Source organism: Pipistrellus hanaki (assembly GCF_964339955.1).
Source record: "Pipistrellus hanaki genome assembly, chromosome: 1".
NCBI lineage: Eukaryota > Metazoa > Chordata > Mammalia > Chiroptera > Vespertilionidae > Pipistrellus > Pipistrellus hanaki.
The window spans coordinates 52,826,125-52,898,213 of NC_140503.1; the positions used below are offsets into that span (position 1 = coordinate 52,826,125).

The 72,089-nt window shown below is 45.4% G+C and overlaps 1 protein-coding gene across 1 annotated transcript; it reads left to right on the forward strand.

Annotated features, from left to right (window-relative positions):
- Positions 1-2,145: 2,145 nt before the first annotated feature.
- On the forward strand, positions 2,146-41,606 carry ONECUT1 (one cut homeobox 1). The gene is made up of 2 exons (XM_084894352.1): positions 2,146-3,684; positions 38,353-41,606. Exons 1-2 carry the CDS (start codon positions 2,571-2,573, stop codon positions 38,640-38,642), a joined length of 1,404 nt encoding a protein of 467 aa, XP_084750478.1. The 5' UTR covers positions 2,146-2,570; the 3' UTR covers positions 38,643-41,606.
- The last annotated feature ends 30,483 nt before the right edge of the window (positions 41,607-72,089 follow it).

Genomic DNA, 72,089 nt, shown 5'->3' on the forward strand with positions numbered 1-72,089 from the left:
GGGGACAATAGTTTACTAGTAGCTCAAAAGCTGCCTGCTACGTTAACCCATTGTCTGCTCTCATATGAGATCCACACACTCTCAGCTATGACAAAAAAAGAACAGAAGCAATAAGGAAACAAGAATGCAGCTTCCCACTAACATATTGTGAGCCACTAGGCAGAAAATATACTTCATGCTTGTTTCTCTGAATAGATAAATCTGGATAAAAGTTTCAATAGAGTAGTTTTGTTTTCTGGGTTCCTTTATGTCAATGTATTTCACCCAAAGGTTTTTTTCTCTCTGGGACCTTAAATTTTTAAACGTTCACTGTGCAAGTAGATGCTAAATCCATTGAAGCAGATTCCCATTTCCAGGGCCTCCACAGGCATTGTTTGGACAAGATAGGAGTGTCTCTGGTGATCAAATGAGCCAGGTTAACCAATTTCAGGTCAGGGCCATTTTCAAGGAAGTCAGGTTGACTGACTGTACCCACCAGTCTTGAGTACCTGGATCATGATGTCCTGGTGGTGGCAGGAACCTAGGCAAACAGATGGGCTTGCCCATGCCGTAGCTGGTGGGAAGTTCCCCCAAAGGTGGTCCTCCCCAAGCTTTTGAATAGGGGAACCAGTCACCTCTGCTACTTCCATCCCAGCCCTGGTGTCTCCTGGGTCTGGGAGCATTATCAGTGGAAACACCACTGGTGGGCTCTGACCGGGCATCCCAGTAAAGAGAAGTACAATCTGAGTTTGAACTGGGGCAGGCCACACACACTTGATTCCATATCCGGGCCCAGATACCCAGGCTTTGAGAGGCAGGCCCCCATTGTGACCACCTCTCGCCCCGGGCTGAGGCTTGGCACTGACCCGGTCGTAACTGCCAAGAGCCTGACAATGGGCACATCTGTCCTTTCTCCGAGGGATGAAAGCACCTAAGCGGACACGGCCTGCCTTTTGTTACAGATTTTTTCCCCTTTCCTTTGTAAATGAAAGAAAGCCACGGCATGTGGCGGCCGGGTGTACATCCCACACTGGGGGCCTCCCCACGCGTCCCCGCCAGGCTCAAGGCCCAAGTTCGTTTCCAGATTGGAGTGTGATTGTGAGGAGTCGACAATTACGCCCCGAAGCTGAATTGATTTTCAAATCTGGAGGCTTCTCACGCGGATGGACAGGAAGAGGGCATCCCTACGGGCCAAGCAGAGACAGGAGCGCCGGGTCCACCCTGCGGGGGATCAGTCCTTCCTGCAAGCAGTGGCTCCGAGGTGCCTTAGCAGGAGGGCCAAGAAGAAGTCACAGGAACGGCCCACCAGCACCCAGAAGTTAGCATGGGAACCCAGCAGGACACTCCCCGCCCCAACACACACACACACACACACACACACACACACACACACACACACAAACACACACACACACACACTCGTGTCCTCGGAAGCAGACGCGCCCGACTTAATTGTCCGCTGAGCCAGAGAAGGAGCCAGCCGGCGGGAGACAGCCAGGTATGGCCCAGGCTGGGACTCTGGGCACCGTGCGCTCCTCTCCCACATGGTGGAAGAGGAGAGAGGGGTGGGCAGAGGATTATCCAGGAGGTCCGAGATCTCTGGGTCAACAGCCACAGAGCTAACCCAGGCCTCTGTGTTCCCTGCGGATGGGGCAAACGTGGAGTCCCAGAAGTCCTCCGAAAATGCAACTTTAGTGGGCCAGGTGGAAGGAGCGGTGACAGCCCCCGCATCCAGGGCAAACTGCGCCGGGAGGCAGCAGCTGGAGAGAGAGCTCTGCCCACGGCTCTTCGGCGCAACACCCGGCAGGAAAGCCCCGCGAGTGCAGCCGGGGAGCGGGGAGGAGAGCCCACCCGAGCCTGGGAGCCGAGAGGGACGCGGGTCTCCTCCCAGGGCTGTGGCGGCGGCCCAGGTCGCCCTGAATGCTGGGCCTTCCCACGTGCGCGCCGCCAACCCGGCCACCCGGCGCCACGGAGGAGGCGCGGGACCCCCGCCCGCATTTGTAAGGGGACGTCACGGGCCGCGCGCGCGGGGTCCGAGGGGGCGGGGCCGGGCCGCGCCTGCGCGCTGCGCCCGGCGGGCGGGAGGGCGGGCCGCGGCGGTGGCGGCGGCGGCGGCGGCGGCGGCACCGCGGCCACAGAGTCTGCACCAGTGACCCAGCCATGGCTCGAGCTGGCCAGCGGCGCGGGCAGGCGGCGGCCGCGGAAGGCGCGCGGCCTGCGTCAGGGGAGCCGGGGAGCTCACGATTCTAAGCGAGAGGGCCGAGAGGGGGCCAGGGGGCGAGGGGGCTGGGGGCCACAGCGCTCACCCAACGGCGAAGATCCTTTTTGAAAATTAATATTAAAAAAGAGAGAGAGAGGAAGCGAACGCAGAGGAAAAAGGCGGGGGCAAGAGGGAAGGCGATACACACAGAGAGGCAGACAGAGCCCCGCAGCGAGAGGAAAAGGAAGGAAGGAAGCCAGGAAGGCAGCAGTGGCCGGCAGGCAGGCAGCCGATGTGAAAACCGGACTCCGCGCGCCCGCCGCCGCCGCCGCCGCCGCTGTCCGGCCTCATCGATGTTGTGTCCGCCGCCCGCCCGCTCGCCCGGATCACGATGAACGCGCAGCTGACCATGGAGGCGATCGGCGAGCTGCACGGGGTGAGCCATGAGCCGGTGCCCGCCCCTGCCGACCTGCTGGGCGGCAGCCCCCACGCGCGCAGCTCCGTGGCGCACCGCGGCGGCCACCTGCCCCCCGCGCACCCGCGCTCCATAGGCATGGCATCCCTGCTGGACGGCGGCGGCGGCGGCGGCGGCGACTACCACCACCACCACCGCGCGCCCGAGCACAGCCTGGCCGGCCCCCTGCACCCCACCATGACCATGGCCTGCGAGACCCCCCCAGGTATGAGCATGCCCACCACCTACACCACCCTCACCCCGCTGCAGCCGCTGCCGCCCATCTCCACCGTGTCGGACAAGTTCCCCCACCATCACCACCACCACCACCACCATCACCACCACCACCCGCACCACCACCAGCGCCTGGCGGGCAACGTGAGCGGCAGCTTCACGCTCATGCGGGACGAGCGCGGGCTGGCCTCCATGAATAACCTCTACACCCCCTACCACAAGGACGTGGCCGGCATGGGCCAGAGCCTCTCGCCCCTCTCCAGCTCCGGCCTGGGCAGCATCCACAACTCCCAGCAAGGGCTCCCCCACTACGCTCACCCCGGCGCCGCCATGCCCGCCGACAAGATGCTCACCCCCAACGGCTTCGAAGCCCACCACCCGGCCATGCTGGGCCGCCACGGGGAGCAGCACCTCACGCCCACCTCGGCCGGCATGGTCCCCATCAACGGCCTCCCACCGCACCACCCGCACGCCCACCTCAACGCCCAGGGCCACGGGCAGCTCCTGGGCACGGCTCGGGAGCCCAACCCCTCGGTGACCGGGGCGCAGGTCAGCAGTGGAAGTAACTCGGGACAAATGGAAGAGATCAATACCAAAGAGGTGGCCCAGCGCATCACCACCGAGCTCAAGCGCTACAGCATCCCGCAGGCCATCTTCGCGCAGAGGGTGCTCTGCCGCTCCCAGGGGACCCTCTCGGACCTGCTGCGCAACCCCAAACCGTGGAGCAAACTCAAGTCGGGCCGGGAGACGTTCCGGAGGATGTGGAAGTGGCTGCAGGAGCCGGAGTTCCAACGCATGTCCGCGCTCCGCTTAGCAGGTGAGCGAGCGCCGGCCAAGGAGTGGGGCGAGCGGGGATAGAAGGAACGGAGGCGCCTAGAAACCCAAGGAGGGTGGGAAGAAGAGAGGACTGGGCCTCTTCACCCCTCCTCCTTGCCCCCCCCCCAGGTGGGGTCCTGGGGCCTGGAAGAGCCAGTGCGGGGGGGGGGGGCGCTCCAGGCAGCAGACCTCCTCCCCCAGGACTTGGTGCGTTGGGCTGTAGAAGGCTCTGAGAGCTGACTTCGGGGCGCATCTGTGCTGGGGAGACAGCGCGGGAAACCCGCACTGCCTGAGGCGGAGAAAAAAAAACCCACACCTGGGGAGACCCCGTCTGTGCGTGGCTTCTCGGTCGGACACTGGGGCTGATCTGAACTCGATGCGGTAACGGGAACCCCCCTTCCCGCACTAACTCCGTTGGGGCGGGAGGGGCCCGCAAGCAGAGTTAGGGCAGAAGGTTCCAAAGCCGGGAGCCGGCGGGTGCGTGGCGGGGAGTCTGGGTTCGCGCGCGCTTGCAGGGGGCTGTGGAGGGAAGAGCGGGACCGACGGCGCGGGGGTCCTGGTCCGCCCAGAGACCGCTTCGCCTAGGACTCCTCGTTTTCATTTTATTCCTTTGCATGATTTTTTTTTTCCGGCTAAATCCCAATGCAGGGAAGGGTGGGGGTGTGGGAATGGCCCCCAGTCTGCGAGCCAAGGTCTCCCGGACCCGAGACCCCGAAGCGTTTGGGAGGTGAGCCGGAAGGTCTCGGCGGCGCTGCACAGACCCGGTGCCGCGCTCCCCGCGCCTCCTTCGGCCGAGGTGAGGACGGGGCTGGATGGCGCCGAGGATTTGGTGCGGCTTCTGCAACCTCCGAGGGCGGAGGACGCGAGGGGAAGCAGAGCCAGGGCTAGCCTCGGGCGGACTCGGTTTGATGAGACCCGGGCTGAGCTGAGTGACTCCTGGGTTCATCCCCCCACCCCCAACCCCAACCCCCCAATTTTAGCCCCGGCGGGCGCCACGGCCCGAGTCCCGGCGAAGAGAAAGGTAAAAGCCGATATGCGGGTTTGTTAATTAACTGATCGTTCTCCATTAATTCGTCCCTGGAGAACGGGAGACAGTCAATCCGCTCAAAGCCGAGGGCACGGAGCAGTTTCACGGACTAAAATCAAAGCCGGAGGCCGGGGCCCCCTCCCCCACCGCGCGCGGGCCAATGAGGAGCCGGAGGGAGGCAGGTGCCGGCGAGCCCCGAGCCCGCGACTCCGGCGGCCGGCGGCCCGGAGCCACCTGCGGGGCCGGGCGCTCCGGCCTCCCCTCCCGAGAGACCCGCCGCTCCTTCGCTCCCAGCAAAGACCCCACGCGGGGAAGGCAGGCGCAGGGAGACGGGAAGGAAGGGGCTGAGTGGCTGCCCTCTAGGCTCCCGCGATTCCCCTCGCCAGCCTCGCGAGCTGCTGCCGCCGCATCGCCCTCTCCCGCCCTCCACCACCCCCGCGGGCCGGCTGAGGGCCGGGAGCCGCTGGAGTCCCAGGGAGGGCGGGGAAACGGCTGCCCCTCTCCCGGCCCGCTCCACCCATGCGGGCGCCTGAGGTCCTCAGAGCCCGTTCACACGCCCGCGCCAGACTCCAGCCGGGCTCCGAGACCTTTCCCCGGGCAGTACCCGCACCGGTCGGCGGAGGTGGGGGTGGAGGGCTGGTGGGAAAGGAGGGGTGCCCCCAGGGAGCCCGCCCGCCACCCGGTGTAGGCGCTTGCTCCGGGACTTCCTTGACCCTTCCTCCCTCGTTGCCTCCTGTTGCCGCCTGGAAGGACAGGCTCTCTCAGGTTCTGTTCAGAGACGATCGCCCCTCCCCCCGCCCACCGCCCCCAGCCCTGGACACCCGGTCTTGGGCCCTGCCCTGCGTGAGCGCCCTCTGATCTCCATGCCTGAGCGCCCCGGTGCTGTTTAGGGGAGGCCCGAATACTGCGACCCGAACAGGGGAGGCGCGGGCAGCGTGCTGGCTGAGGCTCGTGGAACAGAGGAGGCTATCGAGTGGGCCCCTGCCGGTACCAGCAGCCTGTGCCCTGTCATCTCCGCCCCAGGCACGTAGTCTTTTTTGGGGGGGAGGGGGAGGCGGTTTGAGGATTCTGGTAGGACACACGTTTGAACCCCTAATCCCAAACGGACTAGGCATCCTAAGACCCGCATGGAACGTTGACCCTTTCATTTCCCTTTCTTTAGCTTAAAGGGGTGAGGATGGCTGGGACAAGGGCTGGTGCGGAGGGAACCGGGAGCAATACCATTTTGCTGCAAAAGCCACGATCTACTTTTAAATCACCGGAGAACTACGAGGCGTTCTGTTAGCGTTGTTTCCGACTGGGCTTTGCATGAGACTCAAAACGGGTTTCCAGGCTTGTTGGCTGCGGCTGTGCAACCTTGCTGCCTCCTCCCCACCACCACTCCCCGGGCTCCCAGAAGCTCCTGGCGGCTGTGCTTACTGTTGAACTCAAAGACCTGTCAGCCTAGTTCCTACCCCACGCCAGGCCGGGGCACACCGCAGCGGTCATCAGTTCCAGAGGTGGCAGGAGAGTGGTTTCTCTATGCCCCTCCCTGTGCCCTAGGCTCGGTGCAAGTTGGTGAGAGTCAAGCCCTCTCCACACGTGGCAACGTGTTTGGGGAGGTGCCTTCTCCTTAGGAAATTACATCTGCTGGTGGAAGACGGGAGGGAGACAGGAGGAAATTCTCACCAAATTAACTACCTTTTAAAAATCAATATATGTTCCCTCAATGCAATACTTGCTGCTGCCCCCATTCAAGTGCAGCGCAACCAGATTCGCACCGCTCCTCCCTCGTCCCAGGTGGGGGTGGGAGGTCTTGGCTGCGTGGGTGGGTGGGTGGGTGGGCGTCCCGCCTCTGACGTGGGCGCCTATTAAGATGTGAGGAGATTAGTTTCCAATTAAAGATTCCAGAAGGCGTCCACCACGCTAGGGGAGCCGCCAGCCCAGGAAGAGGCTGCAGAGCACACCCGCCAGCTGGCGCAGCACCCGGGACTGGGAGGCGAGGCCCGAAGGCACGGGATTCGGGCAGGGGTGTGTGCTGGGCCCCTCGGACCCTTTGGTACCTGGAGGCAAGGAAACCTCCAAATGCCACGGAGCCGGCTGGATCGCCTGGAACCCGGACTGCGCCCCCTTCCTATCCAGAATTTGTTCCAGAGTGACTTAGAAAAGGGCCTGGGGGTAAGGGGTGGATGGGGGGGGGGGGGGGGCTGTCAGGCCAGGAGGTGGCCATGAGAAAGTCTGGCCCGGGTCAACCTGGACTGTGTTTGCCGTAAGTGGCCTTGCGGCCTGGTTGATTGATAACAGGCCCCTGCGCAAGTCCATTTGCTTTTTGTTAATATTTATCCCGGTGGGTGACATTTCAACTGTCCTCATGCTTCCTGGGGCCACGGGAGCCCAGCAGGAGTGCGGTGCTGGCTCTGGGAACCCCACTTCCCCGTCCTCAAAGACTCGGGCCAGAGCCAGGAGAAAAGCCGGGACTGGGTGTGGGGAGTGCCTGGGTCGTAGTGTGGGAAGAGAAGGCACCAAGTGCATTGGTTCCCTCCAGCCCCAGGTCTCCGGGGCACAGTGCAGCTGCTCCCAGCAAGCCGCCACTCAAACAAAGGGCTGGGAGGTGGCTGGGCTGGATCCCGTGAGGAGTGCCTATTCTGAAGGCCTGGGAGGGCCTCCTCCCTGAGTGGCTGGGGACCGGGCCAGTAGTCAGACAGGGATTACCCCCACCCCACCCTTAGGCCTAACGGTGGCCGGAGACCCCACACATACCAGCACAGCAGGAAACCAAAAGGCCTCACTCTTGGGGAGAGTTAGCAGAAGGTTCTAAATCTAAGTGAGCCTTTCTTGCAGCCCATGTCTGAATCCTGGAGGATATGAGACAAGAGTTTCCTCTTACTGTCCCCACCAGGGAGCACAAACATCCCGGTGAGGAGAGAAAGGAGCGCATGTGGTGTGACTGGGGGGGGGGGGGGGGGCTGCTTTGGGGGCTTGAGGAGGCCTGACAGTTATTGTGTGGCCACTCAGGTGAGGATGGCCACCTGAGATAAGTAAACACCTGGGCCTGTTCAAAGGGTGACTGGCTGACCTGCCTGCGGTGCAGCCCCGAGCCCCTTGGAAGCACCGGGAGGGTGATTGGGGGTGGGGGGAGAGGGGTTGGCTGAGCTACCCGCCTGGCCCAGGGTTGCTGTGGTCACTAGAGACCCAGCCCTGCCATCGCTGCTTTGCAGTCGGCAATTGGGACGGACTGTGCCATCCCATCGCAGGCTGTGTTGTAGCCTCAGAGTGACTAAAAACCCAGGGCGCGACTTTATCTTCAAGCTCCCAGCCGTGGGCGCGCCGCGGGGAGCTGGACGCTCTCCTTCGGGCTCACCTTCCCTGGGCTGTGCTGCGATAGCAGCGCGCCCCCTGCGGGCGGCCGGCCTGGCGCTCAGCAATCCTCCCTGGTTCAACCTGCACGGAACTGTTTCAGGGATTTCAAAAAACGGTACCTATTTTGAGAGGAAGAGAATGTGGAGGAGAAAGAAAAGGATAGCTAGTGGATCTGTCTTGGTCCCCAACAATGCTTTACTATCACCCCAGGGATGACACAGAATTGCCACCCCACACACCAACTCTAACCTATCCGAACAAGACGCGAGTTTGGGTTTTCTGGTGGAATGATACCTTTGCTGGCATGTTTTTATCTGAGAAACTCAGGGTCAGAGTAAAGAAGGTGAGTCTGGCTGTCTGAAGAAGGAGGGTGGGGCTGAGGGCTGTAGGATCTGGAGGGCAGGTTAGCGGTTCCTTTGTTTTGTTGTTTCCCCTTCCAGCTGATGGAAGTTGGGAGGCTGCCGGAGGAGGCCTTGAGCTTGAAGGTCTTTGTTTGGTCCCTTGTTGAGTGGATGGAAAGGCGTCCGCAGGCCCACCGGCTTGGAGCCTTGGTGCAGCGTCAGGACCCTGGACAGGGCCCTGCTGGCGTGCTGCCTGGTGGATCCAGTTTCTCATTGCCCCTGCAAGGTGGCTGGGATGTCTTTGAAGGGATACAGCGAGAAAAGGAAAGCTAACCGCTATTATTCAGACGTTTGTGAGAGATCCTAAGAGCCCGCCAGAAATATACACCATCACAATCACGTAATCGTAAAGATCAAACCTATTCTCGTCGATCAGGTGGTTGATCTTTACCTCCCTCTCTGGCAGCTTTCTGTGTGCGTCTGAGTGCACACCTGCTTATAAAATCGGAATTCGAGTCCCTATGGGTGTGACAGGGGTTGGATCATTAGGCTAAAACGTTCAATTCAGTCCCTTTGATCCATGCTGGGGAAAATCTATAGTCATCTCTAATCTATGAAGTCTTTAAAGAGGTTGTTACACGGGCTGTTTTGATGTCATCATTTCCACATTTGTGGTAAGTTCAGCTAATCAAACAGATACTGCTGCCCAAAGTGCTCAAAAGAAACAGTTCTTACAAAGCATATCGGTAAAATTTAATGCTGATTTTCTTGAAGGAAAGAAAATCCTGAAATCCGATGAAGGTAGGTAATTAGCAGGGAGGTTGTTGCTGTCTTGCTCCTCGGAATCCAGTTAGAAGCCTTGCCCTTCAAGTAACAGTGCTCAGTGGTTTTTTTAAACTACACATATCAGAATAAACACCAACTTAATGTGTAAATTAACCAAGAAGCCTGTTGGATTGGGTGGAAAATGACTAGTTTCATTGCAGACCCTGTTAAAACAGTAGAATTTCCACTCTTTTGGTAAAATTAAAAAATCCCATAGGGTAGCAACAGAAAGAGGGTCTTAATGAAATCATGGTAGTTAGAGGGTAGATTTTGTATAATTCTGGATAAAAGCATTCAACAAGTATTCATTAAATACTATTTTGTTATGTATCTATTTGAATAAGATGAATAATCACATGTGGGAGGAGAAAAGTTATGTTATTTCCACATGGAAAGCGTTCAGTTACAAGAAAAAGACTTATTTGTAATATGAATAAATTTAGTGAGCAATCATAAATTCCTGCCTTCTATCAATATATTTGTACAGGTTTTTACTTTTAACACACACATGCTAATACGAATGAAGCTTTATTTCCTCCTGAAATGATAAGATTGGGTTAGATGACCAATCACAAGACAATCTGATTATTTTGATATGAACAAAGATTTGTGTTTTATCACAGGGTCTTGCTATAAAGTGATCACATGATATTTCCCCCAAGAGATGTTATAATGTCATAAAGTTGGAACAAATTAGCTTCTAGAAATTTTCTTCTCATTTAGGTGAGACAATTTGATAAGACAACAGCTGAACAGAACCAGACCCTGAAGTACAACCCATCAGATTTTCATGGCAATTGATAAGAAAGAAGCTTATGTCTGCTGTGCACTTTCTATTTGTCAGATATATATGCTAGGCACATAGATGTTCTCATTGAATATTCACTGTCTATGCCAGTGGCTCCCAAATTGTGCTAAGTATTGGAATCATTAGTGATCTTTAAAAGAATGATTCCTGGCTATAACTTTAGATAGTCTGTTATAATTGCAATAGGGTATAATCTGGGCATTGGGATTTTTAAGAGTTTTGAGATGATTTCAATGTGCAGCAAAATTTGGGGGCCACTAATTTATGTGCTAGTTACCACCCTCACCCTGTTTCTCTGTACAATGAGATTAAATAACTTATCTGAGGTAGCACAGCTGAAAATCACTGATGCATGGCCCAGAACCCTCTTAACCTCCTCCTTGTGCCTCTATTACTAGTACAGGTCTTCCAGGTTAATTGGCCCAAAATGCAGAAACGTCTGATTCTCTGTCATAAACACCCAATCTGTAAAGTCTCTGCGTAATAAAGACTCACCCTTGGAGTTAAGGGGTGTGTCTTCTCTCTGGGACTCCCAAAGAGAGTTACTTTTGGGAACTTATTTCCTTTTTACTCAAGACTTGTCAGAGAGACTTTTTGTTGCTCTCTTTTGAAGAATCAGCCAGAGGGAATGTAAGGCAATAACAGAACTAGATGTGGAACCCAAGTCTCCCTGTCTATTTGTTCACTTAAACAATTATTGATGGGCAAGACCCATCTCATTAGATGTGTTCTGTGGGTAGGACTGGCCCATTGGGACCCATGCCTGGAGGAAGGCCCAAACGCCCAAGCCTCCCATACTTTCAGGCATTGGTCTTCTGATCTGCACTTGCACAGCAATTACATTTCTTGGCTTCACATCAATGCCAGCCTTGCTATGCCAAAGCTTGCCTATTATTCGTATTTTAGGACTCTGCACTAAAAAATAACAAATTGACTAAAACTCTGAATATATGTTGGCAATCATCCAGAGGGCAGCTTACAATTTGCATCAAATACTGTATGTTTCCAGTTATCCATGTATTTCTCATCTCCCTTTGCATATGCCATAGAGCACTCAGAATCGAGTTGCTGATATCACTGCTTTCGTTTTCACATCTGGTGATGAGCTCATAGTCCCAAAGAGAGATTATCAAAGAAACACAACAAACTATGTGCTTTTCTCTTTTTCCTGTTGTCTTCTAAAACAGATCAGTTGGGGGGGGGGGGGGGGGAGGGGAAGAGGGGGAATCAAATAAATAAACCAGCGAAGCGCGCCACCTAGTGGCCCCTCGTGCTCACTTCAGGTAAAGTGCGTGAGAGGAGTGGCTAACGCGATTCAAGTATTGATGGAGTCACAAAAATCGTTCATTAAGGCAATTTAATCTTTGCTATTAAATGTCCCTTCAATTCATTTGGGGTAATTAAGATGCAGTTAAAGTGATTACATTCTAATTACTTATGCTAGACAAAGACATATTTGTCACACTAATGCGGTTAACTAAGGACTCAGAAAGAAAGTTAACATTTACTTCAAATGATGCAACTGGAAAAATCAGTTCCTCTTTTCATCATTAATCTAGTGAGCTGGGTGATTATGTAATGGCACTACAAGCTCATTAAACAGGGGAAGTGCTGATTAAAATGACTGCTAGGAGGAAAACCTGAACCAGGAGTACCTCAGTACCGTGTGCGCAGCATTCCTCACAAAGTTACTGGGTGTTCTCTCCCATCCCGCGGCAACAAACAGCTCCTGAGTTTTTTCCTGATGTTAAAAGAGGGATGGGCTCACAGAAATCTTTTATTGCCAGCCTATAGACATTGTTAAATCAAAAGATACTTTAAAATGGTAAATAAATTCTTGGGGTAGACATGAGGAAGGGAAGTGAGTCTGTCTGTCGTCTGCATTGGAGGGTGGGTTGTTCCTGAGTTAAAATACCCACTGCAGGCTTCTGAACCACATTCCTTCACGCAGACACCCTTGCTGTTAAGCAGTCCTTCTCCCCCTCCCTAGTCCCACTTTACTGCCTTCGATGCCTAGAGACAGATTCCTTTGCCCAGGATCATGCTCTGTTTAATTATTAGGTGCATGGCAGCTGTGAACTGGCCCCTTTTCAGTGTTTTTCTACATTCACATGTAAAGCCATGTGAGATGAGACTATAAGCCATCAAGTTACTGAGACTATTTTGCCATAATGAGTACATGGTTCCCAGCCTCTTGCCATAGCTTAATTAAGAGTAGGATGAATTGAAACGTATTAAATTTGACGTTTGCCTTCCTTACAAAACTGCTTAAGGCAGTGCCTAGCATTTCCCTGGGGGGAGGAGGGTTAGGATGGGGGGAGATGATTCAGAAACAAAAATGGTCAGTCAGAAAATTGGGGATTCTTTTCCCCAGGAGATAGGTGTCTTTTAACACTGTTAAATTTGCATATTGAAAACCATAATGGTGGAGCTTGCCTTTATCTCATTGAAATTCAGTGTTACCCTGTTGACTTCATAAGCAAAGAAGCTAATGTTATCAAATGTATCAGTCAAATAACTTTCCTTTTAAAAATAAATGGAAAGTTATTTGAATATTTAGAGTCGTTATTAATTTAATAGAACATGTTATGCCACTTTAGATTACTAAAACAAACATTTTTAAACACTGGAGTAAAAATCAAGAGCCCTAGAGACAGTTTCTTGCACTAATTAGCTCTGAGAACTTGTCAAGTCCTTGAGCCTTTCTGGGCCTCAGTCTCCTTAAATGTAGAATGAAGGATTTGGCCTTAGGGTGTTTCCAGGTCTCACATTCTATGATCGATTGCCTTCTACGGTGACTGCACATCCACAGCAAAGTCTGTTTTCTCAGTTCAGTGCTCTGTCCCAAAGTCAGGATTCAACAGGATATAAGGCCAGGGGCCCATCTCTTGGGCAGAGTCTAAGGACCAGGCTCTCCTGTCAGATGGCCAGGAGGAAACAGTCCATCCAGTCAGGAGAGCTGCCTTCTAGCACACAAAATGCTGCAGTTTGAGATTGCAGTTCCTGTATCCTAATAGTACAAGCTGTTGGCAAGGATATGGATCACCAGGAAGTCATACACTGCTGGTGGGAATATAAGTTGGCACTGTTACTTCAAAAGATAGTTGTGACATTATCTTATAAACCTGAATCTCCCCCTATCCAGAAATTCCAACTCTTTGGTATAGACTCAAAATAAATTTACAGATGTTCCTGGAAATGCGTGCAGCACTGTTAGCAACATTGTTCATTAGAAGAAAAAAGAAGAAAAAGGGGAGAGGAAAAAAAAAAAAAAAAAGCCCAAATGTTCACTGACAAGAAATGCATCAATAAATTGTGATAGCCCTGACTGGGTGGCTCAGTTGGTTAGAGCGGCGGTCGGCAAACTCATTAGTCAACAAAGCCAAATGTCAATATAGTACAACGATTGAAATTTCTTTTGAGAGCCAAATTTTTTAAACTTAAACTTCTTCTAATGACACTTCCTCAAAACAGATTCACCTAGGCTGTGGTATTTTGTGGAAGAGCCACTCTCAAGGGGCCAAAGAGCCACATGTGGCTCTCGAGCCAGTTTGCTGACCACTGGGTTAGAGCCTTATCCCATGCACCACTGTTAGTTCAATTCCCAATCAGGGCATATACCCAGGTTCAAACCTCCATCCAGGGAAGTACAGGAAGGCAACCAATTAATGTTTCTCTCACACATCAATGTTTCTCTCTTCCACTCTCTCTAAAATCAATAAACATATCCTCAGGTGAGGGAAATAAATAAACAAACAAACAGACAAAAATGTCACAAGATATTTAAATAAATAAATAGATAAATAAAATCCTATCAAATAAAAAGGGAATATGCTAATTGACCATCACACCCTCACAAAGATGGAGGTGCCCAAAGCCAATAAAGAAGGAATATGCTAATTGACTGCCATGCCCTCACAAGATGGTGGTGCCTACAGCCACAAGATGGAGGCGCCTAGTCCCCTCAGCCCTGCCTCATCCAGCCTCAACCTCCCAGTCCCCTCAGCCATGCCTCATCCAGCTGGAGTCCCCCTGTCCCCTCAGCTCTGCCTCACCCAGCCTCAATCCCCCAGTCCCCTCAACCCAGCAGGGGAGGATAGTCGGGGACAATCATGCTGGCAGAGGAGCAGATAGGTGTCAATCAGGCCAGCAGGAGAGTGGTTAGGGGGCTATCAGGCTGGCAGGCAGAGTGGTTAGGGGCAATCAAGCAGGTAGGCAGGTGAGTGGTTAGAAGCCAGCAGTCCTCGATTGTGAGAGGGATGTCCAACTGCCAGTTTAGGCCTGATCCAGCCTAAACAACTATAAACCTACTTTTGCCTATCCCTGTATTTAAGCTATGGAATAATAGGTTATTTTAGAAAAAGGATAAAATAAATGATAAAGGGGCAAAAAATAAAAGTAATTTTCTCTTAAATTCCCACAGGGATTGGGCCTAAACCAGCAGTTGGTCATCCCCCAAGGGGTCCCAGATTGGAGAGGGTGCACTGGACCTCTAGTAAAAAATAAATTGTGATGTATTTATATAATGTAGTAGTATCCTGTGATGAAAATGAATGAGCCACAGTTACACACAAGAGCATAGTTGAATCTTAAGAACAATATTGCTTTAAAAAAAAAAAGAAGAAGAAGACAAGATGAAGAAGATCATACCGGAATAATACCATTTTTAGAAACATCAAAAGCAAGCAATGCGCCGAAACCGGTTTGGCTCAGTGGTAGAGCGTCGGTCTGCGGACTGAAAGGTCCTGGGTTCTATTCCGGTCAGGGGCATGTACGTTAGTTGCAGGCACATCCCTGGTAGGGGGTGTGCAAGAGGCAGCTGGTCGATGTTTCTCTCTCATCGACGTTTCTAGCTCTCTATCTCTCTCCCTTCCTCTCTGTAAAAAATCAATAAAATAAAATAAAATAAAAAAATAAGCAATGCCAAATAAGTTATTGTTGGGAGATACATAAGTATTGTTTTTTTTAAAAAAAAAACAAATGAATAATGAATACAAATTCAGGAGCATGGTTACATCTGGTAGGAGAAAGCCAGGTGATCACATGGCAGCTGATGTTCTAGTTCTTTTGTTGAGTGCCTTCATCAGAGATATTTATTTTGTTATTATGCTTCCTGTCTTAAATATATGATACATATTGTTTTGTAGGCAATACAATAGGTTACTTAATTTTAACATTGGGGAGGAGAAAGATGGTTTTCGTCTGGTTCCCCAACCCAAACAAACCCCACAATTATATTCGGCCTATTTTGTACAAATTGAAAGAGGAAATGTCATTAGAGATGGAAAGAGGAGACATTCTTTATTCGTCTGAGCAGCTGTTACAGCAGCACTGTGCTTAGTCCTGGGGATGGTGTGTACAGTGGACTAGTCCCTTGCAACACAGTCTATTGGGAAAGAGAGAGAAATCACTATTCACATCCTTCTTCTTGGTCGTTTCTCTGTGCCGAGAAGAGGTTCAGGGGATGACAAAGTGACTTTTTGGAGATCTGGAAGATGAGCAGGACTTGGATCAGAAACAAACAAGAGGCTCCAGGCAGAGGGAACCATGGCATGTGTGGAAGCCCCGCCTGAAATCCCTTTGCAGATTTCCAGGATCTGAATTCTCACAGACCTGGAGGCCTGTTCCTTCCCTGGCACAGCTGAGGACACAGTCCCCTTCCGTCAATAGCAGGAGGCTTCTCCGAGTCTGTAGTTCTCAGTGGTGGTCAAGGGTGGGCAGAGGTTTTCATATCCTTCTAGGGGAGCAAATCAGATTGGTGGAGGAGAGGTCAGGGAGAATACATGTTGGTTAAAAAGCCTCCCCTATGACGAAACCGGTTTGGCTCAGTGGATAGAGCGTAGGCCTGCGGACTGAGAGGTCCCGGGTTCGATTCTGGTCAAGGGCATGTACCTTGGCTGCAGGCACATCTCCAGTAGGGGGTGTGCAAGAAGCAGCTGATCGATGATTCTCTCTCATCTATGTTTCTAACTCTCTCTTCCTCTCTGTAAAATATCAATAAAATATATATATTTTTAAAAAGCCTCCCCTATGATTCTAATATAACTCCAAGCTGAGAATTAGAATATTGACATTGGGAATTTAAGAGAAAATGACTTTTATTTTTGCCCTTTATCATTTACTTTACCCTTTTTCTAAAATAACCTATCATCCCGTAGCTTAAATACAGGGATGGGTTTACAGTTGTTCATAGGGAAAATAATACTGTAATTAAATAATAAAACAAGAATAAACTCTTGTTCTTTTTTATTATTTATTAATTATGTTAAACCTACTTTTGCCCCCGCCCTGTATAATATTATTATTACATAATACATAATGTTATATATCATTATATAATATTTCACTTCTTTTGATCTCTTCTTTTGATAAAAATTTACTCAAAAATTCAAGATTCCTGTAGAATAATTGTTTCCATACTCTCCTCAATCTAAAAAATTACCACTGTTCTTTCGGTCCTCCCCACATGAAAGTGTGATTCCCACACAGCAACACTGGCCTTCTCAGGGAGCTCGAAGAGAAATGCAGACTTTTGGGTTCCATCCCAGACCTACTGAATCTGAATCTGCATCTTGACAAGATTCCCTGGAGATTTATGTGCAAATTCAAGTCTCAGGTGCTCCATGGAGGGTCTTATCACATCATCCAAAAGTTCTATTTTCCTTCACTCACCAAAACATTAGCTGGGTGCCTCTTATGGGCCTGGCCTTGGGTGCCTTCTATGTGCCGGGACTTGGGCAAAGTGTTGGAGCTGAAAAGAGGAACAATGTGTCAAATCCTGGAGGAGATGGCAGGGAAGATGTCGATTAATAAATACTTACAATGTCTCTGATGAGTGCTATGATTCTGGTAAGAATCAGGTTCTGTGGGAGCAGGAAAGGAAAGTGGAAAGAAGGCTGAAAAAGAGACTACAAAGAACCTAGTATTTGTGGTTTAAAGGATTTGGGCCTATAAAGGTAGGAGCTAAAAGAAGTTGTTTTTCTTGTGGAATGAAGTTTTGAGACTTGTCATCTTGAAAGCAAGCTTCTGTAGGAGATAATAGAAGAGGCAGTAGCAGGGGAGTAGCTGTGAGGGTCTGATTATATGTCATTGCCAACACAAGCGGAGAAAATGGGTGGGCAGAATTTGAGGACATTTCTAAAGTAAAATCCAGAAGACATTGTGTAGAGTGAAAAAGAAAGAGGAATTGACCCCTGTGGTTCTTTCTAGGGAAGCTGAGTGCTTGGGCAGATCTTTAGCCATAGAATGGCTGTGGTAATGAAAATATAAAGTTATAACACTCCAGAATAATCCACACTCTCAATCTGCACAGATTCTATATGTAAATTCAATTGTCTATGCCTCACCAGAATATGTTATTTAATGATGTTAGTGTGATGCTAATGAGGTAAATATTGTGGACTCAGCCCTTGAGGTCTGGTTTTCACTGCCCAGTGCTGGTGGGCAGTGATAGACCCTCTAATTCTAGCCAACTGCCTGCTGTTGGGCATACAATAACTATGAAGAACCAGGGTAAAGGTTAGTCCCAATCCATTCCTGCTGGTAGAGATACAGAAGTAATCTCCAATAACTGTGGGTCAGGAGTCTTCTGTCTATAAGTGAAGGCAACAGGAGAGAAGATATAAGCACAGACATGTTGGAGGCACAGACAAGTGTTGGCAAGTCTCAGTTTTTGTCACTTTCAGGCCACTTTGGGATGGCCCAAAGTCAAGCATCTTCTCATACAAAAGAAAATTTTACTTTATTCTAGTTGTTTTCATGGTTGTTCACAAACCTCAATTTTTAAAAGTTGTTTTTAATTAATAGATATTTATTTTTGAGTACCTACTATGGGTACATCAATTTTTTTAAGTTAAATAGCATGAAAAGGTATACAGAGAAAAAAACACATTCCTCCAAACCGATTCCCTAGTCACACAGTCCCCCTTCCCTAGAAAAAATTCCTGTTACCATTTTCTTGTGTATCCTTTGGAGATAGGGCTTTTCAAGTGTGTGATTGTGTGTGTGTGTGTGTGTGTGTGTGTGTGTGTGTGTTCATATTTTTAAAAAAATCAAGGGCCACTGAAACCGGTTTGGTTCAGTGGTAGAGCGTTGGTCTGTGGACTGAAAGGTCCCAGGTTCGATTCCGGTCAAGGGCATGTACACTGGTTGCGGGCACATCCTGCCGGTGTGGGGTGTGCAAGAGGCAGCTGGTCGATGTTTCTCTCTCATCGACGTTTCTAGCTCTCTAGCTCTCTCCCTTCCTCTCTGTAAAAAATCAATAAAATATATTTAAAAAAAAAATCAAGGGCCTCTTCCATCTCCCAGACAATAACACTCTCGGGGAAATAGTGAATGCCTCTTGCTTCCTCTTGCAAAAGACTGCTCTTTTGACTGACAGTTGCCTTCCTGAAAATATGTATACATTCCTGACAAGGTGCTACTCACTGCTATTAACTGAGCATTGAAATTAAAGGATTAGCCCAGGGTGAACACCCTTCGGGGTATGTCAAAAATTGTCTCATAAAAGAGCTTAATCCAGCTCTTTTATGAAAGTCAACTCAATATACCAAAGTGGTCCAAAACTTAAGCTTATAAAAATACTAGAGGCCTAGTGCACGAATTCATGCACAAATGGGGTCCCTCAGCCTGGCCTGTGGGATTACTAAAACTGGCTCTCCAACAGCCCCTGAGGGGTCCCAGATTTTGAGAGAGTGCAGGCCAGGCTGAGGGACCCCACTGGTACATAACTGGGGCCAGGGAGGGACATGAGAGGTTGGCCAGCCAGGGAGGGACCTCGGGAGGGCTCCAGGGCATGTCTGGCCCATCTTGCTCAGTCCCAATCCCCATCGGCCAGACCCCAGCAGCAAGCTAACCTACCAGTCAAGGTATCTGCCCCCTGGTGTTCAGTGCATGTCATAGCAAGTGGTTGAGCAGCCTTAGCATTTCATTAGCATATTATGCTTTGATTGGTTGAACAGATGACCAGACACTTAGAATATTAGGCTTTTATTATATAGAATATTCTATCCACCACCCAGCCTCCCTATTTTAAAGTAATGCAATACCCAGACACAACTACTATGTCACTTTAGGGCCTTCAAAACAAGGTTGAAGGTTTTTTCCAATGAGTGAATTATTATAATATAATATTGCATATATAATATTGGATGCTGCTTTTGTTGTGACATAGCCCTACTAAATTGTTTTTACAATTTTTGCACACTTACCATGTCCAATATCTTGTATCTTATTTTAAAATTTTATTTCAATGCTTTTTTAAAAATAACTTATTCTTGTAACACTATAATATACTAATCAAGAAAAAAGAAAACAAGCCCTAGCTGGTTTGGCTCAGTGGATAGAGTGTCGGCCTGTGGACTGAAGGGTCCCAGGTTTGATTTCAGTCATGGGCACATGCCCGGGTTGTGGGCTTGATCCCCCAATGATCTCTCATCATTGACGTTTCTATCTCTCTCTTTCTTCCTCTCTATAATCAATAAAAAAATATTTTTTTGAAAAAGAGAAAAAGAAAACAAGAATCACTTCTAACACCCCCACACAGAGATAACCCCCCTTAGTTGTGAATATCCTTCTAATCTTTCTTCAATGAGATGATGCATACATATTATTTTGTAACATTTTTAAATTTAAAAATTCTATGTTACTAAATTTATGGTAGAATATGTGAAAATACATTAAAAAAAATAATGGAACCCCTGCTGGTTTTGTTCAGTGGTTGGAGCATTGGTCTGAAGACTTAAGGGTCACAGATTAGAGTCATGGTCAAGGGCACGTACCTCAGTTGTAGGCTCAATTCCTGGCCCTGGCTGAGCCAGTGCAGGCAACCAATTGATGTGTCTCTCACATTGACATTTCTCTCTCCTCTCCCCCTCCCTCACACTTTCTCTAAAAAGGGAAGACAAAGAAGAAGAATGGAGACAATAAAAATCCCTGGTAATTCCACCATCCCTGCCCACTCCCAAATACCTAATAAGTAGCATACATTAATTCAACATATATGTAGAGACAGAAGTTTCACAATTTGGAAGATAGCAGAGTGCTCCATGTCAGAAAATCTATCCATTTTCTGTTTTATAGCTATGCCATAATTTAATCAATCCCTTATTTTGGGGCACTTAGGTTGGCTCATAAATTGATTGGGTAAACATAAATTTGTATGACTTTATAATATTTTAGTATCATGATTTACACAACATCTCCAACAATTTTCCCTATCATTGGAGATTTCAATGATTTCAGGATTTTGGTTTGGTTTTATTTTGGTTTTGTTCTTACTAATGTCAGCAACATTATACATAAAACTTTACTGAAATATTATTTTCCTCTTTGAAAGCTAATTTTTCTCTAATTATTGAAGTAATACTTGCTCAGTGTAGAACTTTGGAAGATATGAAACATTATAAACACTACAACACTTATAACTTCATAACCCAAAGATCATGCCTGGTTATATGTTGGTTTGTTTCCTTTCAGCTTTTTAAAAGTACATAAATAAAATACCTTTTTAATTTTCACAAAATTGACCTCATAGAGAATTTAAAACTGAACATACCTTGATGTCATTAAAATTTTTTAAAAAGTAATTGATTTAGAGAGAGAGGAAGGGAGAGAGAAATATTGATGTATTTTTCCACTTATTTATACAGTCATTGGTCGACTCTTGTATGTGCCCTGATGGGAATCAAACACACAACTTTTGATGTATCAGGATGATTCTCTAACCTACTGAGTTACCCAGCAAGGTCAATGTCATTAAATATTATTTAAAAACATGATTTTAAATAATTTTATTTGGAAATTATTTCAAAGTTTTCAATGGTATAAAAATAAAATGATAAAAGAACATCCATATATTCTTTGACTAATTGTTAACATTTTGCCCTACTTGCTTTATCATTGGCTTGTTCACAGTCTCTCTCTCTCTCTCTCTCTCTCTCTATCTCTCTCTCTCTTCCTGGATTTCTATATGTGGAGGGTAAATTACAAACATTTATGCCCCTTATCCTTAAGCACTTGAGTGTATTTCCAAGGGTATGGGGCATTCCCTTCCCTTCAGTAGCCACCGTTTACTTTTGTCAGTGGACCCAGTAAAGTCTTCCATGGCATTGTTATCCTCCATTCAGTCAAATATTAGTTTGTCATAGATCTTCCTTTTTCTTAATCTGAAACATTTCCACAGCCTTTCTTTACCTTTTATAGCAATGACGTGTTAGAAGAATACAATCTCCATTAAAAAAAAAAAAAAAAAAAAAAAAAAAAAAAAAAAGATACTTCTCATTTTGTGTTTATCTGATGTTTCCTCAGATAGATTGAGGTGATTCTTACCCAGAGAGCTGCATGGTGAGGTGTGTCCTTCCCCGGGGATCTCATTTGGAGGCCCATGAAGTCTATCTGTTCCTTATTTACTGGAGAGTTCATTTTGATCATCCAGTCACAGTGTTGTCTACTTTCTCCGTTGTATAATCTCTGGGACATCCCTCCCCCCCTCCCCCCAAATCCCTTACAACTAATAAGCAATCTTTGGGGATACTCTTTAAAACCATGCAAATCTCCTCCTCATCATCAAAATTCCCCATTGGTTTAGCATCTATTGATTCTTGCCTGATCTAGTCTTTATCACAATGGTTTCAAAATGATTTTCCATCTCCAATACTCCTGTCCATTTAATAGTCAGTTCTCATCTTTCTACTGTGAGCAAGAGTCCCCCTCCTTCTCATTTACATATCCATTTATCATTGGTGTAGACTCATGCATTCCTTTCCCCCCAGTGGTTTATAATTCATTACTCTACTTCACTATTTCAGTGCTCTAGCGGTCCCAGATTTAGTCCAGCTTCTGTGTTTTTCCAACTTTTTTTTTTTTTTTCTTTCTGGCATTATAACAAGATATTTCAAGCTCATCTGTTGCCCCAACCCTAGAATTTGCCCCTTGTTTGATGAGCCCTGGTTTATTTTGGTGGGGTATGGTATTAGAGACAAGACAATCAGGACAACTAGGTGTGATCAGGGCAACTACCCTGTTTCCCCGAAAATAAGACAGTGTCTTATATTAATTTTTTCTCCCAAAGTTGCGCTAGGTCTTATTTTCAGGGGATGTCTTATCTTTCCATGCGCTAGGTCTTATTTTCGGAGGATGTCTTATTTTCGGGGAAACACGGGTAGATGTGCTCAGGGCTTCTAGTGTGACTTTGTTTTTGGCCCTCTCAGACAAATCAGGAAAAATAAGGATGTATATGTACACACACACACACACACACACACACACAAATGTTCATACACACTGATACATACATAATACACATGTGCACATAAATATTCTTATGCACTTTTTAAAAAAATTTATTTTAGAGAGGAAGGGAGAGAGAGAGAAAGATAGAAACATCAATGATAAGAATTATTGATGGGCTGCCTCCTGCATGCCCCCTACTGGAGATTGAGCCTGAAACCTGGTCATATGCCCTGACCGGAATCGAACCTGGAACCTTTCAGTCCACAGACTGACGCTCTATCCATTGAGCCAAACTGGCTAGGGCTTAAGCACATATTTTAAAAATCATGAGTTTGCACCAGTACCTCCATATTCCATTGCCATATATCCCCATAGGATTTTTTATTGCATTCTTCCATTCCATATTTATATGTCACTTCCTCCATAATGATAATCTGGCACCCAATAACATTTCTCTCTCTCTCTTTCTCTCTCTCTCTCTCTCTCTCTCTCTCTCTCTCTCTCTCTCTCTCTCTCTTTCTCTCTCTCTATTATAACATGCATTTATTCATTTACTCAATTAAATAATACATCTAAAATACTTTCAAAATTGCTTAGCCCATACCCATAAAATAAACAAACCTGCTAAAATATTTTTAGATAGGACTCATCTGCAGTTCTTCCCACACATATACATCCAGGCCTCACTTGGGGCTTTGTTAGAAATCCTACTGACTCAGAGACTCTGGCATAGAACCCAGGAATCCGTTTTCACAAGCCCTTGAAAGTGATTCTAATGCAGGCTAAAGTTTGAGAAGCACAGCCTGAAATATGCAGCATGCCTTTATGATATAGATATATGCGTGTACCCATGTGCCCACGTATTATTATGTAACATAATACTTTCAACATATTTGAAATGTAACACACAAAACAGGGCCAGTGCAGACTAATGGGGGTTCTGTAGTCACAGCCTGGGTGCAAGGGTGTAGATGTGCAAGTAAACAGACCCTCCAGTCTTTGTTTCTCCTCCAGGTGCCAGCCAAGAGGAAGGGGCGGGGGTGGGAGTGCTCTTAACGGGATCGGGGTGCTCTCCTGTTCCACAGCCCCCAACCTCCCTGTAGACATGTGCAGCAAACTGTAGGTGGAGGAGGAAGCTCTGTTAGTGTTAAAAAACTCACAGCCATTAATCTGACCCTTCCCCCCTGTTCTCACCCAACTTCCTCTCTCCTCAGAATCAGAACAAAACCCTCTGCCTCCAGCATTGAACCCCATGGACTCTTCCACCTGCGGTCCCACCCCAGCCCCCACACATCCCTTTTCCTCTGCAGGCTGTCCATGACAGTCCCTGGAGCTGCGTTTGACACTGACCGATTCATTGTGGAGAGAGGGCGGAGAGTTAACTGACCTTCCCCAACTCCACCAAGCAGCCTTTCCTAGGCCTGAAATCAGAGCCGTTCCCTGGTTTCTTTCTTAGAGTAGATTCCCTGGCCATTCCTAAAATTCTGATTCAATCCATCTGCATTTTTGACAAGTGTGGGGCGTGTTCTTTGGATCTTGGCAAGTTTTGAAATATTAGCCGAGGAGCAAATGGCTCTCCAACTTTATCGGCCCTCTAAATGACCTGGCGGGAAGCTTGTTAAAGTGTGTGTTCGGGAATCCCACTATCCGCGAGTCTAATTCAGTAGCGATAGGAGGGCGTTCTGTGCATTTTGAGCCCTGAGCCCTGGTTACTCAGAGGGGGGTGCTGGACCAGCAGCTGGGCAACACCTGGAGCCCTGCCCAGACCTGCTCAATCAGAATCTTCATCTCAACAAGATCCCCAAGGGGTTCCAGTTTTTTAAAGTTCAAGTTTGAGAAGCAACAATGTAGAGTTGAGGTTCTCAGCTTTGGATAGGTGTTTGGATCACTTGGGGAGCTTTCAAAACTCTCAGGGGATTCCAATTCATAGACACGGATGAGAACTGTGTGGGTCCCTCCAGCCTCTCCCACTGCAGAATTCAGGCCAGCCGTGAAGTCCAGGGGGAAGGAATGACACCCTCACCCATGGACCCAAGGCACCAATTCAAAAATTCCAATGGCATGACAGTCACTAGAAGAAGAAGAAACAAATGGCATGTCATTTCATCTTATCCATACTAGTAAAGCATTCTTTACCTATGTCCTTCATCCCTTAAACTTAAATTTCCCCAAAACTATTTCCCTGAGGGTCATCTTGCTAATTTTTTGTATGGTTTCCGCCACATAGACTCTGTGTGGTTATTTGCTGACATTATCCATACATTGGATCCTTATCAAGTCTATATTTGACTAAGGTACATATGGATCAATCACCACCCAGAGTTAGCAAGGACAGACACAGCTGGCATCCCCCTTCCTCCTCGGACCCAGTGACCTGGGCACCTCATCTGGGCAGGGCTGGTTGCCATATTCCAAGCTCATTTAAGTGCCCCAGCCCAAATTCAGCCCCTCTGAACCTTCAGCTTTCTTTACAAGGTCTCAGCCCCTTTCACTGCCTTGTCAATAACAATTCAGAAATATCCCCCAGAGTGCCATAAAATAACTTCAAAATAATTATCCAAAATAATAAGGGTTAAGGAAAGTGTGTATTGCATTCTGTGTACACATTTTTAAAAGATACTATAAAGACGTGGTGTCTTGGGTGTCTCCATTTTCTATGGGGCCACATCCAGCTTATTTATGCAGCAAGGATGCTGAATATGCCAGAGAAATAATCCATGGTCTACTCTTATGGATCTTATGACCTAGTGAGAGAGATGGGTAGGTAAGTAACTAATTGTCCAGGGGGCTCTATGAGCACAGGAGAGAGCAGCTCTGGATGGGAGAGGAGACAGAGAAGGCTTAGCAGAAAATGAGATGCCTAGGCTGGGTCTTGATTACATAGGAAAAGAAAGAGAAGGAAGGACATCTTGGTGGGGGTGAACAACTTGAGCAAAAAAATGGGGTCGTGAAAGGTCACATGTATGAAGAACTGACTTCTGAGTGGTTTGGATCACTGGGGTAGTGGCTGGGCAGTTGTGGGAAATGAGGTGGGGAAGGTTGTTGGAGTCAGTGTCAAGATCCTTGAAGATCATGGTTTTCCTCTCAAGGCCTGTCATCTCAAGCTCCTGGGAGACCCCAGTAAGGCTAGTTGTGTAATACATGTCATTGGGAGGATAGCATTTACAATTGGACTCTACCGACAGCTTTCCAGAAATGCAAACCACTAATCTGAAATTACTTGTGGAAAATGTCTGCTGACAGTGCAAAATCAAAATTGTAGGTTATTTTGGAAGGAATTCCATTTTATAACTTTTAATTGCTTATTATAAGGTATTCTACACAGCTATTAATTAAAGAAGTTGGATCATGAAACTAAGATTTACAATTCATAGTAGGCTTATATGCGAAAATAGTGCACAATAAGCATGTAATTCATCAGGTGTGTCATTTGTTTTGTCTTCTAGAATCAACATCATAACTAGGGCATCAATATTATATATTTCTAATTATTGGGGTCCAAACTGTTAAGGAGCTCTTCAAGATGAGGGATATTGATGTAATAAAATTCCAATGGCTCAGGCATTAACTGGAGTTTAGAAATTTAAAAATCAGAATTTTTTGCCCTAGCTGGTTTGGATCAGTGGATAGAGCTTTAGCCCATGGATTGAAGGGTCCCAGTTCTGATTTGAGCAAGCGCATGTACCTCAGTTGCAGGTTTGATCCCTGGTACTGGTTGGGGTGCATATGGAAGGCCACCAATTGATGTGTCTCTCTCACATAGATGTTTCTCTCTGACTCTCCCCGTCCCTTCTACTCTTTCTAAAAACCAATGAAAAAACATCCTTGGGTGAGGACAACAACAACAACAAAATCAGAATTTCTGAGCTAATCTTTCAGAAAAGTCACATGACCTTTTGTTACTGACTAGACAAGCAGGTGCAAGACAGCAGCTTCTGTTCACACTGGTTTCTCTGAAGCTGCAGTGCAGGGAAAGAGCTCTGTGGAAGGAAGGGTCAGGTGGTGGGTGTCTCTTCCTGTCAGCATCAAAAAGCTTGAACCTGTGCTGCGGAGAATGTACGCATGCAAACATGGATGGTCAGCAAGACAACAATACAAGTAGCATCGGAGTATGAAAATGCATTCATTCATTGAGGAGTTCCAACACACTTATCTGTCTCAGATGTAGCCTGTACACAGAAAAAAAAAAAAGAGAGAAGACAGCCCTGGTCAGTGTGGCTCGGTGGTTGGAGCTTAGGCCTGGAGCACTGAAGGGCCACAGGTTCCATTGCAGATCAAGGACGTGTACCTACCTGGGTTGCTGGTTCTATCCTTGGTCCTGGTCTGAGTGCTTGTGGGGAAGCAACCAGTCAGTGTGTCTCTCTCACCTCTCTCTTCCTTTCTCTCTCCTCTCTAACGTGCCCCCTCTTGCTTTCCCTCCCTCTTGCTTTCCCTCCCTTACATTCTATCTAAAAATCAATGGGGAAAATATCCTCAGGTGAGGATTAACAAAACAAAAGAGAAAGAAGACAAGGTTTGTGAGAACTAAGATAGTTTGGAATCACATAAAAAGGGCTGTTTGAGGGACCACACAAAGTGAAAGCTGATACTGCAAATCATCCAATAAAGTAGTTTCATTATAATGTTGATGAGATGCTAGGAATGTAACTCCTATTTATAGCAATTAGATTATGGTAAAATTGGCTTCATTATAAGTCATTTCACTTAAAGTCAAAGAACCTATGGATGAAGTTCAATGAGGACTTATGTATGAGTCTCTGATTTCCCTCCTCCCTCCCCCAACCTGTGCTGAGGAACGCCTGGGCCACACCTGGTCTCCTCCAATACCATCCCTAGGCCCCACCTACACTGACTGATCCCAGCTCCACCACTTCCTGTAAGGATAACCTTGGACCAGTCTCTTCATCTCTGAGCCTCATTTGAAATTAGAGATAATAATGGTTCGGACCTCCCATAGTTGCCGTAACAACACACATGGGCTTAGCACAGGGAAAGCAGCCATAAGTGTTGGTTGATCGTGTTCCACCATCCCAGACCCAGGAGCCTCTGCCCTCCTGTGCTCTCAGGTTCCAATGGATTCCCCTCTCCTGGGCTACAGCTTTACCTGGAGAAGAGAGGTTGATGGAATTATTTTATTTGCTGACTCTAAGGACTACAGGCAGCAGACGCATGGGGAAGCAGTTCTCTGTTCTAGACAGATAGCTCTGTTAAAAAAAAAAAAAAAAAAAAAGCAAATAGGTGGCCCGGCTGGTGTGGCTCAGCGATTGAGCATCAACCTGTGAACCAGGAGGTCACTGATTTGATTCCTGGTCAGGGTACATGCCCAGGTTGCAGGCTGTCATCATTGATGTTTTTGTCCCTCTCTCCTTCTCCCTTCCTCTCTCTGAAATCAATAAAAACACATGGGGGGGGGGATCAAATAGCTGGAGTGGTGACAGGTTTGGGTGAGTTTTCCCACCTGAATTTGATGGAGCAGACATGTCCTGGCTTTAGCCTGCTCCCCCCGACCTTTCCTTCTCCTTTGAGTCAGCAGTTCCTCCAGCTTCCTCCCAAAGCCTATATCCTGCTCCTCTGCTGACCTACTGAAAGTGGACTCCCTCTCGTCCCTTTACCAGGCCAGCGTGAGTGAGCCGTCCCTTACACTGTCCAACTGACTTCCATCTCAGCTTCATGCAGCCTGCTTTCCCGGATGGGCAACTGCAGAGGCGCGGGTCTGACTGACAGGCAGCCTGTGCCTGCAGGTCCCTGGCTCCTGCTCTGCATACTGTGGCTGTGGGTTCCCTGGACTCCCTCCACCTGCTGCTCCTGCCTTTTCCCCGTCCTGCGCAAAGGTTGCATGCTCATCCACATGCTGACATTTCCTCCAGGGCACAGTGGATCTGGAGGTCCCCCCCCCCCAACCAGCTGTGCTCCCATAGGCAAGTGACCTGCCCTCTCTTATATGGTTTCTTCATCTTTAGAAAAAAGAAATAACACCCATTTCTACCCCACTGGAGGAGGAGGTTTAACAGAGGGCTTTTAAGTAAAGCAAGATTCAGGGATGGGTTACTGTGCTCATTCCTGACTGTGAATGACTGCTCTTTTCGGGTTTGGTTAGGCCTTTCGTGTGCATGCCCAGAAGAGTTTCCGTCAGTGCTCTGGCTCCCATACTCACAGACATGAGCAAAGCAAGCATGCGGCCAGCAGGCGGTGTTGGCTTTGTCTCCTTCTGCTGGCATCTCAGCCTCCGGACAGTCTGCACAAGAGTCTGCTTCCCGGGCAGGGGCCGCCCTCGCCGTATCCATTAGTCTTGCTGGAGTTGCTTTTCAAATTGTGCATTGCGCTGTGCCCTCTGAATTGGCCACTTAGTAGCTGCCTCATCCCCAAAACTATTAGGAGCCCGATCTTATAAAAGTATGGCCAGTACAGCAAAATAACTCAAGGTGGATCAGATAACATTATGACCCTGGACTCCTGGAGTCTGAGCTCTAATCCTGCAGCTGTCCTGGCCCGCCCTCTGGCTCTGTGTTCCTCGCCGGGTGTGGACTGGCCTGCGAGATGGGCTCAGGGGCAGATCGGCCACGCTCACTTCCACTGTTCCCCCTTTTTGTCTCTTTCGATTTATTGAAATCTGTCTTATTTGCATGCTTGCTCCTCCCTATATATTGTCCTGTAGAGTTTACTTTGAAAAGCAGCTTCAAGAGAGGGTCTTTGGGGACTCAACAGACATGCCATTCATTTTGCTCCATTTCTATCTTGTTCTATCAGATACCACAGCTTCTAGCAGCGTGCTGACCACTGATTGTCCCTTGTCTGGATGTGCATCCACATCCCTCCCAAAAACCACACGTCTCCTATCCCTCCCTCGTGTAACGAACATAAGCTGGAGTTCTCTAAAGGACCTTTATAAATTATGTCTAAGAATAACTCAATTTACAAAGTCCAATTTCCTGATTATACCGCTTACTAAGCACCGAGGTCTTGTCCCCCACTCGACCTCATCTGAAGGTGCTCTGCCCCACAGGCCTCTGTGCCCAGGCCCACCCCATCTCTGCCCGCCAGGAGGGAGATAGCGTCAGTGGCACCTGGATCATCTGACAAAAGAGGGGCGTGGACTGGAAGGGTGGCTCAGCCATCCCTAGAATGGATAGTGCACCCCTCACACTTCAGGGGCCCGTTTAGGACGCAAAACCAATAGTCCTGGGGAGTCTGTACCACCTGCTACTTCCCTCGGAGTTGGAAGTGTTTGCACACATCTGGTCATATTTAGTGCAATCCCTTCATTAACAAGGAAGGAAGCTGGACTCCGTTTGATTAAGGGGTCTAATCTAGTCATTCAACTAATTAACGACAGAGCCATAACCCAGAGTTTCTGACAACCAGTGCAGAAGCTTCCACCCGCAGAGACCAGGCGTGTGCAGAATGCTCCGACCACACCTGGACCCTCAGTGCACTTGTGGTGAGTGCGTGCGCAAGCATCACAGCTCCACTGCCCCAAGGAGACATCTGCCCTCGGAGCCATGGCTCCATCCTCTGTGAGGCAGCCAGCGCAGGGACAAACAAGTTAAAGACATTGTCCTATAACTTTAATAAAGAAGTAGAAACCTGCTAAACATACAAATGAATTATTGTTTCATGGCTCAGAGTCCTATTCAATGGCTCAGAGGCCTGTGGGGCAGAGCACCTTCAGGAAGGCAAATGCTTACTGTTTGCAGGGTCTGTCTGGGTGGACTTGTAAATGTTTTCATCTATAAAGCTCAAAAACTCAGAAAGTGAAAGCAACTGTGAGGAATGTGAGTTCATGCTTTATCACCGTCATGCAGATGGATGTGGATCTGGATTCCTTGCAGGACTGGCTGATGTTCCTGCAGAGCCAGTACCTGCTCTTTTTGAGAAGCCGTAAGGATGGAGAAGATGCAGTGGAAAAGTAAACGTGTGGGTATATATTTTAAAGACAGACTACAGTTACCTTGGAATTAAAAAAAAAAATCCTCAACTGAGGATATGTTTATTCATTTTAGAAAGGAGACGGGAGAAACATGGGTCGGTTGCCTGCTTACTGTACGTGCCTGACCAGGAATCGAACCCGCAACCTAGGTATGTGCCCTGCTCAGCAATGGAATCCACAACCAACTGAGCCACCTGGTCAGGGCTACCTTCGAAACTTTTTAATAAACTTTGGAAACCTAGAGAGACTGAAACCATGCATTCATCGACTCATGCCTTCAGGGGACTTAGAGCACAGCCTGTTCATTTAAAAAGGATGCCAAGAAAGAGACCAAGTGATGCACCCAAGTTCATCTCACAGACTGGACACAAAGCAAAGGTGCCAGCCTGCTGTTGTCAATTCATTAGGTATATTTGCACCTTGACTAAAGAAGAAAGAAAGCACCTTGCCAGTGTGGCTTGAGCATCCACCCATGCACCGAGAGGTCCCTGGTTCCATTCTCAGTCAGGGCACATGCCTGGGTTGTGTGTGCTCGATTCCCCACTAGGTGAAGGAGGCAGCTGATCATTGATGTTCCTATCTCTCCCTCTTCTCTCCATTCTAAAAATCAATAAAAATATTTATAATAAAAAAAAGGAAGAAAGCATCAGGAAATTAATTTGCAAACAACTAGATTACTCCTAAATGGTTTAGAGTTTTAATAATTACTTCAACTTATGTTATCTTGCTTAATGCTTATTATAGTCCTGTGAGGAAAGAAGGCCATTCCCTCTGTTTGCAGCTGAGTGAACTGACGCTCACAGGAGATGAAGGGCTTGCCCAATATTACTCATCTCTCAGTGCCTACAGAGCTGGGACTGGAGCTCGTATCCTCTGAGTCCAGGTTCATCTGAGCAGTTGTATTATAAATCTATCTGGCTTTATAATGTCTTCCAGGCCAATATGCCTGTGCCCACAAATTCCTGGACACGTGCTTGGCAGACTTTTGTAGAGCACGATCAGCACTTTAGAGGTTGTAAAGTCTTTTATGTCATTAAATTGGGGAAATGGACATAAGTTGGTTACACAAACACTAGGCTGAGAGTTAAGTCTAGGATGTTATTGTATACCATATTTTATAAGATGTGTTCTAAGGCTTCTCATGCTCTATCTAGTGAAGGACTAGTTTGTTTCTCATTTCCATCTGTCCTGGACCAATAATTTTGATAATACAATAAAAACGTATTACTAGAACAACAATCACATACTTGAACGTTGCAGTAATGTCAAACTGCCACAAAATTTTCTAATTGCTAATTCTCCGTTTTCTGTACTGATCTGGCTTCTGGTTAGTAACAGTTCCCAGACCAGCAGGGGATCGACCAACCACACGCCGCCGAGAAACACTGTTCTCAGCAACGCCATTCCTGAGAGGATTCTCTGGATAAAGAGTTCCTTAGTCAGATAAGTTTGAGAGACTCCATAAACTAGGAAGTATCCGTGCACATTAGTATATTGGAGATTCTGACAAGTCCTACATTGAAGAAGCTTGTTTAATCATCAATTACTTAAGCCTTTCCCAAACTCACTGACCTCAAAAACTCATTGTTCATGAAATAAAATACCTCTCGCCGAAACCCGTTTGGCTCAGTGGTAGAGCGTCGGTCTGCGGATTGAAAGGTCCCGAGTTCGATTCCGGTCAGGGGCATGTACGTTGGTTGCGGGCACATCCCTGGTGGAGGGGTGTGCAGGAGGTGGCTGGTCAATGTTTCTCTCTCATCAACATTTCTGGCTCTCTATCTCTCTCCCTTCCTCTCTGTAAAAAATCAATAAAATATATTTCCATATTTCATTGGCTCTGTCTTACCAACATGGATAAAACCCAGACCCCAGGTATGCCTGAAATGAAAGCCTCTGTCCTTTGCCCTCACCCTCATGTGTTTCTTTTCGAACATTTTAAATATATATATTTTATTGATTTCAGAGATGAAAGGAGAAGGATATCATTGATAGGCTGTTTGTGGCATGCCCCCCATCGGTGATCAAACCTGCAACTCCGGCATGTGCCCTGACCAAGAATCGAACAGGGATATCTTTGTTCAATGGTTGGTGCTCAATCACTGATCAACACTGGCTGGGCTCATGTGCTACCTTCTTTTTTAAATTTAAATTCTTTACTGTTTAAAGTATTACATATGTCTCCTTTCCCCCATGGCCCTCTCCTTGTCCAAACCCCCCCCCTAGCACATGTCCTCAGCCCCCTACTGTCTTTGTCGATGGGTTATGCTTATATGCATGCATACAATCCTTTGGTTGATCTCTTTAAAAAAAAAAAAAACAAAAAATACCCTGCCAACCACCACCACCTTCCCTCTGAGGTTTGATAGTCTGTCTGATGCTTTGTTTGTGTCTCTGGATCTATTTTTGTTCATCAGTTTATGTTGTTCATTATATTCCACGAATGAGTGAGATCATGTGATATTTATCTTTCTCCAACTGGCTTATTTCGCTTAGCATAATGCTCTCCAGTTCCATCCATGCTGTTGTAAATGGTAAGAGTTCTTTCTTCTTTCTTTTTTTACAACAGCATAGTATTCCATTATGTAGATCAGTGTTTTTCAACCTTTTTTGGGCAAAGGCACACTTGTTTCATGAAAAAAATCACGAGGCACACCACCATTAGAAAATGTTAAAAAATTTAACTCTGTGCCTATATTGACTATATATAAAGTAATTCTCTTGAATAGGAATCAAATAAACACAAAGAAAGTATTTTATAATTACTTTATTATGAAATATTAAGTAAACAAAATAGTGAAAAATTATAAAATTTTTGTCTTGTCTGCACCTACGGCACACCAGGCAACATAGTGTGACGCGGAACAGCGGTTGAAAAACGCTGATGTAGATGCACCACTGTTTTCTAATCCACTCATCTGCTGATGAGCACTTAGGCTGTTTCCAAATTTTAGCTATTGTAAATTGTGCTGCTATGAACATAGGCGTGCATATATCCTTTCTGATTGGTGTTTCTTGGGATGTATTCCTAGAATTGGGATTACTGGGTCAAATGGGAGTTTCATTTTATTTTTTGAGGAAACTCCATACTTTTTTCCACAGTGGCTGCACCAATCTACATTCCCACCAGCAGTGCATAAGGGTTCCTTTTTCTCCATATCCTCTCCAGCACTTGTCTTTTGTTGATTTGTTGATGATAGCCATTCTGACAGGTGCGAGACAGTACCTCATTGTTGTTTTGATTTGCATCTCTTGGATGATTAGTGACTTTGAGCATTTTTCATATGTCCCTTGGGCTTCTGTATGTCCTATTTTGAAAAATGTCTATCTAAGTCCTTTGCCCATTTTTTATTGGATTATCTTCCTTTTGTTAAGTTGTATGAGTTCCCTATAAATTTTGGAGATTAAATCCTTATCAGATATAACATTGGCAAATATGTTCTCCCATGCAATGGGCTTTCTTGCTGTTTTGTTGGTGGTTTCATGAGTGACCTTTTAAAAAAATTCTTTATACTCTTTTGTTTATAGCATACTCTGCCTTCTACCAATATCCATGCCTACTTATGCTTCCCACAGAGGACTTGCTGCGGTTGATGTCACCCATAAAGAAAGTCACAGTAGCCGAAACTGGTTTGGCTCAGTGGATAGAGCGTCGGCCTGTGGACTGAAAGGTCCCAGGTTCGATTCCGGTCAAGGGCATGTACATTGGTTGAGGGCTCACGCCTGGTAGGGGGTGTGCAGGAGACAGCTGGTCGATGTTTCTCTCTCATCGACATTTATAGCTCTCTATCCCTCCCCTTTCCTCTCTGGAAAATCAATAAAATATATTTTTTTAAAAAAGAAAAGAAAGTCACAGTAATCTGTCTGAGACAGCTCCCACCACACTTTGCCACTGCATCTTGAAAATATATTTGCTTGCCCACCTTCACGGAGGTGACTCATGATAGGTCATCTTCCTCTTCAGTATTACCTTTCACAAACAAGAGGAATCCTCTTCATGTAAACCCAGCTCTATGGGAAATGCTTGTCTATTTTTTATCAAAATTATATACCCACACAAAAAGTGTAACTTTCCCCTAAAACACATATCGTTGTTCCCTAAACAGCAGTACCTTTTGTCATGTTCCACTCACACCTCTCTCTCTCTCTCTCTCTCTCTCTCTCTCTCTCTCTCTCTCTCTCTCTACCTATCTATCTCTCTCTCTCTCTCTCCCCCCTCTCTCTCTCTCTTTCTCTTCTGACTTGTCCCATCTTATAACAGGTAATTTTCTATGGAAATTCCAAATCATTGCTCTCATTTATATTCTCTTAACAGTCCTAGCAACTATAGTTCTGTAAAGTTTCTAGAAGTATGATTTTATTTCTGAGGGTAATTCCTCCTAGCCTCCTTGTTGAGATCACCAGGGATTCTCAACAAGCTTTAGTCCACTCTTTATTCTACCAATATCTCTGCTTTCTTGTTCAGTGACTCCAACTTCCACTCAGAGTTCTTTCCAGGTATACCACATACCACATGCTTTTAGTCACAGGCACCCCCTCCGGTACCCACATGGTGCTGAGCTCCCCTTAGGTCCAGGCACTATGCCAGGAGGCCCTGGAATATAGAACAAGTCAGCCAGGCTCTCTGCTCTGGGGGAATTTTGCTTCCAGGTACCATATATATTATTGATTTCAGAAAGGAAGGGAGAGGGAGAGAGAGATAGAAACATCAGTGATGAGAGAGGATCATTGATGATCCTCTCTGCCTGCCCACCACTGGGGATTGAGCCCACAAGCCTGGCATGTGCCCTTGACCAGAATCGAACCCAGGACATTTCAGTCTGCCGGCTGACACTCTATCCACTGAGCCAAACCAGCTAGGGCTACTCCCAACTTCTGATGTTATGATGTGTGCAATGCTTGAGAGCTCAAGGCTGGAATTTCCAAACTGTTTGCCCAACATTAGTGTTGTGTGAGACATTAATAAACAGTCCCCACCAAAAAGAATTCTGGTTAAGAACATCTCGGAAACAGAATTACATGTGCTAACATGTATTAGGACTTTTGAGGAGGTTTTTGTAAGTGTACTCGACCTGCAAACACCTTTTCAAGGAAGTCCTGTTTGAGATATTCCTCTGATGCCCTTGGAGAAATGCTGGCTCGGAGTAGCTTCAGCCTGCTCAGTGCTTCCAAGTGCAAGGACCACATAGAAGTCATTCAAGCATGCATCCTGGTTAGGTGGGAAATGGATATCTACATGATTTTCCCTTCACTCTGCCTTTTGAATGACAAGTAAGCTGAGTCTGCATCCAATATTCAGTTATTTACTTTCCCCCAGGTATGTGTTGTGTGTAATTTACCATCTCAGTCTGTATTCCTAGCCCAGATCTCTCCCCTTAGCTAGGCACCCCATATATCCTCCTGTCCTGTGCCAGCGGTCGCTAATCTTTCGGACCTCACGTACCACCAGTGGTCCTCGGATGACCACTGCCAGGACAACCACCTAGTGGAGATCTTTAACAAAATGTCCAGTAAGCACTTCAAATCTGTCCCACACAGAAGTGATTACTGTCTTTGTAAAAAGTATTTCCCCATTTGCATCGCCTAATGGTCTCCTTACTACCATACAGCCAGAAACCCGGAAGGTGTTCTGAATACCATCCTCTCAGCCAAGTTGTCATTAAGTCCTCTTGGATTTTCTCCCTATTATCTATTTGCTCCCTCAACTGCATTATCTAATTTGGGGTCCTCAACACAGTGGTTCTCTAATGGCTTCCATCTTAGGCTAGGTTTTCTGGGGGGAAAGATCTAGTTTTCTGCAATGTGCATGCAGAAGGCTATTGGAGAGAGCTATGGGGAGCCACCCCTGGGGGGGGGGGGGGGGAAGGTGTCAGATGTAAGACCAAACAGAGGGAGACTTTGAATGTCAATGTGATTACATGAGTAGCCTCAATCATTCCTACAGGGTGCTCTGGAATTGGGTGACCCTTCACAGTTGTCCCAACTTGATACAAGGGGCTGAGGTTGTATGACCTCAAACCAACACATTTCCACTCTTTTCAACCTCTACTATCTACACCAACCCTTCTTCCTCCACATCCCCACTGGGTGTGGGCAGCCCCCTACCCCACCTCAGGTTGACATAACCTTTGGCCAGAATGAACCTCAACTAAGAGCAGCCAGCCACCAATTCTCCCAGAAGCCTTAGCTCTGAGGGGATGAGGGTGGCATACCACAGCATCCCTATCCCTAATCTTATTGCTTTTCAATTCCCCATGACACTACGAGAGGATTTTTACTAAACCCAAGTTTAATCACACTATACCCTTACTCGTAACCTTTCAATAGCTCCTCCTCACCTACAAGATAATACAATTCTGATCTCTGTCTACCTGTGAAGCCTTGTCTCCCACAGCTTTCCTCCTGCGTGCACTCTTGCCCCACGAATACCAGTCTCCTAAAACTTATCAATCCTTCATGGATGCTGTATGAGTTTGTCCCACTTCTCTCACTAGCAAGCTCCTATTCATCCTGTAGGGCCCAGTACACTCACCCACTCCTCTGTGATGCCTTCCTTAATATCCTCAAGCAGAGCTAATCTCCTGTGTACCCTTCTGCTACTCTTGGAGTTATATGCTTATGTGACTGACCTCCTTAAGAGCAAAGCCTGTGTTACATTCACTTTTGAATGCGAATGAATCAGCCATGTGCGTCAGTATTGTATACAGCTGTGTCTACATGGACTGACTCAAACTAATTAGAATTTTTGGTCTATGCAGCTGATTTTGCAAGTACTTAATCCACTTGTCCAATGAAGGCAATAGGCCTGTGTGGGAGGGACTCTGTGGAAATGCAGCCGGCTTGGTATATATAGCTCTGTGCAGTTAATAAATACTTCCCATTGTGTTGATGCTATTCTCTTATATTGGGAAAGTGACCTACGGGGTATGTCATGAAAGGTACCATGTAGCCTGACTTGCCCCAAAATCTATCTCTTATGACTGAGATCTCTCCCTCATGTTCATTCTGAAATTCTGGCCAGGTCAGTGGTTCCTTCAGGGGAATGAATGCACTCTAAGGCATGGGCAGGCTGATGCATCTGTAGAAAATAATTCCTATGTCTCCTTATGCTTATTTTACCTCGTTAAAAATGTATATTTTATATGTGCTTTATAATGCACATAACATAGTATATACATGTGTCTATACATGCATTTAATTTATAAATAAATAGTATTAGGGAGTCTACACTCAAATCATTTTTTTTACTTAGTAGCATATGGTTAAAAAAATACTTGGATACCCCTAGATTGGGCTCCAAAGACTGGAAGCTTCTTCAGCCTTCTCCCAGTAGCTTTCCAGCTAATCTGATTGCTGAGCTAATGCGTGCTAATGGGCACTTAAGGTCTTAGGGTAACTCTGAAATCCGGGATCTGGAGTAGTTAGGAAGGAAAGGTAGGGGCGGGCAGAGGAGCAGGGCTACCCGGGGAGAGCACAGAGGCTGCATCTAGTCGGAGATGGTGAGCCATCTCGTAAGGAATTGAGAACCTAGAGAGCTCTAGGTTCAATAGCTCTACAAAGAGCCAGGAGGTGGGGCGGGAGGCGGCACTAGGCCGGACAGCCCACTGCAGGGTGGAGGGGATATGAAAGGACAACAGTCCCTACCTTCACGGGGAAGAGGCACACCTGGCTGGCACTGCGGCTGGAGCTCATCTCAGAGGATAGCGAGCCAGACGCCACATTACCTTTATAATTATTCACAGTGTGGGTATACATATTTTGGGAACACCCTACATACTATTTCCCGCATCCTTACCACAACCCAGCCAGGTAGGTATTCTTATATCCATTTTGCAGATGGTGATAAAAATTCAAACAATAAGTTTGTTTAGCCCAAGCCCTATATTCTACAGATGAGGACTGTGAGGTCCAGGTAGGATTAACCGATTTACGACAGATAAAATGCAGATACTGTCAAAGCCTCAACGCCAGGACTCTGCGCAGGACTACCAGAACTCCACCTCCTCCTAATTCTCCATCATTTTGTTACACTTCTCTCCAGCCCGCCATGGTGCTAAAACCAGAGGGCAGCAGGCAGAAAGCAGGCGTGTGGAGTGGCTCACACATCTTCTTGGCTGTGCCTTTCTGGATCTTCCCAGGCAGTGTGTTCTAACGGCCTCTGTGTTTCTTTGCAGCGTGCAAAAGGAAAGAGCAAGAGCATGGGAAGGATAGAGGCAACACCCCCAAAAAGCCCAGGCTGGTCTTCACAGACGTCCAGCGCCGGACTCTACATGCAATATTCAAGGAAAACAAGCGTCCGTCCAAAGAATTGCAGATCACCATTTCCCAGCAGCTGGGGTTGGAGCTGAGCACCGTCAGCAACTTCTTCATGAACGCGCGGAGGAGGAGCCTGGACAAATGGCAGGACGAGGGCAGCTCCAATTCAGGCAACTCATCTTCATCAAGCACTTGTACCAAAGCATGAAGGAATAACCACAAACTAAAACCTCGGTGGAAAAGCTTTAAATGAAAGAAATTTTTAAAAGACCAGGACCTCAACATAGCAGGTTTATACTTAGAAATATTTGAAGAAGGAAAAAAAAAAAGTGTTATTTATAGTCCAAAGAAACCAAAGACTTAGTTCACCTGCATTCTGACTTTGTTCGGAGACACACCTTTCAGCGGGTCGACGACTTGGCAAGAAGAGTTAGGGGCAGGAAAACACCACTGGATCTCACGCCTTCGACCCATAACCCTTCTCGCTGTGCTTGGCTGTTTCGTGGTTTGGAGCAGTGCTTTTGAGCCATTGAGTGGACATCTGTTAAGATCAGACTTTCTCATTTGTTCCACTGCGCCACAAAGGTGTATGGTGTCTCAGTACTGCGTGTGGGTGCGTGTACACACACACACACACACACATACATACACACACACCACCACCACCACCACCACCACCAGTGGTCAGGGACTTAGGTAGGGCGGGCCTTCAGGGAGGGTTGTACTGGTAGGAGAGCAACCATCCGTGTGGGGTTGTCTGAGTTCATTGGATTGGGATGTGATGTCGCTCACCTAGCCTATTGTTTGAACCTGCCAAGCCTGCAACCTAAATGCAGATTCAAACCCAGCAAAGAAAATTTGAATGACACCTAAACTCGTGCATTCTCTTTGTTTGTTAAGGACTGTTCAGATACTTTTTAAGAAATGAAATAAGAGTCCATCCATTAAAAAAAAAAAATCACCTAGGTACCAAAGAACACACTTAATATTATAGTGCAGGTATTTTATTGCAATGATTTTAATAACCAAAGCTATTTTTACACAAGATACTATGTAAAGTTATACATAAGAACTGATCTAGCTGTAACACACATGCCATGTAGAATCATGACTTTTATTTATGACTCTTAAAGCATTTGAAATATTTGTTTTCAGAACTGGCAAGAAAGAATGTTGCTTCAGGGAAGCAATTGCTACCATCACAGAGAGGTCGATGCAGTATGCATGTACGCCCAGGTGGCACACTCCCTTTCGGGACCCGTAAATGTCACTTAGATAGACATATGACATGTTTCCAGAATCTGTTTAGAGCTAGGAAAACCTGGGGATGCTCCCAAAATAGGATCCCATTTGTAAACTAGAAAACTAAGTTTACACAGGGCAGGTAACTGAATTAGAAAATTTGTTTAAAGTAATGCTTTTTGGTAAAAAGACCATGGAACTAAGACTCCATACTTAGGTTAATTTGACAAATTTGCTGCATGTCTTTGACACCAAATACATTTCAAAAATACAAACTAAAATGGAGCTGACCAACTTTATTATTAAAATGAACTATCCAATATTTGAATAATCCTAAAAATATAATCAAACTTATTTTATTGCCCATCCCAAACATTTTATGACTTGGACATGAGCAAAAATAGCAGGTCCAACCCAGAAATGGGAGTTCTACCGGCCTTCAACTGTTTACTTCGTTCAGCATAGCCTCCGGAGCATACCAACTTCTTTCCTGCTGCTGCATTAAGCTGGAAATTTTATAACATAGATTCCACTCTCTAACAGGGACATATAAAAACTAGACCTGAACCTCCAAAAGTAAACATTTAAATTCCTATTTTCTCAAATCCCTTAACTAGGCCTATAGAAATCAAGGCAAAAAGGAAAAAACAAAACAAAAACCAAAGATAATACAGTTGTCCTAGTAGTACCCAAGTGCATCATTTGATTTCCCTCTTCTCCCCCCTCCTCCCACCAAATTCTCTCTGAATTCCATTGAATTATCACTCATATAATCGGATGTCTTTTGTACTATTGGGTAAAGAACTGCATAGTCTTGGTTAATTAGCACATCTAACTAGAAATATAAAATTAAATGTTATGGCAACAATAAGTTGTTTATTGAGAGTCATTAAAATGCTTTAAAAAATTAAACCATCTTGTCTAGGTCTAGAAGAGGCAGACACCAGCCTGTCTCCTCCATGTCTGCTGGAGGGGAAAGGAAGCTGGCATACTTAGGTCCCCTTCCATGAAAGAACGTATTTACCTTGACACATGCTGTCTATTTTCTTTCTCTCACCCCAAATTCCGGCTCAAAAATTTCCCTTCTAAACATGGCACATTACAATTCAGCTGTTAAAAGATACCATTTAAATGGCCACCTCCAAGATTTGCTAAAAATTTAATCTTGTCAATTACAAAAACTAAAAGGAAAAAAACTGATTAACGTTTTCTCTTTCCATGAATAGAGGGGACCCTGGTTACAGCTACATAATCTAATTTAGGAGGGAGGAAAGCCTTATTTATTTAAAACAAGAGAATGTTAAAAGCAGGGAAGTTCAAGCTGTTTCTACACCCAATCTTACCAAAGTCAATGCCCCAGGAAAAACAAAAGTAGAATTCAGATGACCACTTTTTTTTTGCTTTGATTTTACTACAAGACTTGCCCAGTTAATCTAACCACATTTTAAGTTTTCAACCAATTCTTTTGATACTGTGTAGACACAGTGTCAAAGAATATTACTACATTTTTAATATTCTCACCATGCTTTTTTGAAAAATAACCAGTGATTCTATTTGCTAACACCAAAGATAATTTTCATACCAGCATTGAATGTGCACCCATTATGCAATTTCAGGGCCTAGAGATATATTTTCTCACAAACAGATGCACAAATCCAAGCCTGAAAAGCAATCTTTTTACTTGACTGTTTAAACATCTTCACAACCTCTGCTTCTGAGAAATCACAATGGACAAACTCAGCTTCTCACAGCAATACACTTATCCCACCAAGTACGGCTGGTTCTATTCTGCTTCTGACTTGTCACAGAGAGGGAACGCTCCGTTCCTGTCTCACTAATTTACGGCTCAGGTTCTAAACCCAACATAGCTACGCAGATCACACACTTTTGTTCACCCATCATTTCCCAGTCCTTGAACAAAATTCCCCTAAAAACTCATATATATATATATATATATATATATATATATATATATATATGTATGTGTATATATATATATGTATGTGTATATATATATATATATATATATATTCCAAAACTGCACTTCAAATAACACATTTTGGGGGGTTTTTCATAGAATGAAAATTAGACTGATTTTGGCCAAAAATCATTTATGTCCTCTCATGACCAAACGCTCCCTGAAAGGGAGTCGAGAGAAAGAGTGGGAGTTCTGAACACCCCAAAAGCCCGGACTTCCGTAAATGTTCAGGTGAAAAAATTCTGGGTGCTGAGAACTGAGTGTTCCGGTCCCTGGATGCAGCTGGAATAGGCCCCCAAAACCAAAGAAAATGTGTGGGGAAGTTCTAACTGAACATGTCACTCACTCTGCCTCCTTCCCTCAGAAAACCATAATTAATTTTCCAGGAACAAAGGTAAAAGCACTATGCTATGTTTGGACTCATGTCCCCACCACTCCCCCACCCCTGCCCCACCCCCTCTCCCATTGCTACCCCAGGCGAATGACCCATCTTTGCAGGTTAAATGCAAACTTGACTATACCAAAGAGTCCTAGGACATTTTCACATGAGCTTATAAAGGCGTTTTCCCTCAAAAAGATCCTCCCTTCTTTGTACATAAAGGATGAAAACTATGCATTTAGCAAACAAAGAGAAAGCACTTCTCCCTTTCCTATCTAGCTGTTTAGGGTGCATTCAAACACCAGAGGCCGTTTTTGAGATGCGATTGGCCTTCTGGATTATTCTTGTGGTGTGGTTAGCTTCACAGTGCATTGGGTAACTATTTCCTAAATAGGAAGGACAAAGAAGCAGAAGGTAAGAAATAGCTACTTCCACGTGTAAAAAAAAAAAAAAAAAAAGAAAGAAAAAAAAGAAAAAAAAAAAGGAAAGAAAAAAAAAAAAAAGGAAAAAAAAAAAAGTGTAAAGATCTACTATTTATAGTGTGAACCAAAGACGCTACCTCACTCGATTTCCATTGGTGATTTTAATCACATTGATATGATACCAAAGAATACCAAAGATATTTTCATGCACGGCCTCCGTCTGCCGAGGGAACTCCACCCCACCCTTCTCCCACCTCCTCGTCCCTCCTCACTCTTCACTCAGTGTGTAAACTTGTCTTCATTCTTAATAATAATGATACCACAACAACGACAACATTAGGAAAATACTACTCTTATGACTGCTAGTTCTCCTTGTAAATCTCTAGGCAAACATGTTGCAAACTTTGTAAACTCCTAGGACGAGTGCCTTGCTTGAACCAAAGTGTTAAACCGCTGTTGACCTCTCTCACCTTATACTCTTTGAATACCTCAGCCTCTTAGAAAGGCCACTAATGGAAAGAAAAGGAAAAAAAAAAAGGAATAATTATTCACCGTGGTGCTTTTTCCGTGCAACCATGCAATGAAACTTTCTTTGATACCAAAGGATGACTTCCCCCCCCAATTTCTTGCTGAGAAACCAAAGCTCCTCCTCCTCGTTCCCTCTTGAGGTCCCCCCCACCTCACCGAGTCCCTTCACCAGGCAGGCCGTGCATCACTTTTACCAATTCCTCCAAATACCTCATAGTAATAACGTGTTAGGGTTACGTTGTATAGAGAGTCTATGTGATAAGGCAGAACTTACTAGTTTGATAATTGTTAAGGTTACTTTGGAAAAACAAAACAAAACAAAACACAAACCTTTATAATTCTTATTTATTTTGTAGTTTGTATGTTTGGGATGTCCGCCCCCTCCTTGCTTCCGTTTGGGGTTGATTTTCTTGGCAGAACTGCTCTGTTGCTCAAGGAAGAGTTAATTTCTGGATACGTCCCCCCACGTGGGTTAAGGGTTGTGTAAAAAAAAAAAAAGAAAAAAAAAAAGAAAAATGCAAGAATGGAATAAGAAATGCTTTTTCATTTGGATGGTTACTTAGATAGTTTTGTGTTCTGTAGTAAAAATTTGTTTCCACAGGGTAAAAAAAAAATATATATATATATAAATATATATATAATCTCTTTTCTTGTGAAACTGGTTTCTATTTTCTCTATAATGTGCTGTGATTTTTTTTTAATTTAAGTACATTTTATATGAGCTTATTTAATCACTGCTTTAATTTATGACTGTGTAGTTTTTTAAATGTATATAGTAGAACCCAAACGGCCAAAGCTTTGTGTTACAATCTTTTTGTTCTTGATGCTAAGATGAGCTGAAGGCAGGGTGCAGCTTCAGCTTCTCTTGGCAGGCACCTCAGCGTGTGCTGTGGACACTGCCCGTCCCCCCTCCGAAGACTTGTACATGCCAAAGTGAGTGTTTCAAGGCAGTCCTTTTTGTCCCTTGGAAAGAAGAAAGGCATTATTTGTGATCCTCCTTTAACTTATTGTTGTTGGTTTTTTTAAAGAAAAGATTACCTTGCAGGTTAGACCTGAAATTCCAAAGAATTTAAGACTTGTTTAATGTTCCAAAGCACTGGCATTTGTGAGATACTTAGCTATTTTTTTTTTTTTTCCATTCGCACGGGTCTGAGAAGTAGAGTATAGAAACTCAAAGAGACAAGCTAACTTGAATTTGGAAATCCTCTTCAGTTTCCCCAAGTTTCTGAATGGCTTCAAGGCAGGGGCAGAGCTGAGAGGGGTGTACAATGGCTTCCCGCCCTGACAGAGCAAGTCCAGGCTGAGGGCAGGGGCCTGGCCCTGACTCATGAAAAAAGAAGCAAAACAGGATTGCTCGGTCCCAATTACTAGGCCAGGTTAAGGGAAATGGGTCACAGTTGCATTTTCCAAACCCACATCTGTTTCTTGGAATCTGCTACTCACAACCCCTAACCAATTCTCCTCAAGTGTCGGAGTCCCCTGGCGAGTGTGCCAGGCCTACTTGAGTTTGTCTCCTCTCGTTCTTCATCTTGCCTCTGGTTTTCGCTTCCACACACTGGAGGCGGCCCCTGCCTCTGGCCCCTGCGCCCAGGCTGGCCAGATACTTGGCCCCTGTTCCATTCAGGTCAGCACACGCAGACTTCTCAGCCACTCCGCGGCATCCTCAGCAGGCCCAGTGCCCGCCCGCTACGTTGCTGAAGTTAAGTTGCTTCGGCTACATGGCACACATCCATAGATGTAAATACTTTTCCTTATTCTTGTAATTTCAATACAAGAAATTCACATTCTTTTGCAGGGGTGTTTGGGGTGGGGAAGGAAAGGGAGGGCTTAGCTTTTGGGTCAAATGCTACACTTTCTTACAAGCATCCTTGTACTCGTGTATTTTAGTAGGGCAACAGGTCTGCTCTGAGTCGCAGGACCCTTCAGCGCTCTGTTGGTCAGCATTGACTAACGGTGTGTTTTTCCTGCCGACACGGGGCAGTGAGTTACAGAAAGCCAGGAGGGCGGTGGCGGGAGAAGACTCGGACCCTCAGCGGGGAAACGCTGAGCAGAGTGGTATGCACAAGGTCGTGTTTCCTGTTTCTGTGCTAGTCTCGATTTTTTTTCTTTTTTTTTTTCTTTTTTGTATGGATGTTCTGCATTTATTACATAATCATTGTGGACTCATTTTAGATATGCCTTTGGAACCACGTGATGAGTATTTTTTAACAAAATAAACTTTAAAGCATTGTCTTCCACTTGCTTCGGTGATCGTCTTCATATCGCCCCGTGTTTTCTCATCCCTTCCGAAGTCAGCCCACCTGCTGCTCCCTTAGGCCGCCGTTTCCCGCTCTTCTCTCTTCAAAGCCCCCCTTGGACTTCAGCTGTTGTTTGAGTGTGACTCGTTTTCCCTGTTCAAGTTAGCTTGATGGTTTATTATGTAAGGAGGGTGCCTAAGACAATCATCAGGTAAAAAATATATATATAAATAACGGGGAGGAAAAAAAAAAAAAAGGTCAATAGAGTAGAGAAAATCTTCCAAGAGCAGAGGGAGTTCTTCCTTAGCAATGGGGAGGGAGGGAGGGAGGAAGAAAAAAGTAAATAAATGATTAAATTGATTTAACAACCTAACCATGAGGGGCTTAGATTTTTTATAAAAAAACAAATGTTGCTGTCATTTTCTTTGTCAATTAGAAAGCAGTGGTAGTTTCTACGTTGCATCTACATTTCAGATGAAATGATTATTGTACCCAGTTATGGTTGTTCGCTAATATTTTGTCTCTCTCTTTCTCTGTGTCCAATGCTTCTTCTGTATTTTTGTGTGTAGCAACAAAACGTGTAATGCATTAGGCGTTATTCTGGTTTGTTTATGAGTATTTCCTGTACTGCATTAAGGTTCCTTTCTTTTTTTTTTTTTCTTTTTTTTTTAAGCTTCGCTACTGTTCTCCCTTTATGCCGTGCAATATCATCTGCTGTGTTTGCTAAGCAAAAAAAAAAAAAAAAGAGGAAAAAAAAGAAAAAAGAAAAAAAAAAAAGCAAGTGATGATGCCATCATGCTTTTCAGTGTTAAAATGTTTCAGCATTTATGTAGTCACCAAAATGTAGTAAATAAAATGTTGGATTTTCCAGCACTTTAAATTTAGACAATTCCTTGTCTTCTTTTGTTTTATTCTCTTTGTAAACCTCAGGAGTGACTAATGGACTTTCTTTGGAGGAAGGGTGAAGCTGAGAAGGCAACGTGCTTGCAAACTAAAGCCAAGGCCATGTTTTAAAGAGATGCTGCTAGTGACAGCCTGGCCAGCATCTCCCTATGAACCAGGAGGTCACGGTTTGGTTCCCAGTTGGGTCACATGCCTGGGTTGCAGGCTCGATCCCCAGTGTGGGGCGTGCAGGAGGTGGCTGATCAATGATTCTCTCTCTCCCTCTCTTTTCCTCTCTGAAATCAATAAAAATATTTTAAATAAATAAAATAAAGAAGGTTAACTAGGTGGGGGTGGGGATGGGGGAGAAGAAGGTCTTCTCTAGTGGAACTCGAGGAAGTTTTTAAATGTAAGTGCGGTGTTCTATTTGTAGATTTAGCCATTGATATTAAACTGATTGACTCTCGGAAGAAAGAAAATTATTATTAGAGAATATAACCTTAAGAAGTCCTCTCCAGTAAAATAATGGTTTGTGTTGTTGGGGGTGGGTGTCTGTCTGTCAGTCTGCCTTAGGCAATGGGTAGTTGGAGGTGTTACAGGCAACCAACACACCTGGAAAGGTGTATCAGACAGCCCCCTGCCTGAATCAGAGGGAGAGTGCTGTCCCTTCCTAGTTCCTGTCTTCTCCTCTGAATGAATTCAAATGAGTGACTCCAGGTGATTGCATTGTGATAAAGTCAATTTATTAAGAAAGTGAAGTATGTGAGCATTGGCCTGTGCACCGAAGGGTGGTGGGTCCAGTTCCGGGTCAAGGGCATGTACCTGGGTTGCAGGTTCCATCCCCATCCTGGTTGGGGCTCATGCACATTGATCTATGAACTAAGAGGTCAGGGTTTGATTCCTGGTCAGGGCACATGCTCAGGTTGTGGACTGGATCCCCAGTGTGGGGCATGCAGGAGGCAGCTGATCAATGATTCTCTCTCATCATTGATGTTTTCTATTCCCTCATTCCCTCTTCCTTTTTCTCTGAAATCAATAAAAAATATTTTTAAAAAATAAAAAAAATATTTTTATAAAGAAAGTAAAGCATACAAATTTATTAAAGAAGCAAGGCAAACAAATCTATCATCCGACATAAAGCATGGACCTGCTCACTAGTTAATCGGAGGAGCAAGTGGGGTGGAGAGTTTCTACCTTATATACATTTCTGTCTATAGATTTTTAAATTCCTCCGCTGAATATCTTGGTACAGATTAATTTTCAAGGTCCCCCTTTTCCTTTGTTGTGGCCTTTCCAGAATTTGTGAGAAGCGCCCTGGCAATTTCATCTTGCCAAATCCCGAGACTGTTGTCTTTTCTGTTTAGGGAGTGAAATAAAACTGCCCTTTTTTCTCCCTTTCCTCTCCCCCCCTCGCTCTTTTCCTGCATTCTCTCCTTAACAAGGCTTTTCTAACCATTTGTTCTCAAGTGTCCTTGGTTTGGGGAAGATAATGGCTTGGTTTTTCAACAGACTTGGCATGACAAAAATAACCGCGGTTATTTTTGTCATGCCAAGTCTGTTTCTCCACAGGGTAAAACACAAAGGTCCTGAGGGTCTGGACTGGGGACAGTGCACGGTGATCAGGGAAGAGGGTTCACATACCCTCTTCTGAGCTCACACATTGAGAACTCCTGGGATGTTACCTGAGATTCCTGAGAAAGCCAACCGACATTTCCACTCTGCAGTTGTCTTTAGGGCAGTTCACTGGAGATGTAACATAGATAGCTGTAAACATATAAAACAGGAAGGAGCGGTGATGGCCAGATATTTTGTAAGGAATAATCTCAGAGAGTATGTGCTGTGGAAGATAATGAACAAAATAAACTGATGAGCCAAAGAGAGATCCAGAGACATAGAAGCAAAGAACAGACTTCGGAATCTCAAAGGGAAGGCAGGGGAGGTCGGGGACAGGGGCGGGGGGGGGGGGGGGGGGGGATCAACCAAAGAACTTGAATGAATATATGCACAAACATGCCGAAACCAGTTTGGCTCAGTGGATAGAGCGTTGGCCTTCAGTCTGAAGGGTCCCAGGTTCGATTCCAATCAGGGGCATGTACCTTGGTTGTGGGCACATCCCCAGTGGGGGGTGTGCAGAAGGCAGCTGATCAATGATTCTCTCTCATCGATGTTTCTAACTCTCTATCCCTCTCCCTTCCTCTCTGTAAAATGTCAATAAAATATATTTTTTAAATATATCTCCAGATATATTTAAAATATATCACAGACAATAGGGTGGTGAAGGCTTGGGGTGGGGGGTGAGGGCAGAGTAGAAGGGGCCAATGGGGGAAATCCTCTATTTTTATACATATGTAATACTTTCAACAATAAAGATTTAATTAAAAGAAAAAAAGAAAAGAAAGCAAGAGACACAAAATGGAATCCCTTTTGTTAAATCCTACCAAGATTTAATCCCTAACCTCACTGTAGTTTCAGCCTCTCCCAGGAGTGGAATTTTAAGCCAATCAGTCTAGAGTTTCCTGGTCAGCACTAGCAAGGTAATCTGCCTGATAAAATCCCTGCACTCCCCTCAGGAAAGCTGCCCTTGCCTGAAATAATCCACTCATCCTAAAAATGCAAGGTTGGTTTAACATCCGAATATCATTTAATGTAAAATACCATGTTAATACAACAAGGAACAAAATCCACATTACCATCATAAAAGATGTAGAAAAAGCATTTGACAAAGTTCAGTGTTTTTTCATGATAAAAACTCTCAACAAAGTAGAAATAGAAGGGAACTTCCTGAATGTGATAAAAACACATCTATAAAAAAATCCTCAGTTAAAAGGAGGACATACGTAATACTGCCAACAATAAAGATTTAAAGAAAAAAGTTTGGAGCTAACATCATACTTAATGGCCAAAGACTGCTTTCCTCCTAAAACTGGGGATAAGTCCAATATCACCACTTCAATTCAAAATTGCACTGCAAGTTCTAGCCAGAACTATTAGGTAAGAAAAAGAAATAAAACGTCATCCAGACTGGAAAGGAAGAGTAAAACCATCTCTATTCACAGATGGCATGATCTTGTATATAGAAAATTCTGAGGGATCTACGAAAAACTAAGAAATTCAGCAATGTTGGAGGATACAAGATCATTATACAAAAATCAAGTATCTTTCTATATACTAGCAATGAACAATCTGTAAAAAAGAAAGAAAAGATACTCTGCCCTGGGTTGGAGCATCATCCGGCACACCAGAAAATGGCAAGTTTGATTCCCAGTCAGGGCATGTACCCAGATTGCAGGTCCCATCCTCAGTCAGGGTGCATGCGGGAGGCAACTGGTCAATGTTTCTTTTTCTCTCTCTCTGAGATTAATTTAAAAAAAAAAAAAAAAAAAAAAAGGGAGAGAGAGAAAGAGGAAAACTTTCATTCACGTTAGCATCAAAGAGAATAAAATAGGAATAAATTTAACAAGAGAGGTGGAAGATTTGTAAAGTGAAAACTCTAACACATTATTGTGTTGTAGGCAGTGAGAATGACACCAGGTGTTAGACCCATGGGGTCAGACCAGACCTGGGTTCAGCATCCTCAGGACTTGAGTTCTGGCCTGGGAAGAATTCCCCAAGACTCAAACTGGAAGAGAACATCCTAATATATAAAAACCCAGGGTCTGTAACATCCAAAACCACCAAAGGCTCAAACAACCGGAAGTCAGTGCTAGGTTACCATGGTGACCCAGCACTGACTGCCACCACTGCAGGTACCCCAACCCAGCACTGACTGTAGGGGGATGCAGATCAGGCCTGGAGAGAAGCAGAGTCTGATCTGTAGCCTTGTGGCAGGTGTTGATCAGCACTTGCCTCTCTCTTTCATTCCTGGCCTGGCCAGCAGCAGCATCTCTCTTTCTCTCAGGCCTCCCTAGGGCTGTTGATCAGACCCACCTCTCTGGTCAGGCCCGTTGATAGGCCTGGAGATGCTGACTGGCATAGAAACCGACCTTGCAATCAGAAACAAATCTGGGTGAAGTGTGAGGAGCCAATGGCTGCCTAGGAGGTAGAGCTTTTGACACTGACTGGCATAAAAACTGACCAATCAGAATCAAATCTGGGTGAACTGCGAAGGCAGAACCTAAGGTAGGCGTTGAGGAGGGCTTTTAAGGGCAGCAGCTTTTGGGTGTAAGGTATAAGAAAATAGTTCAATTTTTTAATGACCGGTTTGGCAATATAACGTATATGGCTGGCTATCAGTCCAGATATAGGGATTATGTATTTTTGTCTGCCAAGAGCATTTCCTCCTGCTGAACAAAGCTTTTCCCCCTCATTTAAGCAATCCTATTCTATATAATCTATATCATCTACCTATACTATATAATCTACCTATACTATATAATCTATATCATCTACCTATACTATTAAAAGGGTAATATGCTAATTAGACCAGGCCAGCTAGCCATCTTCTGGACATCTGACTTCCTTTCAGACAAAGCCATTGTGGTAAGGGCTGAGGCAGAGACTGTTAGGAGCAATCAGGATGGCAGGTGATGGCAGTTTGGGGCAAGATCAGGCCAGCAGGGGAAGGCAGTTGGGAGTAAGATCAGCCGGCAGAGGAGGGCCATTGGGAGTGAGATCAGGCCGGCAAAGGAGAGCAGTTGGGGGCACCCAGGCCTGCAGGAAAGGCCAGAAGTGTGGGGGCAAGCCTGCAGTGGAGGGCAGTTGGGGACAACCAGGCCTGCAAGGGGTGGGGGGTGGGGGCTTTGAAGGGGGACCAGGCCTCCAGGGGAGGGCAGTTGGGAGGAACCAGGCCTGCAAGGAAGGACAGTTGTGGGGGAGGGAGGGAAACACTAGGCCTTCAGGGGAGGACAGTTGGGGGGTAACCAGGTTTGCAAGGGAAGGCAGTTGGGGAGACCAGACCTGTAGGGAAGGGCAGTTGGGGGGGTGGAGGGGGACCAGGCCTACAGGGCAGGGTGGTTGGGGGGGCCAGGCTCCAGGGAAGGGCAGTTGGTGGGGACCAGGCCTGCAGGGGAGAGCAGTTGGGGGTTACCAAGCCAGCAGGGGAAGGCAGTTAGGGGCAATTGGGCTGGCAGGGGAGCAGTTAGGTATCGATCAGGTTGGCAGGCAGAAGCGGTTAAGGGCAATCAGGCAGGCTGGCAGGCGAGCAGTTGGCCAGCAGTCCTGGATTGTGAGAGGGATGCCTGACTGCCCATTTAGGCCCAATCCCTCGAGGGATTCCAGATTGGAGAGGGTGCAGACTGGGCTGAGGAACACTCTCCCATGCATGAATTTCATGCACTGGGCCTCTAGTCCTAATATATAAAAAGCCATGGGCTGTTGCTACCAAAACAACTGGATGGATGACCAAATAGCAGGCTGCATAGAGCAATCAGTCCAGCAGGGGGGGTAGTGAGAGACAACCAAATGACTCAAAGGCAAGCTTTGTGGGGCAACCAGGCTGGCAGGGGGGAGCATTAGGGGTGATCAGTCCAGCAGGCAGAGGTGGTTAGGGGTGATCAGGCTGGCAGGGGGGCAGTTAGGGGTGATCAGGCAGGCAGGCAGGTGAGCAATTAGGAGTCAGTGATCCCAGATTGTAAGAGGGATGTCCAACTGCCGGTTTAGGCCTGATCCCCTAAACTAGGGGTGTCGAACTCAATCAAAGAAGGGGCCAAAATCTAAAATCCAGCCTAAATCGCGGGCCGAATGGTTTACTAAACAGTCATAAACTGACAATGTCATAAACTGACAGCGGAGTGCAGTGATGACAGCGCGGTGCGGGCTGGATTTGGCCCGCGGGCCTTGTGTTTGACACATGTGCCCTAAACACGAATTGGAGAGGGTGCAGGTTGGGCTGAGGGGAGCCTTCCCCCATGCATGAATTTCATGCACTGGGCCTCTAGTCCTAGATAATAAAAGCCCAGTGACTGAAAATGTAGAACAACCAGAATGACCAGAGACCAGAAAGACTGCAGCCTTTTGCCCCAGCCATCCCTGCCCCTCAGTGGGTCGTCCACCCCAATTCAGGGACCCCATCAGGGCAGTCCAGCCAGTCCCCCACCTGTACACCAGGACTCTATCCTATATAATAAAAGGGTAATAAGCAAATTGATCCTAATGGCAGAAAGATCAGAACAATCACTGGACCAGTCACAGTGAGGTGCACTAACCACCTCTTGGTCCCTTTCCCCAGCCAGCAGGCTTCAATTGCCTGATGGCGAATGGGTAACCGGGGGTGGGTGGTGGGGGATGTGGGTGGTGCCAGGCCTAGGACCCCACCCCACCACTCACCCCACACACAGAGGGTGACCCGCAATGGGGGCGGGACCAGCAAGCAGGCAGAAACAGCCAATCTCTCAGTCCCTTCCCCAGGCCATCAGGCACATATCACTCAATGGTGAACAGTGAACTAGAGGTGGGTGGTGGCAGGGGGTGGGACTGGCTGCAGGCAGCCGGGGAAGATGGCCCTGGTCACAGGGCAGGCCTAGGGACTATACCCACGCACAAATTTTGTACACTGGGCCTCTAGTTTAAAAATAAAAGCTGACTTGTTCATGTGCTACATATAAAGCTCTCTCTGGTGCCAATTTCATGTATGTTTTTTGATCTGTCATTGTCCATCAAGAATTTGGTTGTCTTTGTTGACATTCTGAGTATACTTGATGGAGATTTTCACACCTATTTGAGTGATGATTCCATCAATTCAATGGATAATGCTGAAAAGGAAAATTTTCTCATAGAATTTCTTAACAGTATTACTCCTTTGCAAAGGCTTTGTCATAAATTAAAATTGAAAGTAGATACAATCATCATGCTACTGAGAAATATTAATAGTAAATGGGGTGTTTGTAAATGGTACTAGATTTATTATCAAAAGATTGAGACCTAACATAATCAAATCTGAAATATTAGCAGGATCTGTGGAAGGGGAGGTTGTTCTGATTCCAAGAATTGATTTGGCCCCATCTGACACTGGCCTCCCATTTAAATTAATTCCAAGACAGTTTCCCATGATGCCAGCATATGCGATGACTATTAATAAATCACAAGGACAAACTCTAGACAAAATAGGGATATTCCTACCTGAACCCATTTTCAGACATGGTCAGTTATATGTTGCTTTCTCTTGAGTTCAAAGAGCATGTGACATACTTCATCACAAGGGAAATTAGGCAAGCATTCTGAAAGTGTTTTTACTCTTAATGTGGTATACAGGGAGACATTAGAATAAGTTTAATTAATTTATCCATCATTGTTTTTATCAATGTTGTTTTATATCATATTTTTGTTGTTTTATATCATATTTTTGTTGTTTTTACATCATGTCTTTGTTTTTGTTATATTGTGTTGTTATTGTTTATTTATTAATCAATTTCTATACTATTTTCATATACATTTTACTAATTTTCTTTCATCTCTGACACTTTTATGATAGAAAAAGGGTGAATAGCCGAAGCCGGTTTGGCTCAGTGAAAGGTCCCAGGTTCGATTCCGGTCAAGGGCATGTACGTTGGTTGCAGGCACATCCCCAGTAGGGGATGTACAGGAGGCAGCTGGTCGATGTTTCTCTCTCATCGATGTTTCCAGCTCTCTATCCCTCTCCCTTCCTCTCTTTAAGAAATCAATAAAATATATTTTAAAAGAAAAAAGAAAAAGGGTGAATAGCGATATTAAAATATTTATTCTAATTAATTTTCTTTCAATGTGCACAAATCCATGCACCAGGCCACTAGTTTATTTATAAAATTACAGAGGTGAAAGGAGTCATTCATAAAAGAAATGAGCTTAGGAAACAAATTATAGGGGTAAAGGAAGAGCTCCAGGAGCCTGGGAGTGAGGAAGGTAACGTAAGGAGCTGGGGGTAGGGATAGAGCTTGGGGGGAAGGAAGGAGGAAAGGAAAGGCACAGGCATGATCTCTGGAGGGAGCGATGTGGGTCCTCAGTCCTAAGGGTTTTAAGGGCGGAGATTTTAGGGAAGGCCTCAGGGAAAGATTGCAGTAGAATACATAGTAGTTTCCAGGTGTGTCCTTTCAGGGACTAGGTCTCCACTGATTGATTGGTCAGCGCCAGGGCAAAGGGTCATTATCCAATGCAGCTGGACCTGAGGTCAGTCGTGGGGTCACTTATCTGGTTTTGCTACTTTTCTGGGCCAGGAGCTGAAATGCAACTGAGACCTACTAGTAGATGTTATCTCTAGGGAAGGAAAGGTCATCCTGGGGGCAAGGTCCCACCCTGCAATTGTCCTTTGCTAGGCACCCAGGACTTCACCCTAGTGACCTTCTGTACCTGGTCCATGCCCTTGCCTGCTCATGTCTGTCTAACTGCCTACCACAACTGCAAGAAATTCAAGATAAAGTATACAAATGGCAGATACGCACGTGAAAAGATGCTCAGCGTCATTAGTCATTTGGGAAATGCAAATCTAAACCACAAGGAAATATTACTTCATCCCCACTAGGATAGCTATTTTTTTTAAAAAAAAAATAGCTCTAGTTTAGCTGGTTTGGCTCAGTGGATAGAGCATCAACCCTTGGACTAAAAAGTCCCATGTTTGATTCCTGTCAAGGGCATGTACTAGTACCTCTGTTGCAGGCTACATCTCTGGACCAGGTCGGGGTAGTACCAATTGATGTGTCTCTCACATCAATGTTTCTCTCTCTTTCTCTCCCCATCCCTTACACTCTTTCTAAAAATCAATGGAAAAATATCCTCAGGTGAAGATCAGCATTCTTGTCAGCACTTGTTATCTTTTATTTGTCAAGGATGCAGAGAAATTGGAAGACTCAAACATTGCTGATGGGAATATAATAGATTCAGCTAGTGAGGATAAAAAAAAAAAAAAAAAAAAAAAAAGGTTCAGCTGTTTTAGAAAACAGTCTGGCATTTCCTCAGAAAGTTAGTCATGAATTACCATTTGATCCAGCAATGCTACTTGTAGGTATATAACAAAATAAATAAAGACATATGTTCATATAAAAACCTGCACACAAATGTACTGAGCATCATTGGTTATTATAGCCAAATACATGGGAACAAGTCAAATGTTCATTAACTAGTTAATGGATAAACAAAATGTGGTATGTCCATATACTGGGCTATTATCTATCTAATAAAAGAGTAATATGCAAGTTGACCATCACTCCAATGCACAAGATGGTTGCCCCCATGTGGACACAAGATGGCCTTCACAAGATGGCCAGCAGGGGAGGGAAGTTGGGAGGGACCAGGCCTGAAAGGGAGGGCAGGTAGGGGCAAACAGGCTGGCAGGGGAGCAGTTAGGCATCAATCAGACTGGCAGGGGAGTGGTTAGGGGTGATCAGACTGACAGGCAGAAGTAATTAGGGGCAATCAGGAAGGCAGGCAGGCGAGCAGTTGGGAGCCAGCAGTCCTGGATTGTGAGAGGGATGTCCCAGATTGGAGAGGGTGCAGGCTGGTCTGAGGGACACCCCCCCTCCCTGCACAAATTTTGTGCACCGGGCCTCTAGTTTGGGTATAAAAAGAATTGACACATGCTACAACACGAATGAACCTTAATGAATATGCTAAGTGTCCAGATAGTATGGCTCAGTGGTTGAGCATCGACCTATGAATGAGAAGGTCATGGTTTGATTTGCAATCGGGGCACATACCTGGTTACCAGGCTTGATCCCTGGTGGGGGCGTGCAGAAGGCAGCTATTCAATAATTCTTTCCCATAATTGATGTTTCTTTCTCTCTCTCTCTCTCTCTCTCTCTCTCTCTCTCTCTCTCTCTCTCCCATCCTTCCTGAAATTAATGAAAATATTTTAAAAAATAATTTTAGAAAGTGATGGGGCCCTAACTGGTTTGCTTCAGTGGAGAGAGTGCTAGCCTGTGGACTGAAGGGTCCCATGTTCGCTTCTAGTCCAGGGCTCATGCCCGAGTCACCCTGTCTTCCCTGGGCATCTCGGCAGTGCGTCAGGAATTACCACACAGGGTTTAAAGACGATGTCACTCCCACGAGGATGCCTGGTGAAAGACAGAAACATATTTCTTCAATCTAATCATGAGAAAGTATCAGACATACTGAGGGACTATACAAAAATAACTGACCAGTGTTAGTGTCAAGAAAGACCGGGAAAGCCCGGCCAGTATTGCTCAGTGGTTGAGCATGCCCTCTGAACCAGGAGGTCACAGTTCAGATTCCCTGTCAGGACTGCATCTGTCCCCAGTGGGGGATGTGCAGGAGGCAGCCAATCAATGATTCTCTCTCATCATTGATGTTTCTATCTCTCTTTCCCTCTCCCTTCCTCTCTGAAATCAATACAAAATATATAGAAAGAAAGAAAGAAAGAAAGAAAGAAAGAAAGAAAGAAAGAAAGGAAGGAAGGAAGGAAGGAAGGAAGGAAGGAAGGAAGGAAGGAAGGAAGGAAGGAAGGAAGAGACAGAGAAAGAAAGACAGACAGCCTTGGAAGCTGTCACTTTTAGAAGAGACTATGGAGACAAGACAATATGAGATCCTGGACCAGACCCTGGACAAGAAAAAGACCATTAGTGGGAAAACGGTCAAAATTCAAATAAATGTGTAGAGGAGGAGAAGCTCGTATCAGACCCTTTGTACTGTTTGTAGTGTATTGTATCAATGTCAGCTTCCTGGTTTCAACAGTTGCATTATAATTATGTAAGATGTCAATATTAGGGGGTGGGGGGTGGGCAAAGGGTAAATGGAACTCCCTATATTATTTGTTTAACTTTTCTGCCTAAAATTATTTCAACATAAAAAAGTTTTAAATCTTTGATCTAAACAAGTATGTTCAGATTCATTTTTTTCCTGAAAATCAGGTGTGGACCCCTTCTTTGCTTCATAGGTTGGTTGCTAACAGAGTAATGTGAAAAGAAACAACACAGCAGGTTGTCTTAGAAACCTGTTTTAACATTTTCCATAGCACGGCTGCTAGGTTATATATAACCTAGACCAGTAGGTGGCAGCACTTGACCAGTTTCTCATCAGAAAAAAAAAACAAAAAAAAACAAACCCAGAAGTAAAACAGCTGAGATTGAACATTGGGAGGGAGGTAAAACAATGACACTCCTCCGCCTACAGGGAGATGCCATTTTTATGGGCACTTCAGTGATGAAGCTTGGAGAAAAGAACTTTGTAAACAGTGATGTAAGGCTTTTAGGCAAAATTGCCTACCCCTCCCTGGCCCCACCCCAGCCTGGGGCGTCAGGAAGGAGCGTGAGGCGTCACCTCCGCTGAGATGCGATGCCCCATTGTTACAGAATAACAAAGGTGACCTGCAAATTCTACCTTTCAAAGAGTGAATTACAGAGAAACAATAAATCAGGAACAGTATAAGAACTTCAATAATTTTTAAATAAGACGATTGCCAGTTATTTGTTGTTGGTGGTGGTTTTTTTCTTAGAATTGTGAGCCTGGAAGGAACGCCACTCGGTTCTTTTTCTCTCTCAAACCCCAGAACTGCTCCCATCGAAGTCTAAGACCTGAGTTATCTCAGATATCTTTTAGAAGTTGCTGGGTGCCAGGACGGGGCAAGAGACTTGTTTAAAATACCACAGCCATCAAGTGCCAGAGGTAGGATTTAAAACCAGACTTTGGCCGAAACCGGTTTAGCTCAGTGGATAGAGCTTCAGCCTGCAGACTAAAAGGTCCCTGGTTCGATTCCGGTCGAGGGCATGTACCTGGGTTGCGGGCACATCCCCAGTAGGGGGTGTGCAGGAGGCAGCTGGTCGATGTTTCTAGCTCTCTATCACTCACCCTTCCTCTCTGTAAAAAGTCAATAAAATATGTATTTAAAAAAAATAAAATAAATAAAATGAAAAATGAAACCAGACTTGGATGAGTCCAGGCCTCCCTCCACTCCTTCCACAGAGCGTCTAAGCTCCTGCCTTTTATCTGTGAAGGACTGGGCTCAACAGGGCAGGAATCCAGGTTGATTTCTGGTGTGGGCACCGAGGTCCGCCCGATGGAGTTGAGTAACTAAGCTGAACCTTCCCTGCAATGGTTAAGACGTGTGTTTTAATAATGAACTATATTCTGATTTTCCTAGACTGAGAGTTTTTGCTCCTCATTCTACCACCCCACCCGGCAAACCTTTTCTTTTCCCCACGGGGGTGGGAGGGGATGGCCACAGACTGTAAAACCCAAAGCTTCTGACCAGCGCTTCCTGCTGCTCCCGCCGCTTCTCCCAGAGTGACCTCAATCACTAGGCCTGAAACCAAACAAACAAAGAAATCTATTTAAAGATACCCTTTCTGCCACTCCTAATCCATAGCCTGCTGCTAATGGACAGATGGGCATGGCGGTGCCAGCTCAGAGAGCTCCCCACCAGTATTAAAATACTCAGTTAGCAGCCCTGGCCTGGCATCCCGAAACTCCCCCACCCCCACCCGCACGGCTCACTCTGCAGAGCAGCAGGCAGGAAGGCTGTGTGCAAGGCCGTGGCCTTCAGAGCCAGCCAGGAGCAGCAGGGATCCCCGGGGCCCAGGCTTGAGAGATATCAGGACCCACAGGGATGCACTTAGAGAATCCGTTCCAGCAGGAGCTGTTCTGGAGTTTCTGGTCCAGGCCCAGGTTGGGGCCACTGAGGGAAGCCGTCGCTGGGGGAGTCTGAGGAATCGAGAGGGCCCAGATCATAGGTGGTTCTTCTCCATGGTTCCTCCTGAGGAAGGACGCCTTAGAATGTAGAGGCGCGGGCATGATTCTGAAGTCTGGAGGCTGGAGAGGGCCCTGAAGGCCCATGTGACTCACCTCTGCCTTCCCTCCCAACCTGAGTGCATGCAGTTCACTTTGACCCACCCTGTGCTGAGGCCCAGAGCACAGGCAGCAGTGTTGGGGGCAGGCCGATTGCATTGCTTTGGAGCTTCTTGCCTCCTCTGCAGCGGGATGGGACAGGATGTGAGTGAGGGGGCTTGAATACTGTGATGCAAAACGCCTGGCTTAGATAACACATGGCCCGAGTGCTGACAGGGCACAGCCCAAGACAAGAGCTCAGTACCCACACAGAGGCAACTCAAGAAGGGCAGCCACGCAGGGCGGCAAACATTCTGAGTCGCTGTTATTTCCTCCCTACACGCCCCTCCCCCAGTTGTCAACAAGGATGCTCGCTTTTAACCACAATGAAAATGAAAACATGGCACAGCCCTAAGACCCTACCCTGATCTTGAAAACCTTCTTTTTAAGGACTCAGAAAGTTCTCATGGATGGGGAAGGGAAGAGTTGGCTGTTTATTTTTTAGCTTCCGTGTACGACTTTTTGTTGTTGTTAATCCTCACCAGAGGATATTTTTTCCATTGACTGGTTGCCTCCGGCATGCACCCTGACCAGGGCTGGGGATCAAATTGGCAACCCAGGGACGTGCCCTTGACCAGGAATCGAACCCAATACCCTTCGGTGCCAGGCTGATACTTTAACCACTGAGCCATGCCAGCCAAGGCTTCAATGTACATTTTTTTAAAATAAGAACTTTGGGGTATTTTTGTTTTGTTTTGTTTTGTTTTGTTTTTTAGTCAAAGTAACATTTCATATTTAACCAAGATAAATTATATAATTACATATTTTTAAATATATATTAAAGAATATATCAATTAGGGTTAATTATACTCTTTAAATATATAATTTCCAGTTCAAATTCAAATTCTCCCAAATTGTCCATGCCCTGGCCAATTTGGCTTAATGGGTAGAGAGCATCAGCCTGCAGACCGAAGGGTTCCGGGTTCGATTCCAGCTAAGGGCACGTACCTAGGTTGCAGGCTCCTCCCCGGCCGGGCCCTGGTCAGGGCTCATGCAGGAGGCAACCAATTGATGTGTTTCTCTCACATCAGTGTTTCTCTCTGTCTTTCCCTCTCTCTGAAAATCAATGAAAAAAATATATATATATGGCTCAGTTGGTTGGGCATCACCCCAACTGAGCCATATATATATTTTTTTTGAATTGAAACATTGTGAATTAAATCCTCACACAACAATATATATATTATATATATATATATACATATATATATAATATATATATATTGTGTGTGTGTATATATATATATATATATATATACACACACACACACACACAATATATATATATATATAACCACTGTGAATTAAATCCTCACACAACAATATATATATATATATATAAACCTGGGCATGTGCCTTGACCAGAATTGAACCATAAACCAGAATTTAAAAAAAAAAAAAAATGTCTGTTATAGTTGGTTTGTCTAAAATAGGATCTAGGGAACGGGCTGGAAGAGATAAATGGGGTAGGGGAGGGGACAAAGGAAGACCTATGTAATGCTGCCAACAATAGTAACTAAAATAGGATCTAATAACAGGTCCATAGATTGTATCTGTTTTTTATATCCCTATCATCTCTTACTCTACAACAGTGGCCTTTTTTCATGCTATTGACTCCCTGTAGACATCGGTCAGTTGACTTGTAAAATGTGTGGGTGTGTCTGACTGCTACTTCCAGATGTGGTTTAGCTTGTTTTTCTGTCCCTTAAATTCCCTATAACCTAGAATTAGGTCTAAAAGTTAGATGCAGCCCTGGCTGGTGTGGCTCAGTTGGTTGGGCATCCTCTCATGTACCAAAAGGTTGTTGGTTCGATTCCCAGTCAGGGCACATGCCCAGGTTTTGGGCTCATTCCCCAGTAGGGCACATGCAGGAGGTGGCCGACCAATGTTTCTCTCACACATCAATGTTTCCCTCTCTCTCCCTTTCCCTTCCTCTCTCTCTCAAATCAATAAAAAAAAAACAAAAAACAAAAAAAACAAAACAAAACATATTTTAAAATAAATAAAAGTTAGGTGCAAACCAAACATTTTAATATATATATATATATATATATATATATATATATATATATATATATGTATTTTTTTTTTATTATTATTTTTTTTTATTGATTTTTCACAGAGAGGAAGAGAGAGGGATAGAGAGTTAGAAACATCAATGAGAGAGAAACATCGATCAGTTCCTCCTGCCCACCTCCTACTGGGGATGTGCCTGCAACCAAAGTACATGTCCTTGATCGGAATCGAACCTGGGACCTTTCAGTCTGTAGGCTAATGCTCTATATCCACTGAGCCAAACTGGTCAGGGCAAGCCAAACATTTTTAATGTGCCACAATTCTCAGTATATTTTATAAAATGGAGAAAATATCCCACAGGAAAGCTGAATGAGATAAATGACAACGACCTATAAAATCTCACACTTTATCAACTGGTAATGCTCAATCAGATCACATTTATCTTAACTCATGAAACACAAAATCTACTTATATGCTGATCACATGAACGGAAATCTCCTTAAATTCTGTCTGTAGACTCTCATAAGTCACAAACATGTGGTCTGAGGGGCTTGGGAAAAAGTTGGCACAAAAGAAATCAGAATATTTAAAACTTCTACAGGAAACATGCCTGTTTCCTCTTAGGAAATGGATCTAATTCCACTTTTTGACTCACAACCCTACCCTGGCCCTGCTGGTTCTGGTCGGAGTCCAGTCCATTTACTTCCCACGTGCTCTCCCCCTCAGCCCTGCCCCAGGGTGACAAGTCAAGAGCAGCAACAACAAATCAAGGTGGAGGAAGGTTGGACCTCTGGCGTTCTACCATGCTTTCAGAGTTTATGTAAGAGCTTCAAGTTTCAAAACTTTACCCCAACATCTAACTATTTTACCATGTTTTATTGAACAAATAATCTGTCCTATGAGCCTGGGTCTGACTCAAAGGAGCCACCATATGTGATTTTGGCCATTTCTTCTGTTCAAGGAAATGCAGAGCTTGGGGACCATTCTTGGACCGGTCAGCGCTGCCCTCTGTATGGCGCTCATGCAGCACGGGGCAGGGCTCAGAGGATGCGCTCCGTCTCCGAGTGCTAAGCTGCCCTCTGTGTACATCACTCTGTGGAAAGGCCACTTAGCTCAGTTGGCTGGAGAGTCCTCCCAATGTGCCAGGGTTGCAGGGTCCATCCCTGGCCAGGGCATCATTTACAAAAAAGAAAAGCGTTACTGGTGTGGCTCAGTTGGTTGGGCATCACCCCATGCCAGTTCCATTCCCGTTTCTGGTTCGATCCTGGTCAAGGCACATGCCCAGGTTTCAGGCTCAACCCCTGAAGTCGGGGGAATTGTGCAGAAGTCAGCTGATTGATGGTCAATCTCACATGAATGTTTCTCTCTCTCTCTCTCTCTCTCTCTCTCTCTCTCTCTCTCTCTCTCTCCTCCCTCCCTCCCTCCCTCCCTCCCTCCCTCCCTCCCTCTTTCCCTCCTTCTCCATTTCTTTCTTCCTAAATGATCAATTAACATTACATATATAAAGAAAGCTAGAGAGAAAAAAGAAAAGTTGGGAGGGCAGGTTGGGGTGGAGGCGGGGGAGCAAGGAGCCACGATGTCTCCTCACATGTGGGTAAAAATCCAAGGAGGGGACCACACGGGCACATCTACCTCATGGATGCCAGGATGTGTATGGGCTATTGCTGGAAGGATGTGTAAGTTTTGTTGTTGTTGTTTAACACAATGATCTGTAACGTCACCCTTCTTGGGAAGAGAAGCCCTTTCACGTGTCTTCAGCTAAAGGCATCTGTCAGTGAGAGAATTCCAGGCGTCTGGTTATGGGGGGAGGGAAGACATTTTCCCCGGGGAAAGCTTTTCCCAAGCCTTCTGAAACTGTGATGATACCTCAAGGCTCCCCGCCGTGCTTCTGGGGAAGCGTGAGGTGGGCTGCAGCAAGGTCCCTGGCCCCGCAGGCCTGGCTCGTGGCCCGAGCGCCCTCTCCAGGTGCAGCCCTGCTCTCCCCCAGCCAGACAGAGAGAGGTTTTTTTAACCTTGGTGTTGACTTACACAGAGCTTCAGGTATTCTCTGGGGTGTACTGTGAGACAGGAAAGCTGAGATCTGACGCTTAGACTCATTTGCCCTCCTCAATGTGCTGGTTTTATGCACCTTGGAGGATTGGACCATAAAAGCTGTAATAAGGGAAAACTATTATACTTCCCTAGGAACCCTTTGGATATCATCTTTCTTTAGTTTCTGGCACAGACGTGCAGTGCTGGCCTGGGCAGCTAAGCCCCCTGCCTACCTACCCCCCGGGGAAGGGGATCAGACAGCGACCTTCAACCTTTCTCATCTGTGGCACAAATAAGCTAATTACTAAAATTCTGTGGCACATCAATAAATACATATTTTTCCCAATCTGACAAAAAGGTAGGTATAATTTTGATTCATTTTCATCAGATGGCTATTGTGTTGGCTTTTGTCTTTTTTTTTTTTTTTTTTCTAACATAAGGGGGAAGAGGTCAGTGCCTCTGACTAAATAGTTAAGTATTTACAGGTCTTAAAAATTCCTTTGACACGCTGGTTGAAAATCGCTGGGATAGAAAAATGACTTCCGTATCACCTGCCTCAACCAGACCAGGAAGAGAAACCATATGCGGTCTATTACAAAAGAACTAGAATTACAGGTAAGCTATATAGGTCCTCTTCAGGAGGTGGTGTGCATTAGTCAGAAGGCCTAATGGCACATGCATGACACACACGAAGTCAACAGGAAACTGATCATGTTGCCTGAGGACACAGGGCAAACGTTGAAGTCTGTGCGCTACACAGGAAGATTCTTAGGGGGTTTGGGGGAATCATGGATTTTATTTTATTGTATTTTTATCACCAAAGGATAGAATGAAGGAATACTGATTTATAGATTTGTTAACAAAAGAGGGATATGGGCATTTCATTTAAGTAAATACAATACATATCCTGCAAGGCACCAGGGACACAGAGCTGGGCTGGACAGTAACCAGTCTGGGCCCATTTGGGGAGATTGTCCCTTCCCTTAAGAGACAAGAAGGCAAACATAAACAGGCAGTGAATTTGTTTAAAAAAAGAAACACAATAGGAAAATAAGCTATAGAGACATGAAAAATTCTGATTAGGAGAATATGTAATTCTTTTTTCTTTTTTGTTTTTTTGTTTGTTAATTTTCATTAAAGGATACTTTTCCTGTTGCTTTTTAGAGAGAGTGGGAGGGAGGGAGAGATGGAGAGAGAAAGAGAGAGAAACATCAATGAGAAAGAGATACATCGACTGGCTGCCTCTTTCACATGCCCCACTGGGGTGGGGATCAAACCCGCAACCCATTCAGGTAGGTGCCCTTGACTAGGAATCAAACCCATGGCCCTTCGGTGCACAGCACAACACTCTGATCACTTAGCAGCACCAGCCAGGGCAAGGCTAGGTAATTCCTAATTCCATGGCCCTTCAGGAAATAGAGCCCACTGACGGCTACAAATCACACTCAGTCCAAGCATTAGGGTTCACACTGGCCTAAGCATAAGCTTGTTCCTCAGTCTCTCCTCACAGTGAACGAAGACCTGGCTCCTCCTCCTGTACCACTGACACAGAATGCTGCGGTGAGAGACAGGATGGGGTAAGGCTGTGTGTCTTGTTCCAGATTCCAAACGCCTCGAGGCAGGAAAGGAGGAGGCCCCTTCCAGCTGCCTGAGTCATCTCAGAAAGGAAGCCTGGTACCGCACTCCCCTCACAGCTCCACCCCTCCTGCCCAACCGTCCGTCCCTCTTCTTCAAACCCTGAAGTAACTCAGACCAGGGGCTCTCTAACTCTTCAGTCTTTATTTTTCACTTAATTCCTTCTTATTTCTTTAGCCCTATCAGATGACATCATGGAAGCTATCTTAAAGTCTCTGTAATTTTCAAAATCAGACTTCATTTACAGACCAAGTCCCCATCTGAAAGGGATTCTGTGTAGTTTTGGTCTAACATCCATCGCCACACAGGCCGAACTAAACAGCTCTCGGTTCTCCCGTCTTGCTTCTTACTGGAAGAAGAGCCTGGAAGTCATTGCCAACTAGACTGCGTGAGTCACAGCAGGTGACTGTATTTTCCTTTCTGGTGCGAGGCAGGGCAAGATAAATTTAGTTTCATTATTTTTGTTGCTTCTCAGGAAGAACAGGGCTTGCAAAATAAACTGGGATTGCTGCTCTGATTCATTTCAGTCTTCGTGTCCCTCGGGGGTGTTTCTGGGCCAATAGTGGAATGTTTCTTCATGAACTCCTCCCGGCTCTCTGTGAATCCGGCCTCAGACATGATCTTTGTGTCGCTAAAACATATCTGGACCACTTACTACCCACAGCCACTCTGCCTGTTCAGTGCGGCCCTGACAGCTAACAGTGGGAGACCCTTGTTTTTCGTTTCACACGCACTCACTTCGCAGACGTGGAGTCCGCACCTGTCGCGTGGAGAACTGCCTATTGCGCTGTGGGAGAGAGAGGGCAGTGTAAGATTTGGCCTTTGTTTTCAAGAAAACACGAATTCGGAGGTAGCATAGATGGCAATAAATAATGTATGTGTGCATGCGAAGTTTCAGGAGAGGAAAGGTCACCCTGGGAGATTATGGGAGGAAGATATGGGAGGAAGATATGGGAGGAAGCGGAGTGAAATGGTAGGTACAACAGCAGTAGAATCAGAGGCACTTTGGAAGCATCTGAACAGATGCCCCAACAAAACCACTAGGTCTTGCCGAAACCAGTTTGGCTCAGCAGTAGAGCGTTGGTCTGTGGACTGAAAGGTCCCAGGTTCAATTCCAGTCAAGGGCATGTACATTGGTTGCGGGCACATCCCCGGTAGCGGGTGTGCAAGAGGCAGCTGGTCAATGTTTCTCTCTCATCGACGTTTCTAGCTCTCTATCTCTCTCCCTTCTTCTCTGTAAAAAAATCAATAAAATATATTTTTTTAAAAAAACAAAACAAAAAAAACAACCACTAGGTCTTCAATGAAACTTGCTGCCCTGTGCAACAGTGAGCTCTCAGAAAGGGAAGTTTCCCAGAGAAGAGATTAAATGTGAGGTGGAACCAGGATGGTGGAAGGAGCACGCAGGAGGAAAGCTGCAGGTGCCTGTGTTAGTTCGCTAGGGCTGCCATTGGAGCAACCATCTTATATGGAAACTGCTGTTTGAAATTTTAACCCTGCTAATGGGCTTCTGTAAATTCTTGCTTGCTAAGACTACTCCCACTTCAGCGAGGCCATTAAACCTTCCCCAGACAAGGTTATCAGCGCTGGCGCCAGGCCAGGCCTCTGGTTGAGGTCTCAAGGCCTAGCCCAAACGGGCTCTTTAAGAACTTGCAAAAGGGACTGGAAGCACCCCATATTTGGGAGACAAAGAAGGTAAAATCAAATAAATAGGGAGAATTCCTTCATGTTGGGGCCCAGAATTTGAAAGACATTTTCCTTTGGACCCGCACATAATAAATGTAACTCAATCTCTCTCTAAGTATTGCATCTTCTTCGGTTTTCTGTAACACCATGACACAATATCCCAAACGAGGTGCGCTGACAGATTTGCTTTCTCACAACTCTAGAGGCGAGAAGTCTGAGATCTGAGATCCCGGTGCCAACAGGGTTGGGTTCCTCGGAGGCCTCTTTCCTCAGCGGCAGATCCTCTCCCTCCATCTCCTCCTCACCCGGTCATCCCTGTGTTCAAGCCTCCCTGATCTCTTCCTTTTGTAAGAACAGGGCCCCACCCTAACAGTCTCATTTTAACTTGATCACCTCTCTCAAAACCTTATCATCTAATAGACTACATTCTGAGGTACTGGGCATTGGGACTTGAAGATATAAATTAGGGGATGGACACAATTCAGCCCATAACAGGGCCTAAAGCCTGGGTCAGCAGCAGCAGAAGGGAGCTGAACCTTCACCTCCAGGTTAAGCCAAGCACCATGGAAGGGGCCCAAAGTTTCCAGTAGGGAGGGCCCCGTGTTTGCAAATGCAAATAAAAATTTCATCTGAAGGAAAGCAACCCCAGTTTAGGCCCTGAGGGTGTGACAGAGTGAAATGCCGGGTCTCTTGGACTCCAGGTTCAGCCTGTTTTGTTCCCCTGGCCTTCAGGCTAATATCTTTGGCTTCATCTCCCATAAGCACATGCTAATCATTAGAGGAATTCTGCTTGCAGCTTGAATTTTACAAAAACAGCCTCCCATTTCCCCTCCCCCTCAACACAAAAGAGGCCTGAACTCTGTCTGTACTTTGTTAAGATGAATCAGAGGTACCACTGAGGCTCCATTTTCTTGGGTGGTGTCTTCTCCATCAATAAACCTTTCCTAACTCCAAATTGATGTTTTGAGTTTTGGGCTTTTAACCCAGTGGACTAAAACTCAAGGACTTTGGACCTGTAACAAAGGCTCCTGCGGATTAAAATAAAACAAATAGACTGTATGTTCAGCAAAACTATTTTCCCAAAGTTAGAATAAATGAAGATGTTTTCTGATAAATAAAACTGAGTTGGCCACCAATAAATTCACACTAAGAAACCTCTAAAGGATCTTGTCTTGGTTCGCTTTCTCTTAAAAGTATACCCTTGATTGGCCCTTGACCAAAGTGGGAGTTAGGGGTGTTTTTGACTCTACATTAGGCCCTTCGCATCCATGGATCAAAAAGAGCAAAAACAATCCGGGCTTGGGGCGCTGTGGCTGGGAAATTGCAGACGGGAATGTGGAAATACTGTTTTCAGTCTGCTGGTGGTCGAATCTATGGCTAGGATGGGCTGACTGCATTGGCTGAAAGAAATTTACAGGTAGAGGGACCCTGCAGTTCAACCCCCAGTAGTTCCAGGATGAACCGCTGTTTATGTGAGAAGTCGTTTCAGGAGACACCTTGTGGGGTCCTGGGGAAGAGAGAAGGGAAAGGGAGGGAGGCCAGAAAAGGCACAGAACCAAGCTAGCCACCACCACGGGCAACCAGAGCTTCATCTCACTGAGGAACCCACGGGGGCCAGGGCAGAAAATGTCTCAGTTTTCCTGCCTGAGAGGCAATCAGCTGGGTATCCCCCAACCCCCTTCAACTGCTCCCAGGAGGCATTCCTCCCCTGACATTTCGTGCCTGCACCTGGCAGGAGCAAGGGGCTGGGCAGCCATCAGAGAAGTCAGGTCGAGTTGCAGGTGCTGAGGTGGAGATTGGCCGGCTGGGCTTGGAAACAATAACTGTTGATGGGACATGGAAGGCCCCTGGCAAAGTCTGCTGCCGGGTACTGCGGGAAACCTGCAAAACGGCTGTGGAAAGGGAAGGCCTGTTGTACCAAAAGCCAAAAGCAATAATGAGTCAATACATGGGCCACAAATATATATATTGGCCACTATGTAGGTATATCTAAACAAATGTTGTTAGCATAAAAATATAATGTTAGCCGAAACCGGTTTGGCTCAGTGGTAGAGCGTCGATCTGCGGACTGAAAGGTCCCAGGTTCGATTCCAGTCAGGGGCATGTACGTTGGTTGCAGGCACATCCCCGGTAGGGGGTGTGCAAGAGGCAGCTGGTCGATGTTTCTCTCTCATCAACGTTTCTAGCTCTCTATCTCTCTCCCTTCCCCTCTGTGAAAAATCAATAAAATATATCTAGGGGGAAAAAAAGAATTCATGTTAAAAATAATAATAATAATAATAATAATAATAATAATAAAAAATAAAAAAAAAAAAATATATATATATATATATATATATATATATATATATATATATATATATATATACTTAGTGCCCAGTCAGTGTGGCGCAGTGGAGGTCATGGTTCAATTCCCAGCCAGGGCACATGCCTGATTTTCAGGCTTGATTCTAAGTCCCTCAGGAGGGGACATGCAAGAGGCAGCTGAACAATGATTCTCTCATCATTGACGTTTCTATCTCTCTCCCTCTCCCTTCCTCTCTGAAAAAAAAAATTTTTTTTAAAGAAAAGTGTAATGTTGGTATCTAATTTGTAGTCGAACACAAATCAAAACAGAACATAACTATACTATTGGATACTAACATATTTTAAGTCAGGGTCTGTATCACTATTATGGGGAAGAAATTAAAAGTTAGGAACCATATGACCATTTAGATTGGTAGGAGGAAAATATAGGTATGCCACCTATAAGTTACCTGATGGGAGAGAAGCTTGGAGGGGAGCATGGAGTAGCACAAGCTTCCAGAAATGGCCGGCTTGATTGGAGGGGAGGAGCTGGGTGGGAATGGCTGGAGAGGTACGGCGGGGGGGGGGGGGGGGGGGGGGGGGGGGGGGGTAAGGATGCTGGAGAAAAACCTTGAAGACAACATTTTATCCTAGAGGCCAGGGATCCCCAATATTTTTGTCCAGTTTTATTGAGAATAATTAGCAGACATTACTGTATAATTTGAAGGCATACGGCATGATGGTTTGATTTACATATATTGTGAAATAATAACCACAATAGATTTGTTTCACATCCATCATCTCATATAGACACAATAAAAAAGAAAATAAAAAAAATGCTCTCCATGTGTTGAGAACTCTTGGCCCAATTTTTAAAATTACGCATCTCATCTTGCAGGCTCCTCCCTGGCCTGGGCCCTGGTCGGGGCTCATGCAGGAGGCAACCAATCAATGTTTCTCTCACATCGATATTTCTGTCTTTCCCTCACTCTTCCACTCTCTCTAAAAATCAATGAAAAAATATCCTTGAGTGAGGATATAAAAAAAATTACACACCTCATTCATTAATACTTTGAGCTTGTACCCTTATGTGTAATACTTGTACTATATTACTAATATGTACAATATAAAACATATACTCAGAAATAATTTTTAAAGTGAGATTGATTAGTTATAATAAGCATTTTAATGTTTGTTCTTTCTAAAGACAATATGAATAATTTAAGTTCGATTATGGTTCATTATTTTGGAAATCTTGACTTACGGAAGATGAGAAAATTTGACATTGGGTGTTAGTGGCTGTCATGGCCGATGAAAGATACCTTACCGAAGTAAAGCAGACCCAAAGAAAGAAGTGTGCTTATAAAACATGATAATTTTTTGAGACCATCTTTTAATTTTATTGATTTTCTTTTTTTTATTGTCTAAAGTTTAACATATGTCTCCTTTTCCCCCAAATGACCCCTACCCCCACCCCACTACCATTCCCACCCCATGCAACCCCCCACTGCCCCAGTGTCTGTGTCCATTGGTTATGCTAATATGCATGCATGCAAGTCCTTTGGTTGCTTTCTAAACCCCGCCTCCCCTACCATTTGTCTCTGGATCTATCCTTGTTCATCAAATTATAAAACATGACGATTTTTATTTTGTCAGTCCCACATACCCATTATGCAAGCATTTTTGTTGAAATTCATCTAGGCAATTTCCACGTTCTCTGATTTCAATCAGAGGTAATAGCATAGTAATCAGAAGGGGATAATTTACACTTTTTAAAACAGACAAGTCCAACCCATTGAAATTCTTCATCAGAAGAATTTTTAAACAAATTAGAAAATTACGTTTCTGCGTTTTTTTCAGCAGGCCCTGCTAGGAGGCCACTGCAGCTAGGAAGATTAGGACCTCCAGGCAAGAGGTGGGTGGAAAAGGAGGGGTCTCAGGACAGTTTTGGCAGAATGTGGTAATGGCCTATTTGAGAAAGAGAAGGCAAGGGCTCTAAGTTCCTGGGTTACTCCTTTTTTTTTCAGGTTGCAAGATGCAAAAATATATTCAAAATGCCTCTAGGAATGGGAGAGTATTATAAGGATCCGTGCAAACCTAGAGGTGACAGGGAACCATCTTCGTAATTGCATTGCTGGCTCCATGAAAATGTCCCGGATGTCGTTTCCAGATTCATGTGGCTCTGGTAACCCCGTTTAACTCAGGGCTTGCCTATAATCCCCGTCCATGGCTGAGTCTGTGATTCGGTTCCTCGGATCCTGCTCTTCTCTGTTTTTTTCTCACGACTCCTGCTTAATCATGGTTTCTACTGCTTCATGACTCCTCTGCTGCTTTTCCTGTGTCTCAGCCCCAATCACTCATTCAGCATCCCCCTCTGTCTCACATTAAAAGTCTTAAAGGGAGAGAGTCTAATTGGTCCAGGCACCACATGGTTGGCCAAAGGTCTTGAGTGAGGCCAGTCCATTCACTGGCCAGACTTTACATGGCTGCTGCCTTTGGAGTATGTGTTCATGCGTGGGGTGGGGGTCATGTCTCCATGGCACAAATTAGAGCAACCTATGTACAAGAAACTCTTCAGAATGGACTGTGAGTTTAAAAACAACTTGAACTTTGAATAAGTGAGCTGGGAAATGTGCAGGTTGCCTAATAGAGTCTGTCCACTGTAGTTGGGGAGATAGAAAGATGGGATATTTTGGGTGTGGCTTATTTTACAACCAAGGCCAATGTCATGCATGCATGTATTTCACTTACTACCTAAAGCTTTACTTTGGTTATTAACATAGGAAATTATAACTTAAAAGTTATTATTATTCTACTAGCAGAAGGATCATAAAATGCCAAGTGATTAAGATCACAAACTTTAGAACTAGACCCCCTGTGGTCATGTCTCAGCACTCTGATTTACTGGCTGTGTGACCTTGGGCAAGTCACTTCACTGGTCGGTATCACAGTTTCCTCATCTGTAAAATGAGCATGATATAGACCTATCTCATTGGGTTGTTATAAGAATTAAATAGTTAATATGCTTAAATTGCTTAGAACAATGCCTGGCATGAAATTAGCACTATATGAATATTTGCTATTTTACTTTTTTTAAAAATATATTTTATTGATTTTTTACAGACAGAGGAAGAGAGAGGGATAGAGAGTTAGAAACATTGATGAAAGAGAATCATCGATCAGCTGCCTCCTGCACATCCCCCACTGAGGATGTGCCCACAACCAACATACATCCTTTTGACCGGAATCGAACCTGGGACCCTTCAGTCCACAGGCAGCCGCTCTATCCACTGAGCCAAACTGGTCTCGGCTTGCTATTTTACTTTCAATCATGAGTTAAACTCCAACTATATACCAACATCCATGCATTTTAGCTTCTACTTCAGTAGCTCTTATTTAAGTTTTTGAATTATTTTCTCATGCAGTCTTGGCTCTTTAATAAGATTTATACTTTCATCTGTATAAAATAAATACTTTCTGGCTCAGAATTTTAAAGAGACTTTCTTTGTTTTTATTTTATAGCCAATTCTTGGAAATAATTCTTATCAAAATAAATATTCTTTTTATTTCCCCTGCTCTTATGTTTGTT

Excerpts from the sequence above, each read along its gene's own strand:
- ONECUT1 (XM_084894352.1), top strand. The coding sequence starts at position 2,571 with ATGAACGCGCAGCTGACCATGGAGGCGATCGGCGAGCTGCACGGGGTG. Across the intron at positions 3,685-38,352 it reads GTCCGCGCTCCGCTTAGCAG|CGTGCAAAAGGAAAGAGCAA; the intron begins GTGAGCGAGCGC and ends GTTTCTTTGCAG.